The sequence below is a fragment of the Cupressus sempervirens genome, chromosome 11 (genome assembly GCF_028749045.1).
Source record: "Cupressus sempervirens isolate cs-2001-9-10 chromosome 11, ASM2874904v1, whole genome shotgun sequence".
Lineage (NCBI taxonomy): Eukaryota > Viridiplantae > Streptophyta > Pinopsida > Cupressales > Cupressaceae > Cupressus > Cupressus sempervirens.
Genome location: NC_143128.1, coordinates 759,212,822 through 759,284,910, shown reverse-complemented (window position 1 = coordinate 759,284,910; position 72,089 = coordinate 759,212,822). Strand labels below are relative to the sequence as shown.

The following is a 72,089-nucleotide window of genomic DNA, read 5'->3' as shown; positions in this document are numbered from 1 at the left end:
TATTTTTATTTATATATATATATATATATATATAAATTACAGGGCTTTATCTTTTTATTGATTAAAAAAAAGTTGCATTATTATTCAAGCATACGAGGACCAACCACTTTGAAATTCACAAATATATGAATACCAATACTCGTAGTAAAAACATGTTGCGACTTCAAAGAAGCCACATGGGATAGTAAAAAGTTTCAAAGTTTAGGAGAGTCCACATTCTTTCAATAGCATTAATAGCAAAAATAAAGATAATTTAGCTCAGAAATTTTTAGAGCAATACAAAGTTTCAACAAAAGAGGCAGTTCTTTACCGACATTGAGTACAATAGTTGAGGACATTAACATGAATATCGTAACCAATTTTTGTAAAAGGGTGTGGAATTCAACATATCTTTTACCAAAATCAATGCACTAAATAAAATATAGAATGCATAGTTAATGGGTACTATAGGAGCATATAAATGTAAAAATACATAGTCAATTCTTCAAGCACAGTCACATAGCCAAGAGTTCATAGATTATGGTTGTAACATAACAAGGGAGGTGATTGGTTTCAAATAATAAAATCACATTTCCTTATAATTATATGTATTCAAAGCTAAATTCATGAAAGATAGAGGATGAGGTAGGACCCCAATCAATTTGGCACACACTTACATGCAAAATGGAGAAATGGGTAACAATAAATCTTTGAAGAAGTATACCATACATTTGTGATGAATAGATTTAGAAAGACTTCATGTAAAAATCCATGATAACATAAATTTTATTCTTTCAGATGTATATCAACATGTGTTTATGGAAAACAAAGGTAAGAAATTGTAATTTAAATGCACATCGAGTTGTCAAAATTAGAGCATTAATATTCAAGGCATAGTGATGTTGTTACAATAAATATTAGGTTAAAAGCATTGCAGATGAGGTTTATTTAAAAGAGGATCCATTGTCAGTACAAAAAAAATAACCTTTCAAAAGGCCCAACATATAGAGAGTATTCTTACCACCATCATCAAGATCTTTATAACATAAGAACAAATTTCTTTTATACCATCAAAACCATCATAGTCATAAATGAAGACAGGAAATGAAATAAAGGTTTCCCAGTTTGCTATGAAAGATATTAGAGCTCCAATGTATAGTCAACAAATTGAAATCATTTGTATCGAAAGACAGATATAGAGCTTACACAAAAATCACAACTGTGTTTATATAGAGAGGAATTTATAAAAATATAGATAGAATAATGATATATGTAGTAAATAATTGAGGCACAACTCTAGTCACAGTAATGAGCAAACCACAAAGATGGCATCATAACATTGGGACTCCAATAGAGATCAGGTGGGCTGATTTTATTTAAAATAAAGAAGGAAGATCAACAAATGAAAGGGAGTTGGAATATATATATTATTGTGAAGAGCCTACATGGAAATCATAACAACAATAGGCTTCTATAGAAGCAAAAACAAAGAGTGAAGTTTTATTTATAAAATAAAATAACTCGTAACAATAATATAGATTGAAATGGGAAAATAATATGTTGTACAATCATAAGTAAAATGGTATGTCGTTACTTCTAAAACCCTCATCCAAGCTATGTCAGTTCATCAAATATCCAAAATGAACAAATATCCATATCATATAAATGAATGCACATAAATAACTATGAAATCAAGGGAGTACAAAAGAGATTCAAGCTATCATTTTTAGAGAAGGAGATCTATATAGATGTGCAAAGTGGGTTCAAGCAAGTTTACCTTATTCTAAATCATTGCAATAGGAAGCATGTGAATAAGATATCTAGAGAAATAGAATGTGTTTTTACTCACGATATTTATTTATCAATTAAACAAATAAAAGTTTCATTGAGTAAAAACCATAATATTTAAAACCAATATTAGATGTGTTGAGATAATAGAAGCTCACATCAAGATAAGACACGACAATGCCAGCCAAAGAAGGAAAATATGTTTTCTGTATACCAAAGATAAGACCTATCACATTTCAAGAAAACTATGGAAAAACAAATGTCACAACAACCCCCGTATGGAATTATAGAAACAAGATTTACCAGTATGTAAGGACTTCTAAGAGACTTAAAATGGCTTTGCATTGTCCAAAAGGGATACAAATTTTATATAGAATTTCCAGATCAAGCTACAAAACCTTCAAATCCTAGCTGCCTATGTTGAAGAGTAAAACAAATAAGGAATTGGAAAATGAAAGTAATTTGAGGCTTTCATTCTTTTTACTATCATAACCCTTTTTGTGTTTCAAATCCACTTTATCAAAATTTTAGGTTCGATTACATTGAGGATTTACTCTGCCAATTTATTAACTTGATATTAATAAATATATATTAGATGATTGTGTTATTTACCATCTACTATATATTTATTATTTTTTAAAGTTAATAATTATTTTACTTATTTTTATGCTTTTTTTAATGATATATTGCATATTTAATTAAATAATATTATTGATTATTTAATCGAATATTAAATATTTTAAATAATGGTAAGTAAAATAATAAATTTAAACTGAATATTTCTTTGCATAAAATTAAATGTGAAATTAACACATGAAAGTGCTAATGCTATAAAGAATTTAACATGTTAATTATTTTAAATGCAAATGAATTTTAGGAGTAAGCTGCAATTAGTTTTTCAGATTTGGAAGACCTTCAGTTAAGACTTAGACTTATCTTTTGGAGATTGATAGTGTATTTTAGTGTGACTTATAGCTCTATTTTCAGTAATGGAGGACTTTTTCACTCAATTGCATGCAACTGACCTTTCAATTTCAATCAAAGAGGGGTTTTATTTTTCCATGCACTTAGGGAGCTTTTTTCAAACTTTTTTAGCTAGTTATGTGGTAGTTGAGGCCACTTACAAATGCAGATTACTTTGGGATGGTATTTTTTTGCATTTTTTCACATATTTCTTAGTAGATCAACACATGATATTTTTAGCTTGATTTTTGGATCTAAACTATAGGGATTTTGCATGCTTTTGAGGAGTTTGAGGTAGTTTTTAGTGAGCTATTAGTTGGACTTGGATTTGAGAGCATATTTGATGGGTTTCTTCATAGATTGGAGCAGTTTTGGTTTGGATTAGTGTTTGAGGATTCTATTTATTACATTTTCACCTCATTTTGAGGTCTCTTCTTTTTGGTCCATATTTTTTGCACATTGCAAATATTTGAGTTTATTGTGAGCACTTTGTGGCAAAGATTTTTCATCATTGATTTTTCAGATATTGATTCTTTTTGCAATATTGTGGGTTCTTTTTTTTTATGTTGTGTTTATCCTTCATTTAAGCTATATTCATTATTGCATGTTTGAATCTTGATACTTGTAATTGCAGGTATTTATTTATATCCTTATTCTTTTAGCAGAAAATTGTTAAAGCCTAGGTTTTCCTTTCAAAGCAAAAGATTATGAGTCCTTGCATAGCGATACTTTTCTAATTAAATGCTTGTCTAGGTATTATGTGTAATTTGTGTTGATTTAATTGAAGCCACAAATAAATCATTGGTGAATTACCTCATTTAGGTTTAGTATTCATTATTATCATTCACTTCTCATCCCTTTTCTTGCATTCAAGTTTATTTTTAAGTGATAACATAAAAGGAACCGATCTTTTAAACTCAAAGATTAACTCTCACCATAGGATTACCCATAGCTTAAGAGTGTCTAGATTTCGCATCTCGCTACAAATGCAATCCTGGTCAATTCTAATTTTGCAATTCTAAGAAAAGTCGAAAAGGGTACTTAAATCTACAACATGTTTGTCGATTCGGTATCCACAACCTGTAGTAAAAAAAAAGTTTATCATTGCTATTGGGGGGGGGGGGGGGTGGGAGTTGCCTTGGTAAAACCCCTGTTTAGGAATTAACCTTAAATCAAAATAATTTAAATAATATGAATGTAAAGAAAATGTACAAATTCACCTTACAAAAGTTGAATCTCTTAAATCGAATGCAATGTGCTTACTTCACCAATTGATTTGGACCAAGAAGATGAACATGAATGGATGTAGAAGATGAAGCAAGGGACCTTGAATGGATTGAAGAATATATTAAAGATAAACACCTTCAATTGTTTGAATGCTTCAATCCTTCATCTTCAATGGAGGAATGCTTGAAAGCTTGAATGTTGGAACACTTGAGAGATTGAATGCTAGAGCACTTGGATAATTGAGAATGGGATACCTTGGAATGCTTGTGTATAAAATTTGATGGATTTGAAATGGAGAAAATGGAAGGGTTTATGTAGAGCTCAAAATTGACTTACTCCTTCAGATTTATGTAGAGCTCAAAATTGACTAACTCTTGCAAATTGACTTGCCAAGAAATTAACACCCCAAATGTTCCTAGACACGAGACCCAAAGAAGAAACCCAAAATAAGGTCTCATCAAGGACACAGTATGCCCCTGATTGGCTCATTAGGGATGAACTGTTCCCTTGACTATTGATGGGCAAATTGTGCCCTTGATGATTAGGTTAGAAACCCTCTCGACTATCTAGGAACTCCAAAATAGGTCCCAAAATCTAGAAACCAAGTCTAGATTATGAGGAAATCTTGTTTCAGTGCAAAGAGCATATTCTAAGTTGATAGATAAATGAAAGGAAGGACCTAGGATTAGATAGGTCCTACCTCAAGCTTAATACTATAAAAATAGGAGCTTTAAAGAGGATCTATTAGCTTTTTACTCCAACTCCACCTAGGAGAAAGGACAAAAAAGGGAAGAAGGGATGAAAGATACAAGGAGATTAATGATCTCACATCAAATAGGTGCTAAACCTTCATTAAATTGGAGTGTGTCCAATTTAAGATGATACACTTACCAAAGATTTTCCTTACATAAGCAAAAAAAATCGTAACATCAAGTTTAAAAATACTCCCCCAACCTATGATTAATAATTTCTCCTCTAAAACCCAATAGCTGGTTATGTGAATTGAGCAAAAAATTTGCTTCCATTCTGCCTCATTATCACAATCACCAATTACCAATCTCCAAGTCTCTGTCATTTTCCTAGATTTTTATAGGAAATAAATAATCAAATAAGGGCCCTGCCATATTGATTTGGCCTTTGCTTATGTCATCACCACACTAGCTATGACGTGAGCCAATGACAATCATAAAAAAAAACACCCATACTTATATAAGGATACACTACGCCTTAACATAATGAAGCTCAACATAGGGTAGCATACTAGGCCCTACCAACATCCAAGAACTTAAAAGTATAACTCACCAAAACCTTCCATTACCACTTAGATTTAAAATTAACATATAAAATTGAATACCTCTGGAGTCTTCAACTAACTCTTCTTTGATCTGATTATGAAAAGCCACACAAACATTTGAAAGTTTGTTTGCAACCTCATTAGCCTCTCTCAAGATGTGTTAATTTAAATTCTTCAAAGGATTATAAGAGAGCTCTGATTCTTCTAAGGAATTCATTCAAATGCCATGTCCTTATTTCACCTTTTTCAATCCCATTAACCATAATATGCTATTCTTCTTCCAAGTTCAACTTCCTAACACCAAACTTCTTTGTTAATTTCGTTGCAAATATTACTACCAAGCTCTTTATCGCATTATTTGTCCATACTAGTAATCTATACTTGAAGGACCTAGGTTACCCTTGAGGCATCATCAAAATTTACCTTCATCTAACCTCTTTCTAGAGTCTAACATTTAATTATATTTATAAAAAAGTAGACACTTTTGATTTTGAGATATGTACTAATGAGGCCATAATAAAAGGCCTCATCCCCAATATAATAACTCAACAATAACAACTCAATAGAATTTAAAACTGGATAAAAATTTCAAACCATCCAAATTTAACCACCACATTAAACTAATGCTTACAATTCATTACATTTAATTATTATTAATAAAAATCAACAACATAATTTTAGAAATTACAAACAACAATGCTATAATAACATAATATACCATTTTTAAATGTCTAAAACAATCAAAACCAAAAAAAGGAAAATACAAATTTAGAAACAAAACAATGTATGTTCGAACTGTTAAATGGCTTTGTTCGCACTTTTCTTCCTCTTTCAATGTACATCCATTATAGGAACACAAATTCGTGTTAAATCTAACTCCAAACTAGACTTGCTATCATGTAAAGTCTACATTCTAATGTATAAGCCAACATTATATCCTCAGGTATGCCTCTCATTGATTACTTGAATTTACATTGTTTTGATTTCATTTGAAATTTGGAAAATTGCAAACACTATACATGGTTTTTGACGAGGAGTTATTCTAGGTTTCGATCCGCAGATCACTTTTAAAGGAAAAATACTTGCATAGCGTTTGCGTTTACAATATATATTTCACGGTGGTTTAGGTTTGTGCTCCTACTATTTACGTACAGGGCTAGGGATTTGGACAAGGGTATTGCCAATGTTTTTATTTCATTTTTGGGTATTGACAATTATAGAGTTAGGGTTTTACATTATCCATTTTTGAATTAGGCTCACATTGCTAGTTATAGCTCTAATTGAATTGTGTTTTTTTTGTAAGGGCATTGAGTCATAACTGGTAAACCTCAACATAAAACCAAATTATCCCACAATCTATGTATTTACGTGGCGACTCTTTCATTTTTTAAGTGCATGTAATGTCTATGAATGAATGCTTCATAGTCTTTGAATTCAACTTAGGCATCCATATTTGCTGCATATTCATAGTTATAGTTCCCAGAGGCAGTTGCTAGTTCTCGAGTTAGGTCTTATGTGGCCAATTTTAGGCTGCTTTTGGCCTCGTGTTTCAAGGATATGACTTAAATTGGATTATGATTTTCTTGATAAGCCCACTTAAAGGTTCACCACAATGGTGACTAAACCCCTTGAATGCACCATGAATGTTGCATGGAATTATTTTCAACATTAAAACCATGTTGTAGAGGTTTTCATCTATCAATATTTGTCAGGATCTTGCACTTACCATTGTTGTTGTGTATCACAATAGATGAGGATGGTCATCTAGTAGGTAAACCCAGGTTACCATAGCAATTACTTTCCCTTTCATTTAGATGAGGCTTGCTGGAGATGTATTGTTTGAATGCAATTAAAACCCTTGTTGACTATTTTTAGGGAAGATTATTTTTCTCTTTTTTTTATATACATTGATTTTTGATGCTACTACATATGTCTGAAATGCTTTCAAACATAAATGACAGTGGTATTTAAATGTAATAGATGGAAACAACCCCCTGCTCAGTTCCCATTCTAAATATTGGCTACAAATGGAAGAAAATATTTCAAGAGCCAAAATGTAGTTTTATATATTGGCTCATAGATCTCTTCTTTCTTAGTTGTATTATTGTAACATGGAAGGAAAATAGAAATGGATTGGAAGCTCTTTTTTGGTTTGAAATCTCATAATTTCTACTTTATTGTACTTTAGAGCTTTGAGGAAGTCTTGTAGAGATACCTAGTAATGATCTTTTATACAAGGAAGGTAGTTTTCCCTCTTTTGCTTTTTTGACTTTGGCTATTCATGATAAGTTATTTGTCTTCCTTTCATGGCAATTATTTGTTTGAGCTCTGAATAAGGATTATTTCAATTCATTTCTTAGATTTAACATGATCATGTGCATTTCATTTCATGAGCTAAAATGGCTAGACCTTAAAGTCTAGTACTTAATGTTATTTTTGGGTTATGTGCAAAAGCCCTATTCTGCATTTCGTTGGCCATCCTTGATAAAAACAAGCATTTTGGGGATCTCCCATGGTATTTTTAATGATCTCTTGCACATATTTGTATAGTTTATTTAATTATTTTGAGAATTATAATAAGATATTTCCCATAACGTCTTTAAAGATTCCTCATGAGCGAGCTTCTCTAGGATTCCACTAAGATGCCTAATTTGCATTAAGTGTGACCAAAGTGCTTTATGTAGGGGGATTTTGTTTGAGTTTGACCACTGAATAATTAATCATATTATATGGGTTTTCACAAATGGGTAACCAATTGAATTGATAACGATGTTATATGCATCTGAGATGTATGCTTTAATGTTGTCATCCTTGTAAGGTAAGTTTGAAGGATTGCTAATTTTTTGGCATCAAGTTTGAAATTAGGCGATCCTCAAAAGAAGCCATGAAATTCATCAAAATTTAGTTGAAAATTCTTATGGAAAAGGGTGACTCTAGTTTCAGAGTTTTCTTTAATAACCTTTCCTGTTGAAGATGAAGTTTTTGTTGCTGGCTAGGGCACTAAAAATTTCCCTTTTGAGTGAAAATGGAAAGTGGTTCCAAGGGCACGATATATCCACTTTGCATTGACAGTAACTTTCAGTGCTTCCAATTTTTGCCACAGCAAGGCACTCATATTTAGCATGTCTCAGTTCGATGAATCTTCGCTCAACTTTTATTTTTATCTATCCATTGGGATCTCCAAGTGGCCACATTTGTCTTTTAATCTTCGCTCAACTTTTCTTTAAGTCTTTTAATCTTTCATTAAGCTGCAAATTTTTTTTAATTTATATGTTTTTTTATTAAAACATAATCTTTAATGTATTTAAATTTACTATTATTTAAAATTAATATTTTTATATAGAACAAAACTTAGAATTTTTTATTTGGTCTTAAAATTTAAAATAAAAAACTAACATATCTGTAATGTATGTTTTAAGAAATAAAATATAATGTTTTTATTTTGTTTTCTAAGTTCAAAACAAAAATATTAAAAAAAATAGAATATAGTATTTTAGAATAAGAAATTTAAAAATTTCTAAAGTTATTTTAATATTTTGCAAAGTAAAATTTATTGAATGTTTTATGTTTTTGAATAAAATTTTGATGGTAAGAAGATGATTTTTTAATTTTCATCATCATTAGCAAGCACAAAGCACTTTTTGGTCAACGATTCTTTCCAATTCTGCCATGCTAGAATGACCATTCCTTCCAATTCTTGTGTCCAACATACACCATCTAGCTTGAGTGCACTACATGTGGTTCGAACTTTGAACCTCCCTATTACAAGGGCTCACAACACTTGTTGCATTATGAGCACATGTTGGACAAGAAGATAAATTTATTATTTATATAAAATTGAGTATTCTAAATAAAATTTAGGGATTTTTTGTTTGTTTTTAGAGTTAAAACAAAATATAGATATATTTTTATTCGACGTTTAAAAAAATAAAGTTTAGTATTCTTATTTTGTTTTTAAAGTAGAAAACAAAAATATATAAAATTTTAAATTTATATTTGATCTTAATAAACTATTTTGGCAATTTTGTGAATATATAATTTTATTGCTTATTTAAAAATAAAAATAATTATATGAGTTGAATTAATGTCAATTTTATATTCTAAACTTTTTTATCCTTCCAAACTTCATTCAAACCTTATGACTTTGCTTGTAACAATATTGGATAGATCTTGTATTGCGACGTTGAAATGAATAATTTAAATTTATCCACATACAAATACTATATATTAAAGATAATGAACTCTGATCCTGTGATACTGGTTTCATTGAAGAAGTGGAATGAATGATTAGGATGATTAGAATTCGAAACCTTCATGATGGTAAGCAATCTAGTCCAGATCTCATAATGTTTAGAAAAATTCAACATTGCTTGCATAAATGGATAGACATAAAAAGGTGGATTTAATCATCTGATTTCTTAAGAACAAAACAAATATTTTGAAATCAACCATCCTTTGATTCATCAAAATTAGTTGTATAGATTCTTTCTGTGAGGCTAGTCTTAAGTTGCCTACATTTTAGGGGAAAGTGAGGAGATGCCTTTCCTTGAAGAGGATTAGGTAAAAGTTGAAATTGTTGTTTGCCACATCAGTAGTTTTCACTAGCAAAAAAGTCACTCTCTTTAATACGCCTTGTTTTACCACATCTCTTCATATATTGGAGTGATTCTTTTTTATGGGATATCTTGAAGTTTGGATCTAAATAACTATTAAAGTCCTAGGGCCAATTAACAAAATCCACCCAGGAATAAACTGTATATGGATTTTTCATTTATTAAACTCTTTCCTTGATGCTTTTCTTCTTCCTTGGCTAATGTTTAATTTAAAAGTAAAGACCAATCCATGCTATATGAAAGAGAGATTATAATGTTGAGCATCTTTGACACTTTGTAGCTTTCTATTAACCATTAAATGCTCAAATCCCTCCGAAATATTTTCCAATCCATCAACCACACAATTGTATTTACCAACATTATTTCTAATTCATGTTCGTAGCAAATGGAGAAGATAAAGGTTCCGGTGTGGAAGGTAAATATTCAAATCCAAAAGTTAGAATAAATTTAACGAGTCTGAAAAACTTCTTAAGATAAAAAACACTCTTCTGGCATGAGCTTTTAGAATGGCCCCTATGCCCATCTCACAACAATTCATGCACAATAGAGGGTATCATCCCTAATCTATCCAATCATATATCATTCTCCAGTTATATTGTTAATATCATTATGGCCCAAGGTGCAATGGTATCTGAAGCAGAGCCAACTTTCTCAAGAACAATTCCTTCCTTGTACATAATTATGAACAATATGCACTAGCAAGCCAAGACAAACATATGATTCATATAGGGAAGGTCTCAATCAAGAAATTAGTACAAATGCATCAAATGTACAATGTTGTCATTCGACTCATTTAGTTCAAAGGTTTCCTTATTTTTGAAGTCTTAATCTAATATTGCTATGGTTACTTATGGATCTATGGCAAAATGAAATTGTTTATAAACTTATTTTCTTTGGTTCTTCAAGTCATATGATAAAATGGAAAATATATATCAAGCCCCCAGAGGTAGAATTGTTGGAATGATGATGATGTGTGACAAGGTTTTTGGTGTGAGAATGAATGGATCATCATTTAAGCATTGGAAACATTGGGATCATAGTTGTTGGATCATCCATACAGACAAAATATTTGATTAGATAGTCAAAACTATAAAGTGTTTAGTATACATGTGACTGTATAACCAATTACTATTTTTGTGGTGTTTGATGAAGTAGTTTGATGTTTTTGAGTGTGTAATTGATAGGGAAGATTAATCAAAGTTATATCCACCTAATTTCAGAGTTTCGTCTATTAGAGTGAAGTACAAATGAAGATTTGTTGAGTTGAACCAATGGTAGTATGGAGAACAATATAATTGACAAAGTTAATTATGATGAATAAATAATTTGGTAGTATTAAAGTCAAAGGATGGATTAGTTACCTAGTTGTTTCGATTGGGTTGACATCATGACACATAATTGCACTCGCTCATGAAATTTGAATTGCATGTTAAGATGACTAATGGTAAACCATTTTAGGGGTTTTCAAGATCAAATGTGTGGTAAATATTGGTGCAGTTATTGATTTTGCAATGATAGTTCAGAGGTTTAGAAGTGCGTTAGAAGCAATTCAGTGCAGAGTATTGATTAGAGATACATTATATCTATCATGCATATAGTGAAAACACTAGATAACTCTTTACTTGTTCATTCTAACATATTAACAAGCAAAATCCCTTAGCTGGGTCACTCCTGATAGTGTGAGAAGTATCTTAATAGGCCTGAAATACAAATCCTCTAACAAGGTGACTATCAAAAGGAGCTTGAAATCCCTTAATTAGGTAGATCCTAACAAGTCTTTGTAACAACTCTTTCTTAATTGGGTATGCCCTTAACCAGGTAGATGTAATTTCTCCTAACAGGGAAAACTTATTATTGCAATAGTGAGATTTGTGCGTACTAATTTCCACTATGGTTTTACTCTTTGACCAAGGGTTTTCACATGGAAACTATTGGTGTTACTTTGTATAAGAGAAAAATATTAGTTAAATTATAATATTAAATAAATTTAATAATTATATGATAATAAATTTGGTTAAATTTATAATTTTAAATATAATTAGGTATATTAGATTTTTTTAATAAAAAAGAAAAGAAAAAAAGATTAAGTTAAAAATTAAAATATTAAATTTCATAATTGTAAAGACAAGAGTCTACAACACAACAATAAATTGTGAGCCTCTTATATAGGAGGTGTGGGGCTTGAGTCATTCAAACTTAATAATAATAATAATTTATCACAACACTATGGATAAAAATAATGAAATATAATATTAAATATAATTAGGTATTGTAGCAATATTAATAATAAAATAAATAATAAATAAATAATGAATAATTAAAAATTTCATATTTAACACAATACTATAAGAAAATAAAAAGTTAATATTTAATAAAGTAGAGAATATTATGAATATTTCTTTATTTAATTTTAATAAATTTATGTACAACTAATAATGTTTAGCAATAATGAACAATTGTTGGTGAAGGAATGTCTTATAAAATAAAATATTACAAATGCAAACAATAATTGAAATTGGCAAACATATCAACTAATCATCACTAGCAAAATTTTTTTTGACAATTTTTTAAAATAAAAAGTTAGTATACTATAAAAAAATATATAAAAAAAAATTAGAGAAGGAAAATGTTAATTATCTTGAGACTGATTAGTACCATTGCATGCACAAAAGTGTGCAACTACTAGTTATTAATTATTAGCATTTATTTATTTAACTGGAACATATTCAATTTACCGTTGTGTTATAGGCTCTCTATAAGCAATATCTATTACTATTACAATTATAATTATTTAAAAATATTATAATAATATTTAAATAAATTTATAATTAATTGAAATGTATTTATTTAAAATCAGGATTTAAATAATAATTCATATTTAGGATTATAATTAGATTATGATTATTAATATTTAATTCTATACAAATTAATGTATTTAATACTTATTATTATAATACATAATAAAGTTATTATAAATTTATATACAAAATCTAAACCAATTGAAGGCAAGTACTACACTTGACACTTGTTTTAAATTGTAAAACTAAACAATTCAAGATTAAAATTTATAGATTGAAATTGTATATTATAAGCAATTTTCAATAAATAATTTAGTGTACAACTAATTTAAAAAAAACTTACAATTATGACGACTCCCATTAGACTACAATCAAACTTGTGCTGAAATAATGATTGCATAATTAAGAATTTATAATTAGATTAGTCATAAATTTAATTTAAAAATGTTATAACTAAAATTAGAATTATTGTATATAAACGACACATTTCTATTTCAATTATAAAAATAAAATTGTATATTAATTCTAATTTATTGATCCCATTGAAAACTAGTTATAGTTTTTAATTATTTATATTTTTAAATTAAAAATTTAATTCCATAAGAAAAAATATAAAAACCTATTCATTATCTAAAAATATATTTAATAACTATTTTAAAAATATACTTATATAAACAATTAAAGCTACAATTAATTACATAAAATAAGTTCGTCATTATTTAGCACTTGAATGGAGATTGAAATAAAATGTTTCGAAGTCTTTTCATCTTTTCATTTTCAGTTCCAGAGACCAGAAAGCGGGAAAAATCTAAGAACAAAAATTGGCGACTCTAAACGACCTCGTCTCGACTACATCCGGACTCCTGTGGGACGTTTAGAGCTCGGAATTAGCTCAGTTTTGTAGATTCGGTAACTGGAAAATAACATCCCAACATTCTTCAGCAACTAAATCTTCGTAATTTTTGAATCATGACTGATTCGTAATCATTTAGAATCGAGAAATTAGCATCATTCTTTGAGGCGTAGTCTATTCCTATATTGTGATCAGGGATCATTTTGCTTTTAGGGTTTAGGGATCATTTTGCATTGAGGGTTTAATACGAAATCACCGTATCCGGCTCTCTCAGGAGTTTTTTGGAATCTTCTCCACAGTTTTGATTGAATATTATTGCTCGTTTGATTTAAATAACCTCTTTATTGTGTCTTCTTGCTGTATTTTTCTTCACTCGTATATGTACATCTTATTTTTCATTCAACCTTTTTATAATATTATGATGTTATGTTTTCTCATTCCCTTAGCATTAGCAACTTATCAGGTTATACTTTGAAATTCTGTAGATTAAGGCGTGTTTAGGTGATTTTCTCTACAAATATAAGCATCGGTTATTAATATAATTCACTTTTGGAAATTCTATTCACCATGATTGCAATTCAAAATACATGTGGAGTGCTATATCCCTAACTTCTTGTCTTCTATTTGTTTTCAGGGGATGAGGTGATGTTAAGTTTGCTTTTGAAAATCTGAGCATCTGCAAATGACAATGTCTACAGCAGATAGAATTGGTGTTACTGTCTCCAACTTGGAGACATCAAATCAGTCGCTGATAGCTGTAAGTGATGTGGATTTAAAGCTAAAACTTGACTGCAGAATGTATCAAACAGGTTTTTATTATGCTGTATTTACCCGGTATGCTTTCAAGTAATTTTCACTGTAATTGTTTGGCCAATATGCATGCGAATGTTTTTTAGTTCAAGCATTATCCCTTTACATAAGTTTTTATTTTCTTAGGATGTACGGAACTTGCTGGTGACAGTCAAAATGATTGCACAAGATTTAGAGAAGGAGAATAAGTCTGATTTGGTAACACACTATCTCTTTTGTTTGTATCTCAATGTGTTTGAAACTTTCGAGAATAACCAGATTGGATTTACCATACTATTTATAGTAATCATAAGTCCAGACATAGTATTCTAATTTGGCTTTATGAAATGTTAAAATAGGCTTTAGTTTGACTTCTCAGTTGATTCTGTCAAATTGCCATTTATTTATCTCAATCACAAATAGTGGTTTTGGGACCCAAATTTTATCTGACAAATGATTTTGGCACATCTTAGTGTCCAGGTTGGTTAATAAAAAACTGCTATATTAGTTATTCTATCTTAAGTTTATTCAATCACACCAAATGAGATGAGTGTGATATATCATCGAGGCTGTCATAAGGAGAACTGTTTTCAAATTCCCAATAGACATGTTACATTCTAAAATATGCAAATGTCAATTGTTAAGTTGGTCGATTCTGGCTTTGGTTTTCCCAAGTGGCCAGGTGTAAGTTTTGGCTGAACTTAATGGAAGACAATTTTTTAAATCGTGGCATCTAAGCAGAAGTGTAATGCCCTCCCATAAACAGTAAATACGATTTGCCTTAAGCTATTAGAATAATCTCTTTATTATTTCTGGTCAATAATGTAGCTTATCTTAAAATTAGATACTTTATTTATAGAAGCATTGTCATTGTAATTCCTATAAATGATTGATTGATCATTCATTCAATATTTTTATATCAAAATACGGTGTTAGAGGAATGTTAGATTTTTTCGAAAACTTCATAATTTCTTTTTGAAGTTAGTCTTAAATTTTTTCAAAAATCTTCTCTAGGTTTTTGAAAAATGATTTTATTTAGACGTTCTTGTACATTTGAAAATTTTGTTTGGTCACGTTTTTGCTATTTGTGGGCAAATTATGTTGGGTGCAAATCATTTTTGAAGATCTTTTTTATCCCATTGTTGGGTTTTCTAGTCGTTTCTCCCTCTTCTCAAAGGCCATATCTATAAGAAAACACTCTTTTCTTTTGGTTATGGATTGTTTCTTTGTCACAAAGGGATCACCTCATCAGCTCCCACCGCACATTTGTACCCAATTTATTTGCAAACGCAATTGTACATCGGATTTTTTGATGCCGAAGACTGTGACGAGTTGTTTGTTTGGCTCGAAATATGCAATTTTTTTTGGCTTCTGATTTCCACAATAACTCATGATTGGAGAGAATTTTTCCAAGTTTTTTTTGGACTCATCGAGGGTTCTTCAACCTTGTGATATTATAATTGTTTTTGCTATTTGACCACTTTTTGTAGGCTTCTTTTTCTAGTTGTCTAGGGTTTGCAAAAAAAGCCTTTGCATTTTTGTTTGATTATAATTTAATCTACATTTGTGGGTTTTTTTCAAATTTTTTGGTCTTTGCTAGTCTTTGAAAAATTTGTACATTGAGTTTTGTGCTAGCCTAAATATTTTTTGAACTTTGTACCCAAATTTGCCTCTATTTATGCAGTTGGATATGTGCCTTTGGCTTTCAAATCAAATCTTTGTCTCTTTAGAATTTCTTATTTTCAAGTGCCTTGGAAAATGCACCACTACAACATGATCAAATGCTTAGTATTTGAGGACGAAACACCAAATATCAAAGCCACTTTTAAATAAGGAAGCCCATATGCTAAACAATGTACATGAACTGGGTGATTAAATGAGGCAATCCCAAGGTTCCTTCTTCTTGTGGGTTTTTACTCAGTTGTAATGATGTGATATGTTGGTTATCACAAAGGGACTTACATTGTTAATCTCAATGGACATCAATTGCTTCAAATACGTCCAACCACACATATTGCAAGTAGAAAAGGTTTAGGAATTCTATCTAACTCTAAGAATGTAAGACTATGTTGATGATGTGTTGAGCCTCTAACCAGTCCTTACTTCATTGTGTCACCCAGGAATAGGAGGGTGCTATCTTCTAAGGATGTGAGAATGATTTTCACATTGTCAATACTCATTCAAATACCCTATGAAGGCTCCAAAAAATGGTGGAGTGCTGGAGATCTGGTGCTCAGAGAGGGTTTACAGAGAATAGCAGGAATAGTGAGAGGTATGGGAGATTTGGAAAGGGCTTGGAGCCTTTTAGAAGACACGAAGGAAGGTTGTACTAGGGAAATAGGAATGGAAGATGGAAAAATGGGAACCGAAACTTCCAAGAAAGTTCTCATTGGAGAAAAGTAGGACAAAACAATGGGGAAAAATGGCAAAATGGAGGAGAGAGGCAGAATGAAAATGGCTGGAGAAGACATCCGATGCAAAGATTCACATCAGTGAATCTGGGCTGGAAAGTGGTTTTTGAAAATATATCAAAAAAATGAGAAAACCACAGGGAGTGGAAAACTAGGAGAAGCAAATGATTGAGGATCAGCAGTGGACTCGATGCATAGTGGAGAAAGTAGTGCTAGATAGTAGTTTGATAAAGGAGAGGAGTGACTTTTTGGGAAAAAATGCATTATTTCTAAAGTGGGGAGGTCTAAAGCCAACAATAGGGAAGATTAAAACATGGTATGATGAGAAATGGGGTGTAGTGAAAGACTTTAAAACACTGGAAAATGGTTTTTTTATGGTGACAGTGGATATAGCACAAGATAGGGACTGGATCTTGAACAGTGGCCCTTATTTTATGGATGAATATGGGTTTTATATGAAGAAATGGACCATGAATTTTGATCCAACAAAGGAGGTAATACAGGAACTCCCTCTATAGATAGGATTGAGAAATTTGCCCCAGGAATACTAGCAGGAACAATGTTATAAAGTGATTGGAAACAAGCTAGGAACATTTATTAAGACAGTGGAAATGGTGGATAGAGAAACTTTGCAAATGTTCCTAGGAATATGTATAATGTGGAATGATTGCCATCTAATCCTAGAACGGATTGAGATCTTTATTGATGGAGTAGTTTGGAGACAACCAGTGTCTCTAGAGGAAGGGTTGAAGGTATGTGAGTTTTGCCTTTGTGAGGAACATGACTCAGAAAGTTGTAAACAAGAAGGACGTCATAAGGAAAAAGAAGAGGAAAGGCTACTCCAGAGGGTTATAGAGATAGACAGGATAAAAGAAATCGAGAAGGATGAGAGTGAAAATCTAATGAAAAGGGATAATGCAGAAGTGAAGAATGTTATGATGCTGAAAACAAGAGCAAATAACTATTAGGAACGAGGGTTTGGGGTATGTGAGATTTTGGAAGTGGGTTTGGAAAAAGTTTTAGATGTGGAAAGTTGCGAAGGCTCCAAAAAAACACCACAAAGTGAAAAAACTAGTAGTGAAGATTTGCAGAGGAAGTTGGTGAGTGAGACTGTTGAAATAAGGATGGAACTAAGGCCAAGGCAAGGTAGTGAGGAAAGGGTGGAATATATAACTTTAGAAGGAAATGAAATAAGGGATAGTAGGGAAGTAGAGGGAACTCAAATACCCTAGGAGGAAGGTTGCCAGATAGTAATGTTGTCAAAAAGGCCAGAAGAATCACTAAAGGAGTGGGAGGAAAATGAGGGGTATATGACTGGGCAGGATGGAGAAATGGAGGGGGGGACTGGAGAGTGTTTTCATGATATTGAAATCTCTCCAATAAGAAACTTGAAAGGAAGATTAGGGGAATCAAGTTCAGAGGGAAGTCTAAATGAGGAGGAAGAGGAAAGGGATGTAGATGGTGAAGAAGACTTCTTTGGGATGGAGGAAAATATGATCCTTAAAGAAAAACGAACTATAGAGAAATCTAAAAGACATAAAGTAAATATTGGGGAGAGCCAAAAAAGGGGAAGAACCATCAATGCATTGATCCAAATAGCAGAAAGCACCAGAGGTCAAAGTAAACTGAAAACGGGAAGGGGAAAGAACCCCTTCCGGAAGGGATGAAGATCCTATCATGGAATGTCAGGGCTGCAATGCCCTTGACAAAATGCGCTTGATTAGGAGAGGTCTGGATCAAGCAAAATCGGATGTAGTGTTAATGCAAGAAACAAAGATAAAGCTGGATGATTTGGAGGGGATGAGGAGAAAGTTGTTTAGATGGGAAAGTGAGTAGGTGGTTGCAGAGGGAGCCTCAGGAGGAATGTGTGTTTTATGGAATCAAGAAACAGTGAATGGAACAATAATGCAGATGGGCAGGAATTGGTAGTGGTTAAAAGTTTCTTCAAAACAATTAGGATATGAATTCAATGTTCTTAATGTTTATGGCCCAATTCAGAGTAGAGAGAAAAGAAAACTCTGGAGAACACTAACAGAGATGTTGGAAATCTTACAAGATGAAATGACTATTTTAGGGGGTGATTTCAATGCTATAATATACCCAGAAGAAAAAAAAAAAGAGGTAAAGGATGGAGATCTACTACATAGGAGGACTTCTTGACCTTTGTTATGGAAAATGGCCTTATCAATATTCCCTTTAAACAAGGGGATTTTACATGGAACAATAGGAGGCAAGGGTTTGTAAATATTGCTGAAAAATTGGATAGGTTCCTTTTAGGGTGAGATTGGGCAAGAGTTGATTGGTCTGTGGACGCTGAAATTTTGCCTATTCATAAATCAGATCACTTCCCTATTAGTCTAAGAATACAGGAAGAACTTACTCCTAACCGATGCCCTTTCAAATTTGAAGCTATGTGGTTGAGGGTGGATGGATTTAAGGAGATGGTAGAAAAATGGTGGAAGGTGGCACTTGAGTGGGAAGGAAACAAGACCTTTAAATTTTTTTAAGAAGCTTCAGTATATAAAGGGAAAACTGAAGGTGTGGAATAGAGAATCTTTTCAAAACATATTTAAAAGAAAAGGGGAACTGGAAGCAGCACTGAAAACTTTAAATGAAAGAATAATTCAGGAGGGGATGAATGAGGATGATTTCAAAGAAGAAAAGAGGCTAAAAAAAGAGTATGATGAAACCCTGTTAAGAGAAGTGTTCTGGAGGTAGAAATCAAGAGAAATGTGGTTGAAAGAAGGGGATAAGAACGCAAAGTTCTTTCATAATTCAGTTAAAATAAGAAGAGCCCACAATAAAATTTATTCAATCAAGAATGGAGAGGGTGAGTTGATTAGTGATCCAAAATTGATAAAGAAAGTGGCAGTAGATTTTTTCAAAGATAGAGGAAGAGCTGAGGAAGAGGTGGAGGGTTTGGATGAGCAAGTTTTGGAGTGCATTCAAAGATGTATTATAGATGAGCAAAATGCAAGGTTAAATGCTAAAGTCTCCAAAGAAGAAATGAAAAATGCTTTATGGGGTTTGGGAAAAGACAAGAGTCTAGGGCTTGATGGCTTTATAGGTAGTTTTTTAAGACTCATTTGGGAGCGTATAGAAGAGGAAATTTGGGGGATGGTGGAGCAATCTAGAAGGGGGGGATTTATTCTAAAAGATTTGAATAATACTTTTATTGCATTAGTTCCAAAAAGGGCTGAATGTAAATCTTTTGATGATTTTAGACCAATCTGTCTATGTAATACTATGTATAAAATCATCTCAAAGGTAGTTGCCAATAGGCTTAAAGGGGTATTGAATGATGTAATATCGGAGGAACAAAGTGGATTTGCTCTAGGAAGATCTATTTTTGAAGGGGTGATTATTGCCCATGAAATGATCTACTCGATTAGAACAAACAAACTCAACAAAATGATGGTAAAGTTGGATATTAAACGAGCTTATGGCGAGGTAAATAGAGTTTTTTTGTTCAAAGTTCTGAATTTTTTTTGTTTAACCTCTGTAAGGTTCTTAGTGCTGGTTAATGGCAGTCCCCAAGGTTTTTTTGAGTTAGAAAAAGGGATTAGGCAAGGTGACCCATTATCTCCTTTCCTATTTATAATTTGGCTGAAATGTTAGGGAGGCTGATTAAAGAAAAAAGGGTTAAAGGTCTATGGAAAGGGGTAAAGGTGGCAAGGCAAGTGGACCCGACTTCACATTTGCAGTTTGTGGATGACACTTTTCTTACGGGTGAAGCTTCGGAGCAGGAAGCTAGAGTGATGAAAAAAACTTTGGAAATCTATGGGAAAGTTTTAAGACAAAAGATAAACTAGGCAAAGTCTGAAATTTTCTTTTTTAACACCCCTCTTTATAGGAGAAGAGCTATTGGAAGGATTCTGAATATAAAGCAGGGAAATCTTCCGAGCAAGTATTTGGGCATTTCTTTATTTCAAGGGTAAAATAAAAGTGAAGTTTGGAAGGGATTGGCAGAAAAATGTCTGAGGACGATGGAAGGATGGAAAGGTAAGTGGTTGACTTTTGCAGGAAGGATCTTGATGCTAAAATGTGTGGTTTCAATGGTGCCTATTTTCTCAATTATGTGTTTTAAAATCCCAAAGAAGGTGCTTAACTTAGTGGAAAGGCAGCTGAGGAAATTCTTTTGTAGTGGGGCAGGAGAGGAGAAAAAATGGCCATTACTAAAATGAGAAAAAATTTGCAGAGCCAAGAAGTTTGGAGGTGTAGGAATTAGAGACTGGAACACAATGAATACAACTTTGGGGGCTAAGTTGGTGTGGTAGATGGAAAATGATGCAGAGCAAATGTGGATTAGGATTCTTAAAGCCAAATATTTGGATTCTAATGAGAATATAAGGATTTTAACTATTCAAAATCCGATTAGAGGTTTTGCAATATGGAACTTTATTCTTTCATGCAGGCATATCATTACAAACCATATTTCATGGGTCATAGGTAATGGTAATAGGGCAAAATTTTGGGAGGACTCATGGAATGGAAACAAATCTTTAGATGAGGAAATAGGGGATAGAGATATGAAACAGATATTATGTAATTTGCGGGGCAGGAATGTGAGAAATTATATGAAGGAAATTGAAGGGGTATTTGGGAAAAAATGAATGTGGAAAAATTGGAGAGTGGAGGGCCTATCTGAAGGACAGCAACAATCCCTAACGGAAATCTTCAAGAGAAGAAAGGTTTGCATAATTAATAAGGAAGATAGGATCAGCTGGTGTGCAGCAGCCTTGGGGAAGTTTTCAATCAAGCTTGGATATGAAATCTTAGACACTAAGGAGGAAGAATGCTTTGAAGCCGGGGATTTGTGTTGGATAAAGAAATTCTCCCAACGGCTTGAACCTTCACATGGCTAGCAATACAAGGCAAAATCCTAATAGGGGATAGAAGAAGAAGATTTGGTTTCTAGGGCCCTACAAAATGTGTTGTGTGTGGAAAAGAAGAGGAGAGTGCTGATCATTTATTATTAAATTGTGACATTGCAGCAAAGTGTTGGGTTGCCTTCAAGGAAAATTGGGTTGGTCTGACCATGGAGCCCCTCTCTTAAGGCTTTCTTTATTTCATGGCCGAGAGTAGGAAGAAGAAACTTATTTGAATGCATTTGGAAAGTAAGTCCCTCAATTGTTATATGGGAGGTCTGGAAGGAAAGGAATAGGAGTATTTTTCAAGAAAGATCAGAGACAATTGATCAACTTCTAAAATGGATTGATCATTCTATTGAAGAAGTGATGAATGCTGCAGTCTTTAGGAAAAATATATCAAAATGTGTGTTTACGAACTATGACAGGGCAATTTAGAAAATGTGGCCAGGGATTAAAATAGGAAAGGTAGGAGCTAAAGGAAAATCAAATTCTAAAACCAATAAAAGGGAAGAAGGGAGTTGGGTAGCTCCTGAAGAAGGCTGGTTAAAAGTAAATTTTGATGGGGCTTCTAAAGGAAACCCGAGGAAATCAGGAGCAGGATGCATTATTAAGGACTATTTAGGGGAGATTGTGGCATATGGAGCGTTAAGGTTACAAGATGGGATAGATAATGATGCAGAGTTCCAAGTAGCATTGTTAACATTAAAATGTGTAAAAAGATGTGGAGGGAAATTTTTTTTTTAGAAGGTGATTTGATGGTGGTTGTGTAGGCCGTGAGTAATAATTCAATTTATGCATGGCACTTAGGAAATTTGTTAGTGTCTATCATGGAAGAGTTAAATGGATTCGAGGAATTTCAAATCTGTCATGTTTTTAGAGAAGCAAATAGAGGCGCGAATGCTCTTTCAAAATGGGCAGTAGGTTCAATAGAAGATGGAAGGCCAATTTTTGAAACTTGTATTGCAGATGCTTTCATGCCATTGGTGTTAGAATCATGAAACACCCATCTTTGAACATTATCTGAATTGCCCATCTTTTCACAACCTATTGTTTGTCATCCATTTGTACTTGCATTGTTGAAATCTTAATGCTTGTACTTTTACATTTTCTTGTCCTTGAACATTGTCCTCTTCGTTCCCTTACAAAACATGAAAACTCCCATGCTAAGTTTATAAAAATGGCAAATGCAAAACAAATCCAAGATATTCTGATAATTGAAGATCTCATTATTTGAACTTCATTTTGAGGTTGCATTGGCAAAACAATTTCCAACTCTTGATTTTGAAATTCAGATTTTTAACCTCATGAATTTCAACATGTTGGTAGAATTCTGATTTTTCCACAGTTAGGTGTTCTGATCTTTTCCCCTCTGATTTTCGCACTGTAATGATCTGCCCTGCTGTAATTATTATTTGAATTACACTTGTGTTTTGAAATGAGGACACTTACGGTTCATATATAGGTGTTTAAACTCAAAAAGACATGTCTATTGGAGAAGGGGCCGGCCTGATGCATTTTGCCCAAACATTTGATTTCAAAAATAATTTACTTCCTTTGTGGCTGTTGATAAATTAATTGAAGGGACAACTCACTTCATTTTTCACCTCATGGCCAACTTGGATTTTGCATCACACTGGGCCTTTACATTAAACATTGGACGTGTTTTTCTTTTGTTTGTGCATTGAATTTGGGCATTTGTGCATCATTTTTGAGTGATTGTGGACCTTTTTTGAGCAATTGTGCAAGCATTTATCATGGAGCCCAAGCTTGTTTTTTATTAGAAAAACAAGTGTTAACTCATTTTTCATGCTTGGAGGGTGAAGGATTTACATAAAATATAACATTTAAGTTACATTACTTTAAGTTATATTTTATATAAAAGCTGTTGGGGTGTTGAGATTGATTTCAGATTTATAGGAGTTATAATGGAGATTTAAAAAAAATTCAGCCTCAACCAACTTCCAAGAATCAACAAGCCTCCATCAATGTTATCTCCCACAAGTTTTCTTGACTTTCTAAGATAAATTTGATATTGGAACAAGGATTTTCAAAGGATTCTAATTCATTTCATCACAAATCTCTCGACTTCAATTCCACCTCCTTGACTACTTTGGCTCATCTCTCACTCATATCCTTGACAAAGTTGACTGCCTAGTGATCTAAAGTTGCTTAAACTCATCCCTAAGACTTGGAGACTTGAAGATTGCCACTGAACTCAAACCACCTAGGATAACCACCTTATTGCCAAGCAAAAAGAGGGGGTCCCCATTTGCAATGGTGTGAAAACCTTACAATTACGTCTTTGACCAACATAATGTTATAAGGCAATCGACAATTCAGCGATAAAAATTACAACACATGGAAGCAGTGGATGATGATTATATTTGAGTACCTTCACCTTGATGAGCTCATTTTGGGTAAATACTAATAGTCTTGTCTCATCGAAGCTGGACAAGATCAAGATAAGCTTGATCAACACAACCAAGAAGTGGTAATACTTATCAAGTTTTCAGTTATTGATGTTCAATTGCCACAAGTGCCATCTGGCAAGGCAACTGTAGAGAAATGAACTATTTTGAAGGATATCCATGACACATCAAATAAGAGCTATGTTTTCTTCCTGAAGAACCAACTATTTTCTATCATGATGGATGAGCATATTGTTAGAAATAGGAAATACTGAGAGGGGGGGGTGTGAATTAGTATTTCACAAAATTTTGCCCAATTATGGATATCATCAACAATCTTACAACTTGCATGAATAAATAGATTGATTAAGTTGAATAGTAAACACAACCATAAAGTAATGCAACACAACCATATTTTTTTAACTAGGGAAACCTTGGCCAAGGGAAAACCTCGGTGGGAATGGTACCCACAAAATGATCCACTAATCAAAAGTATCTTGTGAAAGATATTGAGCATGTTAGGAGTCTATTACATCCGTATAGTGTCTCGGTCCTTGTTAGAAGCCTCAACCCTGTTAGGAGTTATTAATACAATTTACAAAATGTATATGCAAGATGAGCCCATTGCCTAAACATGCAATGTACACTGATATTAAGTATACAAAAGAGTAGCTACAAAAACCTCTTTACAATTGTTGATATCTTCAATATCTAATATAACTTTTGTAGCTCATTGTATCAACTTCGCATACTTTGCCTTTATTGCTTTATCATCAAAATTCAAGTCATAAAATAATCACATCACATTCATACTTTTCACACTTGCACATCACTTCGCATTTCAAAAACTTTCCTTTATACCTTGATATTTCATAATAACCTACATTGTCGGCCTTCATACCTTTACACGTTTGCCAAAATGTAAAACTATATCTTGTCCACTTAGGGTTAACATCTAGGATCTCGTCCCTAATTAGTCAAGTTATTGTTTTGGTAAACAAAACAATTCCTTAACATAAAATACTCGATTCCTTGTCTTTATCTTGTTCAGTCGACTCATTACTGCAACTGGAAAAACTACAATAACACTGTTCGTACTGCCTTGCGGTCTTAGTTGCAGTATCCTCATACTCTGTTCTTACTACACCTAAGTGCGCATTTGCCAATATTACCTCTGTGAATTGCGCCAAGCAAATCTCTAATTGTACTGCCAGATAATCTCTGTGATACTTAGACAATTTTCTAACTGCCAAAATTGTATCTCCATACTTTGCTCACTTTATACTGAGTATATGTTGCCATAAATGACAACCTTATACTGTCTTACCTAGCCAAATTGCCAACACATGTCCTTACAAGAGCATCTAACAAAGATTAAGGATATTCAAGATAAGCTTGAGGCCATTGGTCAAAAAATGGAGGAAGAGGATATGATGGTCATAATCCTTAAGATTCTACCTAAATCCATTGAGCACTTTATCATAATACTTAACAATTTTGCTTTAAATGTTAACTTAAAGTTTCCAGACTTATGCACCAAACCTCTCTAGTAGGACCATTTGAGACAATAGTTTGGTAGAAGTGCCATTTTATCTTTCTTAGAACAAGTTTTTACATGCAAATCCTTTCACAAGGATAAATGCAAATCTTAATCAGCTTAGCCGAAAGGCTCTAGTTAGTCATATGGTTGTTTAATGAAGAAGAAAATTCAATGTAACTATTGTCACAAATTTGCTCATATGATAAAGGATTGTTGGAAGTCGATTGCTTTTGAACAATTGAAGAAGGGAGGAGGGTCTCAGTCTTAGTCCAATGTTGCATAGCACTCATTTTATGTTTTGTGGCGAAAAGTCCTACAAGTCATGTACAATCTTCTTCTTGGTACATAAACTCTGATGCTTCTCAACATTTGAGTCATTCGTGTGATTGGTTCTCATACTTCTCACCTTTCACCGATTCAATCATTTTTGGAGGAGGAGGAGAGTGTATTGTTATTGACAAACGCAATGTGTAGATACAATTTGGTGGGAGGAATTTTAGATTCCTTAATGTATATGAAATTCTTGGTATGGAATTGAATCTTCTCTTTGTGAGCTAGATTATGTGACAATCTCCTCAACTTGATGTGGTCTTCATTTTGCACAAGTGTTTGATTGTTGGTCATGCGTCTCACACTACTGTGGTTGTTGACATCAAGGATCATAGTCTATATACACTTGTAGATTCAGGTGATTCTCCTGAGCATGCCTTCGCAACTAAATCATCTTCCACTAGCAGTTTGGCATCAACAGTATGGTCACCTGAATTATTATTGTCTTGTTCGAGAGGATCTAGCTCTTGGCTTACTTGGGATTTAGACCCATCATCATCGAGTTTGTGGAGCTTGTCAGGATGGGAAGCAACACAGGGCACCATTTAACACTGGGGACTCATTGCGAGCCTCAAAGGTATTGTAGTTGAATGATGTTGATGTATGTGGTCTAGTAAATACTTCTTCTATTATTGGTTCTAGGTATTTCTTGCTTTTTGTTGATGATTTGAGTTGCAAAATGTGGGAGACATAAATTAGACATGTTTACTGTATTGTAGACATTGAAGACCTTAGTAGAAAAAGAGTTTGTCTATCCTATTGTCACTCTTAGGTCAGATAATGGGGGGAGCTTTATTGTACTACGCTCTCTAATCTCCATGATACACATGGCATAAAAAACCAGTTAACCACACCTTACATGACATTGTTGAATGTCAAAACTGCACTATTATACAATTGACTAGGTCAATGATGGAACACAAGAGTGTTCCTAAGAAATATTGGGCAGAAGTAGTATCCATTGCAGTTTATCTCCTTTATGAATCTCCCACACAGACTATTAAGGGAAAGACTGCTAAAGAAGCCTGGAGTAGTCGCAAGCCTAGGATGTCATCTGAAAGTCTTTGGCTCTTTAGCATATGTTTGGAATCTTGGATTCTAGATGTCCAATGCTCCAAGTCAAATTCCAAGAGTAAAAAAATTATTTTCATAGTGTACAATGACAACCATAAGGCTTACCAACTAATTGATGTAGACATTGATCATCTTATCTTTAGTCGTGATTTTGTCTTTGATGAAGAACGAGGACCCTTTTGGCTTTCATTGACTTTACAAAACTTTGAAGATTAGTCTTTGAAGGCTATTGATTTGGGTGTCCATCTTTATTTTGGTTTACTTGATGGGAGAGATAATGCAAAATTTGACATTGATGATAGAATGCTTGAATTTCCTTAAGATGATGCTCTTCCTATTGAATTTGTTCTAGATATTGTTCTAGCTAATCCTCGTGCATTTGATGTTGGCTCTTCTACTCTTTGGCCTAATGGTGGGTTTATTCATCAGTGATATGTCTTGGTGAATTCATCGAGGGTAGATATTTTAGAAGCAAAGACAAGTAGCAAAATGCATTCAACTTTGTCTATTCATACCTCAAACATATATTGAGGCTAAAGGAAAGGGATTCATGAATAGGAGAAGGCTATAGAAAGTGAACATTATAGTCTTTTGAAGAATAACACGTGAGTTCTTTTTGATCTTCTTCTAGGGAAGAAGCCCATTAACTGCAAATGGGTCTGTAAAGTCAAATACAAAGCTGACAAAACCCTTGACAAGTACAAAACTCGGCTTGTTGCTAGGGGATTCTCACAAAAAGAAGGCGTTGACTATTAGGGGACCTTTGCTTCTACAACCAAAATGAGTACTATATGGCTCAACCTTGCCTTAGCAACTTAGTTTGGTTGGACAATCCATCAAATTGATGTTAAGAGTGCCTTCCTTAATGGTGGGTTAGGAAGAAGTCTACATCATGCAACCTCCTAGTTTCACTTTCGTTGGAAAAGAACATCAAGTGTGTAGACTAGTGAAAATATTCTATGGTTTGAAACAGGTTCCTTGAGCTTGATACATCAAAATTGACAGGTATCTTCCAGATAACGGCTTTCAGAGGAGTCCATCTGTTTCTAATTTGTAGGTCAAAGGCACTACTGATGATATTCCTCTTCTTGTTGTCTATGGTGATGACCTGATCAGGACTCTGGTAGTTCAACACTTTTGATCAATCTGATTAACTAGAGTTTGTGTCAATCCTATAACAAGATAGACTTGAGACTTCTGCACTATTATTTAGGTGTTGAAGTTTGGCAGATTGAAGGTAGCATCTTCTTATCTCCGTCTAAGTATGCCCAAAGTTTACTGGACAATTTTCAGATGTAAGACTACAAACATGCATCCACACCTATGGAGAAAGGGATGAGGTTGACAACCAAATTAGATTCACATGTGGTGAATGACTAAGCATTCAAACAATTGGTGGGCAGTCTCATCTATCTTACTACTACTAGGGCTGATCTTAGTTTTGTAGTGGGCATTCACGCATCATGTCAATCCTTGGGGTTGCCATAAAGTGTGTGCTGCGTTATGTAAAGGCACTTCTGATTTTGGTCTTCTATATACTAGGAGTCATGATTCTAGACTTATTGGTTTTATAGACTAAGGTTGGGTAGGTTCCATTGATGGCAAGAAATCAACATCTAGTTATGTTTTCAGCTAGGCTTTCTTGCAGTCACCTGGACTAACAGTCACATGGACTAGCAAGAAGTAGGAGGTGGTGACTTTTTCCTCGATAGAAGCTGAGTTTTGAGGAACATTTAAGGTAGCTTGCGAGGTAGTTTTGCTTCTGAGGATGCTTTCATACATGTAAATGTCTCAAGCAGATCTTACTCCCCTTTACCGTGACAATCAAGGAGTACTCAAACTGACTAGTAATCCGGTCCTCCACGAGAGAACCAAACATGTTGACCTTTATTGTCATTATATTTTAAAACTGGTTGAAGATGGAACAGTTCAGTTGCTGATTATTCCGAGTGCAGATCAGACAATATTTATTCTCACCAAGATTCTAAGCTGAGGCAAGTTCGTAAAATTGAGGGGACAACTTGGTGTAGTTGATAGATTGACCATTAAGGGAGGGTATTAGAATACTATGATTATAATATCTTTATTATTTCTTATTTATGGTCGATATTGTAACTTATGTAAATATTAGATACTTCCTAATTTATGATTGTTTTCTTTATAGGAACATTGTCTTTCTACCTCCTATAAATGATCGTTTGATCATGTATTTAAGTTATTAATTATTTTAGTATTTTACCAAAACATAAACAACAATCTGGTCTTTTAAGAGTAAGACAGTGGCAATTATTAGTGATATTAGCAGCGATTAGTACTGGATGTAGATCATTCTCAAGGGATGCTACACACCGTGGATGAGATCAAAGGCCAACAATCTATGTTAGCATGGATGCAACAATCTGTATTTTAAGAGCATCAATTAAACACTTGATTATTAATCATTAATTGAAGAATTTCTATAAATTAAATTAGTAGCGATTTCTTAAGGGTTGATGGTCATTTGCAAGAGACGCTATTCTGGAGGGTGTTGTGACCATGGAAAAGACACAACATTGCATTACTAATTGAAGGATATATATAGAAAGGCTGGACTCAAAGTTGGCATTGAAGGAAGGAAAAGGAAGATTTGACTTAATAAATAAATTACATGCTACGCTCCATGGAGTTTTGGGGATGGGGACGTTTTAGGGGACGAAAAATAGGGGATTTTAGTATATATAGAGAGAGATTTCAAACATGCATATCATAACATTGATAAATGGTTTAGAAGCTCAATATATAGAAAACTAATTAAAATGCTTTTATAGTCAAAATATGACATACATATAGCAAAAATGCCCAAATGCTCCCAATTTCATGCATGAAAAGACAAAAAATATTTAAATTTAAACTATATATATATATATATAAAACTAAAATACTAAACAAATCCATAATCAGCTGTCCATAATAAATATAATCAATAATGTGTCTGTAAATATATAGCTGTCCATAAACAACACATGGTAGGTCTAGGAATCTAAATCCGCATCAGTGCTAGACTTTGAATCACTGGGAGGATGATGGTCTTCCTCATCCAATTGTACCCCAAGCGATCCTAAAGGTCTCTCATCCTCCTCAACTTGCATAGCATCTTCGGGATTGACATCCCGACGTAAGGCTGAAGTTTGCTGATACTCAATACTCTGCTGATCCTATAGCCACGATGCATTGTGAACAACCACTAACTTCTCTGATCGTCTAGAGGTTAGGTTATTCCTCTTGACTGATTGGATGAAGCTATATGTGGACCAATTCCTTCCTGCAGTAGAGGAACTAGCAACTTGTGAAAGAAGACAAACGACACGTTTTCTCAGCTCAAGTGCATCCATGTTCACCATCCAATAGTGACGACCTTGGCGACGACAAATTCCTGTCTGCACATCTCCGGGACGGGTGCGGGTGTAAAGAGGCAGGGGACGCGTCCCTGTTGAACACATATTATATAAGGCAGTGATTTTTTAAGAATAAGAAATAATCAAATTAAAATTTAAGTTTGAACCAGCGCATAAGAGGAAGAGTTGCGACTTTTCCAAAAGGAGAGAATGATTGAAGTGACATGATCTCTCCCTGACATTGGAACATATAAAAGAGAATTCAGATGTAGTGGGCAGAGAAGAGAGGATCATGAGAAGGATCTGAAAGATATAACAATCTGATATGCACGAAGGCATTGAATCTCAACGGATTGGGCATTAGCCATTAATAATACATAGCAGATTTGAACATATACTGTGGTCTTTGGTATGAGTTCCTTATGCATGGCATGATAAGTACCATTTATATCTCCAATAGAATTGATGATGCATTGTTGTTATGTCTGCTTAGCATAGTATAATAGATATTATCTGTATCTACTCATTACTGATTAGGATATGCTGTTGATCACTGATTATTGCGCATGCAGAATAGATTCATAATATTGAATTCTTTATATGTACTGATTGTTTATAAGGTCAGCAATGGTAGAGGAAATGAGGAGTTAAAAATGGTGGAATGGTGATGTGGTCATCTTCGAGGTACACCAACTCATTGTATAAGACCATGGAGCCCCGTGATGCCAAAGGGGTACAAAGATTGCATCCTTTGGGCTTTAGAAAGGGTGGATTTCTAGGGCTCTATCATGGTAAGCATTAAGAACGTTTAATCATGGGAAGTAGGATACAAGTGGCGAGATTGAGGGGAACGATTATAGGACATCTCACTAGGTACTACACCTCATATGGATGGCACAGGCCCCATTAGGCCAAGAGGAATGACATGTCTGCCTTTGGGCCTAGGGTAGAGGATCCCTAGGGCACCCTACTGACTTAAGCAATCTTGTGATCAGATCTATAATTAGTTTATATTCTGAATTATGATTATAAATGATTCCTAACTTGCTCGCAAGGTCTCAATCAAAGTGGAAGGTATCTCTAACCCTATTTGTGTCAATTAAAATTTGTGATGTAGGGCAAAATCTGGGTATTTATAATTTGGGGACATTATATTAAGGGCTCTTGGTGGGCTCCCAGACATGTAATCCCACAAATCCCAAAGATGTCAACACAAATCTAAGGGAGGAGAGCATCAACATAGTGTTGGGCAGGACTTATATTTAGATTGTGGAATTAATGGACCAATGACTGTGAATGGATGAACTCACTTTCAACTTGGGGTCTATCTAAACTTGGGAGGGTATTCCTAGAGATATCCTTAATAGGAAATCTATTAAATGATGATTAACATGACTAAAATTGTTACCATGAATACTGATGGTATTCCTGTGGGGGAGTATCCTAAGCATTGGAGAGCATGTCGCAGTATTGACATGTTGCATTCATGACTATGTTTGTCATTGATGTCAACATAGCAAGTAATTCTGTGAAGATTGGCAGAGTAGCAGACAGAGATCGTGGTCGTACAGACAAAGTTTTGCACATATTTGGCTAATCATAGACAAAAGTGAGGGTAGCATCACTAATAATCAAACTCCTAGCGTTAAAAATAAATCAGTTTTGTGGAGTCTTTGAAGGCGCAGTGAGTCAAAATCAGTCCATTTTGAAGTCTGATATAAGTAACAGTAGTACTGATTTTAGTAGCTTGACTTGTGCTAACCTCTGATTTTGTGATCAGATTTGATTAGAGTGAAATAAAGTCCTGTTTGTATCGTTTGTTGTAGGGCCAAGTATGGAGAAGGGAGCCGAAAACATCTCCAGGCCAAGACCTCAAGTCAAGGAGACAAAGGACATGTGAGCCCAAGGTGGAATAGGAGAGGTCAAACACCTAAAGGAAAGGAAGCTTGGTCCACCAGTGAAAGCAAGAATCGTGAACCAAAAGTACACGAACAATAGAAGATGAAGATGCTGATGAAGAAAGTAATAGAGGGATTTATCAACAAGGATGTCGAGAGGATCGACACATCTAAGAAGGCAACATAGAAGATCAAAGCATTGCCCGTATGCAAACCATCCATCTAACACTAACAGAGATATGCCATTGGAAGGAAGGCTGAGCTGAAAATCCATTAGTTGGAGCAACTTAAAACATCCAAAAGTCACATTAATGAAGCAATTGAGGATATGAGCACTCACAATTGAAGGCGTAACAATAATTTCTCATCTAGTAAGGGTATATATTAAGTTTCTAGATGAGTTTGTAGAGGAGGCAACCCATTGCTCAGCCAATAAAAACTTTCCAAGTATCCAAGTTCATTGAATGAGAAAAGGCAATTGAGGATGAGTAGCACATTTCCCAAGGTGATGAGGTGGCATAGACCCACATGGTTTGGTTTTGATTGGCCCATTTGGCATCAAGTGGCATATGCTCACATGGCCTTCTTTTCTGATTGGTTCATAGTGACATTTGAATTTTCTCATGGGTCTACTTGGTGATCGCTTCTCCTATGAATGCTCTCTTCTCATCAGTCCACAATAATTGCATCTTATCTAGTTGTGGATTTGAGTTGTTCTTGTAGAGGAGGCAACCCATTGCTCAGCCAATAAAAACTTTCCAAGTATCCAAGTTCATTGAATGAGAAAAGGCAATTGAGGATGAGTAGCACATTTCCCAAGGTGATGAGGTTGCATAGACCCACATGGTTTGGTTTTGATTGGCCCATTTGGCGTCAAGTGGCATATGCTCACATGGCCTTCTTTTCTGATTGGTTCATAGTGACATTTGAATTTTCTCATGGGTCTACTTGGTGATCGCTTCTCCTATGAATGCTCTCTTCTCATCAGTCCACAATAATTGCATCTTATCTAGTTGTGGATTTGAGTTCTTGTAGAGGAGGCAACCCATTGCTCAGCCAATAAAAACTTTCCAAGTATCCAAGTTCATTGAATGAGAAAAGGCAATTGAGGATGAGTAACATATTTCCCAAGGTGATGAGGTGGCATAGACCCACATGGTTTGGTTTTGATTGGCCCATTTGGCGTCAAGTGGCATATGCTCACATGGCCTTCTTTTTTGATTGGTTCATAGTGACATTTGAATTTTCTCATGGGTCTACTTGGTGATTGCTTCTCCTATGAATGCTCTCTTCTCATCAGTCCACAATAATTGCATCTTATCTAGTTGTGGATTTGAGTTCTTCTTATTGGCCCATAGAGGCAATGTAATTTTTTAAGGCCCACATGGTGGTGCTTAATTGTAATTGGGTAGGCATTTAATATTTGTAGTTATGGTTATGGAAATCCTAATTAGGGCTTATGTGGTTTTATCTTGGCCCTTGATCTCAAATCAATCTTGGCCATTCGTTGTACTTGGGCTCCCTATATAATGCTTGCTTATATCATTTGTAAAGAGAGTTATGTTGGAGAATTGTTGCCAAAGTACTGCCAATTGTTCTCTACTCATTGTTGTGCTTGCATGGTGGATATACATGATCATTTTGGAGTATTGCATGGTTGTTTGCATGTCTTACTTAGCTTAGGTTTTCATTTCATGTTGGAGTAACTAGTCGGATGAGAGAGATTGTTGATGTTTACTAGCTCGACTTGTAAAAATCCAAGCCACGAGCCTCTTGCTGATTGTAAGTGTGCCGTGTGTGGTTAGTTGATGATTGAAAGCACCCAACTTCAATTGATATTTAATCTTTAGTTTGGATCCATTTGATGGGATTAAAAAGGAGATATTAATATGAAAACCATTAGAGTACTCCTTAGAAGCTTGCACTAGGTGGGTGGAGTCGTTGATTAAGCTACATCTAGTAGAGCCGAAGTTCATCCATGATTCCTTGAATTCATACTTTGGAGTCGAAGTAGGTGAAGTTAAGTTGGAGTTTAAGTTAAAATAGAAAGTTTTTGAAGATTAAAAACTATACTTTCATTGCACATTGTGAAGCTATATCTTTAGAAGTGCAAGTGGTTGATAGTCATTGAATGAATTGTGTAAGCTCCCTAAGTGATTACCTTCAAATCACATCATTCACTGAGCAAGTATTTACAATTGAAGGAACCTTGAAGTCGTTTTAGGATCTTACTTTGCAAGCTTATCACGAGAGGTGACCTAATATCAAGAGAGGATTGGGTGTTTGATGTTTTATTTTGAAACATTGAATAATTGATTTTGCATGTTGTAGTGGAATAAAACTCACATCAACATGTCTCCTCATAAGCAATCCCTCAACATCGAGAGAAGCCTTTGGCAACAAGAAAGGCCTTGTACTTATCTAAAGTACCATCAACCTTGTATTTTGACACTGTATACCCATTTGTATCCGATTAGTCTCTTTCCTAAAAATCTTACCGAACCCAAATGTTATTTTTCAATAGACTATGATGCTTACTCTTCATAGCTTCTTCCCACTTAGGTATACCATTCGCCTCTGTGTTTGTTTTAGGTTCATACACATTGTGAGTGTTGGCCATGAGAAAAAAATTTACAAAGTCAGAATGATTCCTCTTCCTCCGAGCAGCTCTACCCTCGATGAGGTCATCATCATGAAGATTGCCAATTGTCTTAGCTTACCATTTAATTTGGAGAGTAGAAGTACGAACATCATAAATAGGAGCTGCTATGGGATTATCATCATTAACTAGAAAATCGGATGAATCCTGAGGAAACTCAGGTGGTGTAGTTGCATATCTAAGTGTCCCTGCAAGAGAGGTCATTGGTGGGGAAACATGAACAGGAATAGTTCCAGCCTTCTCTGTTGAAGACCTCCCATTAGATGGACCTAATGGAAGACGGATATCCAATTGTTGAGCTTGGAGAGACTGATCCTCTTTAAACATAACTGGAGGAGAGAGCTGCAATGGCCCAATTTCTTGCAATCTACTTTTTGTTTTCTTGGTTTGTTATTTTTCCAGTTCTCTCAAAGCTTCACATCTTATCTTTCATGCTTGCAGTAAGTTGATTTCGTATTTCCCCACTTGGTTTCGTTCATCATTTCTCAAACTTTATTCAGATTTCGAAATGATTAAGCACTCTCAAGGCGATTTTTTTAATATAAGATATAAGTATCCTTTATTATACGTTAAGTTATATTATATATAATATTGTCAAGATGTTTGAGAGTGGTTTCAGTTTCATAGGAGTTAATAATAAAGATTCTAGATTTTGGGAGTTCTTAAAAAAATTCTAGACTTAAGCCAGATTTCAGGGTTTAGCATGCCTCTACCAGTGTTATCTTTCACAACTTTTTCTTGACTTTCAAGACAAATATGCTACCAGACAAGGATTTTTAAAGATTCTAACTCATTTCATCACAAATTCCTTGATTTTAACTTAACATCCTTGACTAGTTTGGCCCAACTACTCATATCCTTGATTGACTGGACTACCCAATGAGCCAAAGTTGCTCAAATCCATCTCTTGGATTTGGATACTTGAAAATTGCTACCAAGACCATATAAGACCACCACTCCTACTAGCAAGCAAAAAGAGGGCTCCCCATTTGCAATGGGGTGACGGTGTGAAAACCTCACATCAGGAGGGAAACCTGAATCCCCACAAGCTTGCAATTAGAGCATGACTGTACAAACAGTTGCATCTTCTGCAACCAAATCACATGACTGGTCTATTTTGACTCCTTTCAAAGCACACATTGGCTCTTTGAATTTTAGGGCCTCTGATCTTTGACAAGCCCTCTCCATTAAAAACATTATTCAAAAATTCGCAGCATTATCATTCATGGATGGGTTTTTTTCAAATCTTATCAGCACCTCTCAAAAGGATTAATTTCTGTTGACCAGTGAACCCTCTGCCAAAGCCGTAGCACAGAAAAGACAGCTGCCAACACTCAGAAAAGAAACCCCAATCTACAGTTCTACCAAGCAACTGCCCCATGACACTCCCATTTTAATGTCCCCTTGCATAACTTTCTCTTTTTTTTTTTTTACTTCAATAAGACAAGTATGCCTAGGGTATTATGTTTTTGATTGGAAATGTATAATGAATTATTGCTATATATAACTTATATAGAAAATGAGTCAAGTGAGGGTCTAATTGGCCAATCTTATCCGAACACGAAAGACTAATATAACCTGCCTTATTTGATGAGAGTTTATGTGCTGTCCATCAAATATCAGTTCAGAAATTTGATAATTAGATATATGAATGTTCTGTGATTATTGTGCTTCACTTATTAGTGAGCTTGCCTAGATATTTCAGATATTCCCCTATTGGATGATTAATTGACCTCTCCTTAATATTTTCTTCCTATCTCTCCCAATATGTATTTGTTGCAACTGCTATACTGAAGTCTCCAAGACTGAGTTCAATACACTAGTATTATTGTACTTTGTTATTCACAGAATGTGTGCAATACTTGATAGCATGCAATGAAATGTATTGCTGTGATGTCGAACTGTTCATGTATTGCTATGAGAGAAATCTATGAACTTGCTGCTGCCATGAATGGATATTGTGGAGTATCAGCCTACTAAGACTTTCTTTTTATGTCGAAAAACTTCCGACTGTAATGATGGGATCAGTTTGTTGTTTGAACCCTTCCGTAATTGCTAATTGCCCTGAGGTTGTTGATTCCAAACGAGGAGAAATCCTTCCTGGCCACCGTTGTATATTTTCTGAGTTAGTACTTTAGAATGCTGAGTCAATGCCAAGTCAGATTTCCTATTTTGTTTTATTCGCTCCTTGTCCCCCATTGCTTGGTTGACATTGATATTAAACTATACCTTTATTGAGAGATACGACTGCACTCCTGCAAGAGGTCACACCCGTTCATAGGTGACAACTGCCATCGTGTCCAGTTGCCAAACTTAATAGATTTTTGTGTTTCATTTGTTTTTATACTATCGTCCGAGCCTTCCAAAAGTACCGATTGCTTTGGTGGTCTTAGTCTATCATTTCTTGACTAATATTTGTATTAATAATCCTTTGCTTATATTATTAATAATCTTCATATATTCATTTATAACATTTATTATTTATTTATTATATACATTATTTATATTAATTATATTGTATGAGTAATATATATTTTATATCAATAATATGTATCAAGTATTATATAATTTTGCTATTACATATTATACTATTATGTTATTATTATATTCATCTATTAATATACTATATCTATTAATATATAATGTTATTTAATTCCTTTTCCAAGATATTTTTATTATTTATATTTAAATTCTATTCTTGAAGTGAGGGCATTATACACAGCCAGCGTTAAACACCCTGCAAAACCCCCACACGCCTTAGCAAGTCTACCACCTCTTCCTGCCAAGCATGTACAAGACACAATGAAACTTGAAAGGGATGGCACAGCTAGGGCCTGAGGTCCATAGCCAGTGCAGTCTACACCAGCCTCCAACCATAGCGAGGACATAAATAATGCAGTGTTCGTATATTTTGATGGATTTAACTTCTGATTCATGTTGCTCTATGGATTAGATCCCATATTTTGTTTTAAAAACATCATTGTATGTGCCTCTTTCAAGAAATATTAATTTAGGTTATGGTTGAACTTCTTTTGTTATGTCTCTAATGTGTTGACTGTATTTCGAGGGTCCTAAAAAAGGTGAAGCAATTGGATAAAGCAACTCTGGAATTGATACCTCTTTCTGATGATATCTTACATCTAAGCGCAGCTCTACAGGCAGTCGGAAAGGATTACAGTTGTTCAAATGAGGTAATATAAAGGTTTCTTATAAAAAGCTTCAGTAGTTTTCAAGTAGAATATGTATGGACTGACTTTGCTTTGTTTTTGCTCTATATTTTTTAACCTGAAGTCAACAGATTTCAAGAAGCTTTTGGATGATCATATTTCTCAACTAGAAGCAGACTCTCCTTGTGTTCCTGAAAATCACGTGTTCTATAAGCAGTTTAAGGAAGCTGTTTGGGTAAGGTTGTTATTCATAAAATTAAAGAGAGTATTTGACCTGATTAATTGTCTAGATGTTAAATGATTTTTGATATATTCAGCAATGTATTTTAAATCTCTTACCATTTAAGAATATTGATCTAGATGAACGTCTCTTTGAATTTTGTGTTGCCTGAGAGCCATGTTCTCTAAGCAGTCTGTATAAGGTTGATTTTTCCAGGGTCGAATTTTATCACCACCATGGCAATAATAATATTGACGAGGACATGTATATTGTTGGGTAATTCCTATCTGGAGTCCTTTCTTCTATAATATGTGTAACACAGGCACGAAGGCTCGTCAGTTTGAATGCAAACTTTGTGGTAGGTTTATCTAGGTTCTTAATCATCTGGAAAGTCTAACCCACAACGTTTTGCTTTCGTCTTGTTTGTTATTGTGAGAAATCCCCCTGCAAGCTGGGACCAACCTGGCTACTGATATTCATATTTTTTTGTCAGTTTATTTTGTTGAAATCTTACAATTTGGACACTTTTAATCCATCACAAGGTTCTGCCTTTTTACTAGCCCGTGGCTAAACAGCCACGAAAATGCAATTTCTTTACATTGTTTTTTCTAACTTTTCAAAAAAAATTTCAAGTCCTCTGCTTCGTAAGGAAGTGCATTTTCGTGGCTGTATAGACGTTGCCTTTTTACTAGACTATAGATGTATTTGTTATGTATTATATAATAGTTTTGATAATTATATGTCTTCTTCATATTAAACTCTTTTTCTTTCATTCCCGACTCACTATAATTAGGGCTTCCCTCTCACTTTGTATTATATTATAGTTATTTATTTATATATTTTTAATATTATTATTTATTTATTGATATTGTAATACCTTTTTGTAATTACAAATATCCTATTATTATTTACTTATTTGTTTGGAAAGGAGTCATGATAGTTAAAAATTGTCAAATTCAAAATGTTTCTTTCTTTTAGGATTCCCTTTTATCTGTAGATATTTTTGGAGGGAAGGATGATGCCATTTCATTTTCATACCAAATAATGCTTTGCTTTCCGTAGAAACTAAGGGCATATTAGTTGTTTGAAAGATAACATGTAAATTTTGCAATCTCTTAATTTGGTTTCTTTCAGAGGGTTTGTCATGCAGACGAACCAATGCCTGGAGAGGAGCATGAAGAAATTATAATGACTGGCAGTCAGTGCAACCTTGTGAACACAAGTTGTCCTCTAACTGGAAAACCTGTGACTGAACTTAAAGATCCTGTACGCAGGTATGGATGGTGCCTTGGCTATTTCCGAAATACACTTTTTTTCATGTATTGCTGATAAAGGTTATAAGTAGTAATTTGGTGAAAGAGTATGAAAATGAGTTGGCATAGATAAAAATCTGTAAAGATGTGCTGGAAACACAAGGAGATTGCTATGTGCCTGCATTTGATTAGATCCCTCTTTGGTGATATTTAAAATATATCTTATAGGTAACTTTAAGTTATAAATGTCTAAAAACAACTTAAAGTCTAAAAGTGAAGAATTTCCTCAATAGTTTTTTTTCGGTGTTGCTTTAATTGTTTGTCTGTAATTAATATAGAATATTTTTGTAAACAGATAGCATGATATCTACATTATCGCATTAGAATTATACTGCTGTTTTAGGTAAAAATCAATGGGTTTCTGGCTCTGCGAAACAGGTTGGTGGTAAATCTCATTAGTGCTAACAGACTTGATGTTTACATGTTTATAGTTAGTCTTTGCAGTAACTGTGATTATGGTCCATTTACCATGATTACTCCATTAAAATCTACATAGTCTGAAATTTGAATGAGAAAAAGTATTGCTTGTTAAAATCGCTTATCAGCACCGATTTCCTTAAGCATTGCTTGCAACTAGTGGCATTGCCCCATTGCTCCCCTTGGGGGTTGCTTTGCTGCCCCTAGACACACAAAATTAATTAAAACTGCTCCAACAGCTTTGTATTGGCCTGCACTTTCCATGGTTTTATTTGTAAAATATTAATATAGAAATGTAATTTATAATATCTTATTAATTGAACTTGCTTTATGATCTACAAAATGGTACAGATCATAAAAACCACATTATCATTGATTAATCTTTCGCTTCATGGGATTTAAATGAAGTAACTTAAAAACATGCAAATTTTGAAGCTTTTAGCAAGGGAAGAGTTGAAGTTGTGTGAGAAGGTTTTTAATTGCTGCATAATAAGGTTCTTGATGTTCAGTAATAAGTTTTTAGTTGGTGCACATTAGTTTGCAGTTGTTGCTCAACAAGTTTCAATTAATTCACAATAGTCTTTAGTTGTGTAACAAGTTCAAGTTGCTGTGGAACAAGTTAATCACAAATTGAATTGAAGTTTCTACTGTGTAGTAGTTATTAGGGATTTGAAATGTGTTGGTTTTTCTGAAGCTGAATACTGTGGTTTCCAATTTTTTTTTAAGGGTTGCTACGTAGATTACTGTTGATTTTTTTTAATTTTTAAAAAATATGGAGTGGACCCCAAATCCACAATTAACACATCAAAATTTAGATCCATCTATGAATGAAATCAATGACTTTTTCCCTAAGTTCAATAGTATACATCTTTGAAATTTTTTTTTCAATTTTTTTGTGTAAATGTTCAGAAAATTTGTGGAGTTATTGCAACTTTTGCATAGAGGTTTTGTCAAGTTTTAAGTGATTGAAATTCTTGTTAGTAAGTGTCTAGCATATTCACTTGGAATTTGTGACATGTTTTAACGGCCTCTTGTGAGTTCCTTAATTGGGATGATAATGGTATCTTGAACAGATGCATCTTTTGGGAGAAATGGCCAGCTCAACTCCCTTTAAGTGGTATTAGAGCGAGGTTGCAGGTTCAAATCCCATTGGGGAATGCTGAGGAGGAAACTGTTGGTAAGCGTTGAGCATATCCCCTCAGGGTTTGTGACATGGTTTAACAACCTCGAGTGAGATCCTTAACTGGGTTGGTAGTGGTTTCCTGAATGGATGCATCTATTGGGAGAAACAACCAGCTCAACTCCCTTTGATTATTTTGGTTAGCCAAGTTCTTCTAGAGCCTCGATTGATAATTTTTTTGGGGTCATTTGAGTTATTGTAGAATCCTAGTTTGTCAACTGTTCTAAGGAATTTGTGAGGCCACTAGCATAAATTTGAATTGGTTCATATTTCAATTTGGTATGTTAGGGTATTATGCTAGATGTGTAGAGGACTCCAGATTTGTCATCAAACTTGGGCCATAATGCCTCATGCCTATCCCCAAGACATTAAAGGTTAAAATACAATGAACCATAGTTGAAAAAATTGCAAAAAAATTGGCTAACTTGGGAGTGCATCAAAATCCTAGCCGATTCAATCACCAATAAACTCGGGTCCAAGTTTATGGAAAAAACAATGGGGGTTTTCTCTAAAAAACTCGAGGAGAACGTGTTTTTGAAGGCAAAAATTGTTATAAAACTTGTCAAAATTTACGTGTAAATCTGAATGGTGTAAAAAAATGTGATTTAATCTGTTAGTTTTTAGTATTTCAAATGTGATTTAAATGCAAATGCAATTTAAATGCTCCACAATGCATGGTACTGCAGGTACCCAGCTCCCCCATACGAGATTCAGGGCTGAGAAATTACTTAGGCACAACTTGGGTTTCTCTATCACGAGTTTTTCTATTTTGATTTGATTTCACATTGTATTTTATATTAGATTTTGAAAATATATACATTTGTGTGTGTTAGCTTATTACAATATAATATTATATTTACATTTATACATAGTAAGACGGGAACGCGTGCCCCCCCTTTTTACCACACGTTTTGGAGACTTAAACGCATCGGGGACTTGGGGACTCCGTCCCCCCGTCCCTGGCCACGCCACCAGATTCTGCCACCTCCACCGAGGATGGGTGACATCCCGATGTTGACTATTTGCAGATTTGACTATTTATTTTAATGTTCGATGTTCCAATTCAATGCAATGTTCAAGTATTTACTCTTTTACATCTTTATATCTTATATTGCAATACATATTTTCATAACTAGCATTTTAAGTACCATATATATATATATATATATATATATATATATATATATATATGGCCCCCCAACTTGTCCCCTAGCTGTCCCCAAATTAAGGCCCCTCTGTCCCCTCCATCCCTGTAACTTGTCTACCCGTCCCCCCGTCCCCCCGTCCCCCAGGGTGGTGTAACTATGCATTTATATAGTGTTACAATGTTATTTCATACTTTTATATAAATATATATGCATTTATTAGAAATATATTCTATAATTAATTATTGTTATAATATATATAATTAGTTGTAAATTTTTATAATAATATGATGTTATATAATTTATTTACATTTATAATGTGCTACAATATTTTAAAATTATATTATTAATATTGATATACTATTATACAAATATTTTCTATAATTAGTTATTGTTATCATAGATACATAAATCATTTTGCAAAAAATTGGCAAAACGAAAAGTAGGATTTTTTGAGAAAATTGGATTTGCAAAACATAAAAGATTGAAGAACAGTCAGAAATTACTTTAAAAAATAAAATGAAAGGACACTTCAACATCATAATATATTGAGAGTAAATAAAATATAGAGTTCAACAAGTACATTGTAGAAAGCAGATTTTCATCATTTATAATTTGCCGATTTCCTTGCACAAAACATACTACAATAGCATAAAAGATAACTAGATAGAGACAACTGTCATAATGTCAATTACAATACAGTTTGTGAAATTGTACAGAGCCAACCTATAAACTAAGTACAAAGTTCCAAAAACTCAAAAATGGCCAATGGCGTGCTAGGGGGCAAGAAGCCTTGTTGATGCTTTTCCTTGGAAAGTCCCTGAACTAAGTCCTTCACGGGCAATTTGAGAAAATTTAGCCTCTTCCATGATTCCAAGATCTTTAGGCTAAACAACATTATCATCATCAGCATAATCAACGTATTCATCAACATGATCATCATCACTTTGAGGAGCAATAGTTGACTTAAGACTCTAGATCTATTTGATGGAAATGTTGTCATTTATGTCAAGGGTTTTAAAGAGGACAAGATATTATCATCAATGTCATTGAATTGTGAAACCTACATATTGAAGATAATGAATGATACTAATTGAGCTAATATAAATAGATATAAAAGACATATATACTGATTTGGAAAATATACATTCAAACATTTAGATTTGATGATTGAGATAGTTTCATAGAAGATATTGTTAGCATGAATGCTGATGGCATTCCTTTGGGGGAGTATCCTAAGCATTGGAGAGCATGTGGCATTATTGATATGTTGCATTCATGACTATGTTTGTCATTGATGTCAACATAGCAAGTAATTCTATGAAGATTGGCAGAGCAGCAGATAGAGATCGTGGTCGTATGGACAACGTTTTGATGATCAGGTGATGCGAGGTTAAGGACATGTTCCACATTGTGCCCTAATAACGAGGTTAAGTGTGCATACAAAAGATGTATGTGATTTACAGAGAGCAGTGCAGAAACAAAGTTCCTGAGAAGCAGTTTCTGATGATTATATTTGATCTCTTAAAAGAGATATAATCAGGATATGCGAAGTTATACAGTGAGATAGTTTGATGATGACGTCAGCAAGTGCGCAAGTCTTGAAGTCGCTCATGTGAGAAGTTGTGTAGATTGTAAGCCGACAGTGTTATATGATTGCAAAACAATTAATTATCTTATTTGTCATGAGCCACCATTGACATAGATACTCAAATATATGTGTAGAAATATAATATGTAAATCATTTCTATACAAAATTGTTGATTATACATAATAATAAATCAAGAAATGTAATCATTAAATAAATTATAAATATAATGTGTAAAGCATTGTTAGATAGTATAATAAATTAAAAAAGTATAATTGTTAATAAAATATACTTGTTAGTTGACATATTTGTCGAAGTATAATTGTTAATATACTTGTTATTATTAATTAAACATAATTGTTATAACATTTTGCAAATAAAGCAATTATAAAAAAGAAATACAAATAAACATAAAATAAAAATTTTAAATAAGACACAATTACCAACCGCTTGATTAAAAGGGAAGTACATATAATTGGAGGAGGGGAGAGAAGAAAAGACATGAACACCAAAAAAGGGGAGAAAGTAACGTATCAATGCCACTAGCCATATCTTCTAATTTGCCAAAGACAGGAAGCGATGGAAGCTTATCACGAACAACATTGTCAAGTCAGACAGTGAGGCGGGTTCAAGGTTGGTCACACCTCTAACAGAGTTGACAGCGAATGAGGCAAGTGGAGACCGAGGACGATCGTGCTGTAAGCAGTGGTACCCGTATGTGGTATAGTGATATCGTGAGGGAAGAACGCATTCTATAATCACGTCATGTGGTACAGTGACATAGTGAGGGGAGAACACATTCCATAATCACATCAACTACCAAAGGTAAATGTAATATGTATATGGTAAATATTTGTTATTTTAAATGTTATTTAATAATAATTCTAATAAAAATGAGGTAACATAATTATATAGAAATACCAAGATAATAAGAATGGACATTTCTTTCATTTGATATAATTAAATAAAGAAATAAACATCTAATCGATGTAATTAATTAAGAAGAGATAATGATTCAAGTAAGATCTCAAGATTATGATAATCAGTAAGAACTAGGTGGACAAGAGGGTAGGGCTGAGTCCTAAGGCAAGAGGGGAATATACCGACTCTTGGGCTTAGGTTTATCGAGCTATGGGACCCCACCACAATGTTCAAGGATTGAGGTATGGTATAGCATCTAGGCATGGTGAGGAATGGAAAACACTCGTTTGAAAGGCGAGGACCAAGGTCCTGTCAAGCCTTTAATGCGGTCTCCTTGTCCAATCCTCGGATGACCTAGCCTATACATACAATGTAGTAGATAGGGTAAGAATATATACATATACAAAGAATAATTTTTGATTAAATAATGTAGTGATAATCTTTAAATTGATTCCTTGGAAAAAAACAGGACAATATTATAAGCCCTTACAAATAGGGACATTACATTATTGTGGTCCTATTTATAATTAATTGGGAAAGCCTCAAGGCCGACTCAAGGAATTGTTTTGAGGACTTGGTATAAAGGAAAGTATTTTCCTTGATTGTAAAGTGTGATTGAATGTGAAGTGTTTAAGGAAGTGCGAACAAGAGTAAGGTGTTTGGTAAATGCGAGTAAGCGATCCAAGGGATTATTGGATGCGAAGTTTGTGATTTGGTATCAAGATCAGAAGGGGCAGAAGTCCGGTTGACATGAAAGAGAAAGAGGAAGGAGAAGTACAGTTCAATTCTATTATTCTGCAAGGAATAATGTTAAGATTATTTGGATAGTGGGTTCATTGGTCTTGGCCCTAAAGCTGTTTGAACTGTGGGTCCATTTGCCTTCCACAACTCCTAACAGGGTTGGAATCTCTTAATAGGGATTCAAAGTCTCCTAATAGGGATTGATATGTTCTGAATGTTTTCATAGATTCCTAACAGGGTCCATCCTCTAACAAGGAATATTTATATTAGTACGTCATCTTGTGGCTACCATCCCTACTGGGGTTTTCCCTCTGATCAATGGTTTCCCTAGTTAACATATCTGGTGTTATTGTGCATGAGTATCTTGTTGTGGTTTCTGATTATATTGCTCATATGGTTAAGATCTAATAAGTTTAGTAATTGTGATAATAGTTGGATAACTGATTCACTCCTCCCCCTCAGTTATATTGGTGGGCTATACATTCTAACATATACAATATAATAATGAGCTCTACCAAGAATTAGTTGAAGCAGCTGAATAGGTTCCTCTTGATATAAACATCAACAGAGAAGCAAATGATTAAGACAAAAGAAAGATACAACAGTGACAAATCCCGATGAAGACTTTATTGCCAATGATCATCAAGTATGTAGAAATGGTCAGCGATAAATACAAGAAGTCCTGTCATTACATTAACAATGATGGATAGATATCCTATGCATATCAACTATATGTCCTATGCAGAGATAAACTACACAGGCAGGCTCAAATGTGATGACAGAGGTAAACAACAGTAATATACAGCCAGTTTAGAAAAAGTTGAGCTGGTATTGGAAGAACAAAGGTAGCTATTTATACTGACTTATTTATCTGTTATATATTAAATTGAAAATATGAGATTGAAGAATATAACATACACAACACAATTATCCCAGTCAGCACATCATAATATTTGCCCTACACTGAATATGAACAGCAATGGAGGATATGATGGAGGAAAGAAGAAACTATAACATTTGTATATGCAGCGACATATATTCAAACAAATGTATTGAATGAGAGGATTTATTAGCGATGAAGGAGAACAACACTTAGGAGATTTGAAGAAACATACTCAGTAGCCATGGAGGATTACACAGTCGGCATTAAGTTATAATTGAATGTCGATGCTATAGCATCAATCAATCAATCTCAGGTCAATCTGATACCACAACTTGGACATGGGAAGAAACATACACAACAACAGCAATGAAATAATACGATATGTATTAACATCAAGAAGTGACTGTCAGAGTTTAGAAGGTGTAAGCAAGACTAATATGGTGCAAGCAATGGTATGAGTTAAGGAGAAACGTTATTAGCAGATTAATATGAGTTGCAGTTGGAGTCAACTTGGTTGTTTGTATACTTCCAGTGTTGAAGTTCCCAGTCAGCTATTGCAGAAGCAAGGAGCGATTAATTATGGTCTGATGAAAGACAGTGAATAAATGATGGCTATGTTTGACGGAACATATGTTAACATGTTAAGTTACAGAGCAGCGTTCAAACTTGTTTGATCAACAAAACGACAGTCAACAGTAAAGGGTAATAGCAATCAACGACAATATAAATATATCATTATTTCAACAGTATGCATACGTGCAACAAACCTATTAATGGTTGGAAGTCGATATTTCTTTTGATGTTTGACAGCTTCAGTTGGATAAACTTATATATAATTATATGAGATATAATATGTGTGTTCTTTATATTGAGATATAAGGTTATTGTTATATGAGAAAAATATTTTATATATATATATATATGTGAGATCAAATTTGTTATTATTATTAATTATTTGATTAATGAATAGACATGTCCCATGAAGGGACATGCCTATTCATGGCCTATTCTCTATATATATAAGTCTAAGAGGATGTTGCATTTGGAATACACATACCAAACATTACGGTAGTGTTAATACATTTGCAGCAGATCTAAAACTTAACATGGTATCAGAGCCGACTACAAATGTAACAAAGAATAAATGTACACAACCTCTAGAAGAAAGATTTGTTGGAAGGGCCTTAGATCCTTTCAAGCAAGTGTAATTGACAAACATAAAGCCAAATTCAATGGCCACTACCATGGCTGTTTTTGTGCACGCCCAAATAGAGTTTTTGAAACTTGATTGAATACACGTCGAGCCATAAAACGAAGATTACTGCCTTGAAGAGCATGGATAAGTACAGAAGGATAAATGTGGAAAAATTATTAATGGAAGTTCGTGTAGAGAATGTCATCGCATGGAAGGCAATGATTGTAAGTTATGTTTGAATTGACCTGTGAAAGCCTTCAAAAACTATCAAGCAATTACATTTAGTGAATGGCAAGCGAAACCTGAAACCTTTTCTCACAATATTTTGCAGCAACATGGAACCCTTGGAAAGGACTGGGCATGAATGCTAAGAAAAAGCGCAAATAATATTGCCACCGTTGAGCGTAAGGAAGGCCTGCAAAAGGCACTATGGAAGTGAGTATAGTCGATTACATAGGTGCAACCATTTCAAGTAAATTTCAAATGCTCCTACGCCAACAATAATGCGAAGATAAGTATTTATATATTTCACTATATATTTAAGCGAATATCATTCATATAGCATAAGTAGACGTAGAAAACAAAACTTTAACTTTGGATGCTTGTGAAAAGTCATTGACCCAAGACATCGATAGAAGTGTGAGTATCAGTGATTTATTATTAAGTTTATTTTCATATTATTATTATTTTTTTTAAAGAGGGGTAAACGCTTTGACTTGGAGCTATGAACCAGTGAGGTCACAAACAAGGGACCTCATCCCCATTAGATTTGAACCTTGATGGCAAGGATAACAACTCAATAACTTAACCATCACAGCATGCCACTATGGGCTAGTTCATTTTCATATTATTATGAAGTGTATTATTTTGGGATTTTATAGTTGAAAGCATATATAATTTAGATGAGATGGTAAAAGATGGAATATATGCATATTATAAATATGTGTAAAATATATATTTAAGTTAAATATTTATTTATCTTATATAGGAATGATTTTATATTATTATACAAAATTATTCTTGAGTATTATATTAACCTCTCTTTTTTTTTGTACTATAAGAGCTATTTGCCTTGATCTTTTCCTCTGAGAATGTTCTTGCAGGAAAAAGAGAGAGTTTAACATTTCATCAGAGGCAACATTGGATGGGGAGCTCAAAAGATTGATGTTTAGAGGGAGTCTGACACATCCATTTGAAGGAGCAGACAAAGGATATGTTTCAGTTGATCTTTGGTGATTTCAGTTATATTGACTCAGAGGCAGTAAACCATGTTGAGATGGATTATCCAGTGATCAATAAATAATAGCAGTCAAGAGGACTGTGACTTATGAATATACCTCGTGGCTATGTGATTTTAATGGGCCTACTCCTTGTGTACATCATGAGGAAGTGACAACTTCCAAATGATGTCACTTGTATTTGCAATAGTTACTATAAGTTGATGATCTTACAATAACTTGTATTATGAGATCAAACAAATTGAGTATATGGTGAATGTCTTGCATCTCAACATTCTGGAAGGCCATTACTTAAAAGAGTAGTTGGTGAATATCATTGATATTGTGAGAGGCCAATGCTCTTGATATCAGATGTGATATCAAAACCTTTTGAGTACTTGGTGAATATCATTGATAATCTGGGAGGCCAATACTCTTGATATCAGATGTGATATCAAAACTTTTTGAGTACTTGGTGAATATCATTGATATTTTGGGAGGCCAATACTCTTGATATCAGATGTGATATCAAACCTTATTTGGGTATTTGGTGAATATCATATGTTGATATTACAAAAGACCAATACTCATGATATCGAATGCGATATCAAATGGTGGAAATCTTATATCCTTAAAATTGTTATTTGTAATATTACGTTGAAGTAATATTTATTCTTATGTGTTTATCCTTCTAAGCTAAGAGGGAGTGTTGATGTTTGATAGCTTCAATTGGATAAACCTATATATAATTATATGAGATATAATATAAGGTCATTGTTATATGAGAATATATATATATATATATATATATATATATATATATATATATATATATATATATATATATATATATATATATATATATATATATATATATATATATGAGATTAAATTTGTTATTATTTTTAATTATTTGATTAATGAATAGACATGTCCCATGAAGGGACATGTCTATTCATGGCCTATTCTGTATATATATAAATCGAAGAGGATGTTGCATTTCGAATACACATACCATACATTATGGCGGTGTTAATACATTTGTAGCAGATCTAGAACTGAACAATTTCTTGGAGAATATCTCAAACTTAAGCGAATACCATGCATACGTTATTCTGGAAGACATTTGAACCATATACGCAGTGACTTATGGAAGTAAATTCATATTCTACAAATTGTGACAGAAATCTCAGTTTGTTATTGGTAGGCGACAATAGTCAAAGAAGTGTATTTTGATAGTTGCCAAAGAGGATATGATAAGATACATCCCGATATGTGCAATTAATTTCACAGTGGAGTTTGCAGTTAATTCAGAAGTGGTGATGAGTATGTCAGGAGACTCTGAGTCATATATAAGACAAGCCATTGGGGGTCTTCAACGTTACAAGAGAGATTAAATGCTTAGTTGGACAAAGAAATCTAAGCCATGTCAGCAATAAAAGTTTCAATTCAAAAACATAGGAGTCGAACATGAGTCGGAAGAAGATAATATTTGTGCATAATAAAAATAATTATCAAGCGGTGAATCAATATGGGTAGAGACTTTTAATTTGGAGGAGACTGTAACTTCAGAGATGCTGTCAGTATTTGGAACCATTCGAATATCTGCAGTGTTAAATCTGTAACTTGTTAAGCATACTGATCTGATAACAGATTGATCAGATCTGATAGAGCATGATAAGTAAAGGACTAAGTCTTTGCATTATTCCCTTTGCAAGATTGGCGTCTATCCTTAGAATTTTGGTTTAATACTAATCTAACAACATTATTTATGTTTGTGATTAATATTTAATTATTCCTAGAAAGTTGCCAACTTCTAGAGGTTAGGCAAATGATTTTTGGAAGAGACATGTAAAGGACATGTCCCTTGATTCCTATACTTATAAAGGGTAAGGATGAAGTCTAAGAGCACACAAGATAAAATACAAGTCTGCTCCTTAGTCATTACTGCCTTCATATGAATTGCAGAAGTAAAAGACAAGATTCTGAATTACATTTCTAATCCAATTAAAGGCAATAATCTGAAGTTATTCACAGCAAGCTATAAGGAGATAAAGAAGAGAGAATCCAGTCTATATTCAGTCCAAAGAATTTGCAGAATCTTTACATGCACAGCAAGCTATAAGGAGATAAAGAAGAGAGAATCCAGTCTATATTCAGTCCAAAGAATTTGCAGAATCTTTACATGCAGAATAGGAGCGGAATACACAAAAGCAATCTGATGAAACATATCATACATATGTTGTCTGCCAAGTCATCTTGAACTCCTTGCGAATGAATTTGGATTAGTCAAATAGAGATAATGGTCAAAATTGCAGGGATGAAATATTTATTTGGTGAAAGACTAAGGATTGTGTGTGATGGATATAATAAGGGTCTGATAAAATTAAGGGGCAAATATTAATCATTGAAGTAAGTGGATTAATCAAATGAACAATTATGAATTAAATGAAGAGGCACATCTAGTAATAACTAAAAAGTCATGTCTGTTATATTTGGGGGATATAAAAAGATAAATTATATCATTTGTTGTAAAAAATGACATGTGTAGACGACAGCTGACCAAAGAAGTTTGTGGAAGAAAACAAAACAAGTAAAGAGTAAGAAGGTATGCAGATTGCAGTGAGATATATACAAGATAGTGAGAGACAATCAGAAATGAGTGTTTGAAAATGAATAAGAAATCAGAAGTAAAAGAAGATTAAGAATGGTAAAAAGAAAATATATGATTATCAGATTGAAAATCTGACTTATATATACATATATATCAGAATGTGTTGTGCATAGATATAAATATGTACTTTTAAGTAAACATTGACTTCAGGAAAGAAAAAGGGTGTAGATATTGCAATTAAAAAATTCATTCAGAGATAAGAGGAGTAAATTGTGCAAGCAATATATCCACCATTAGTTGAGTAAGCAACAACATTAAGGTGGAGGGCCAATTTGTGTGCACTGGGTTGGTGCTGAAGAAGACAAGCAGGGGGAGTTGGAGCTTCCAGTGAGTCAGTGCTCATAAACATAGGGGTTGGAGCCTCTAGTAAGTTGGAGCCTACAAAACATTGTAAAATAACAAGCTTATATAAAAATGTTTATTTGCTGTGGTTTTCTCTTGCATTGGGTTTCCATGCAAATCTTGTGTCATTGTGTTCATGTGCGTAATTATTGATTTCAGCATTAAAAGTTATTAGAAGTTATTGTGTGTGTTAGCTCTCATTTTCACTAAGGTTTTTTATCAAAATTGTGTTGTTAAATTGTTCTAAATTATTGAGTAGTTTGAATAAGTTACAGTATGTTTTCATCCTTTGCCAAGAACTTAATTTTCACAATTATTATTTATGCTAGGCACCTAGGGTTTCTCTAAAATTTTCATCAAAATACATTACCCTAAGCAAACCCTTGTTTTTTAGGGCCTGCGCTCTTCAAATTTTAAATTTTCAAATACCTAAAAATTGGTGCTTTATGTTAACTTTCTTGTTTCTAATGAAGGCTCGTGTGTTTTAAGTATGCGACCAAGCGACTATGTCTAGTCGTAGGGTCGAGGCTCTCTATCAAACTGCTACAACAAATGGCGCGACCCAACAAAGCAAGTTTTTCGCTTTGATCGCTAAATCATAATAGATTGACGGTCAAGTTTTCCCCTGACCGCGATCGAGCGAAGCAGTTGAGATGGCTTTTGATCTCGTGGTCGCCTCAGTAATATGTAATGTCAAATTTTGTCCGTGATAGTGTGATGATGCTTAAGAGCTTGTGAACAATCTTTGATTGCGGGTTCGCATGAAATTTAGTCTAACCTTGGGTTTGAATTGTGAAATGGTGAATTGCTATGGATCAGAGGATCGTTGGAGTTAGATCGAAACAATGGGTTAAGGTTGTGGAGGTGCGACATGCCGCCATGTGGATTGAACTTGGTGATGTGGCAGTTCAGTGTCAAAGTGATGCGGCATAAAGGTAGTTTCCGATTGGTCAAGGGCATTGGCATGGATAGCAAGTTGAAATTTTCTAGGACCGTTAGCTTGAAGGTAATCAAGGGTTGTCGCTTTGTTGTTATAAGAATCTGGAGGTGTTTTAATCTTAGCGAGATAGCGATGGGGTGACACCTGTCACGTTCACCTGACTGAGGTAAAGTTTCAAAGAAAAAGTCGCCATCGTAGATCAAGATTGAAATCGACGGATGTCTTTATGTCGCTATCCAAAGTTGCATGGTTGTCACTCATAGCGATATAACAACAGTGTGACACGTGGTGATGGCCCACTGTCAAAAGTATTGTTTTGTTCGCATGGTCGTGAGGTAAGGTAAAGAATTAAGTTTTTAATCGTGACTAGGTGAAAAGGTTAAAGAGATGCTAAATTGTGTAGTCGCGATGTTAACTAACTGGTAAGATAAGTAAATTGCGACTCGACGATCATTGTTATAAAAATACATAAAATGCTTGTTTGCCCAGTCACACCTTCAGAAAGGATAAGAGCTGTTAAGTCACCGATCTGGCAAGGACGGTTAGAAAGGCTTGATCGCTTGGTCGCGCAGTTAATGAATATAAAAGGAAATTTGACCACGACCATGCGATGTAGTTGAATTTAAAGTTGAATGTGATGATTGCTCAGTCGTAAGAGCAAAGGCTTAAAACGCGTAACCGTGTGCGAGGCTGCGACTTCATGAAGCAAAGGTGATCGCAGGGTTGCTAATGTTAAGTATAACTGTTAACATGAGGCGGCGACCGCGTGATTGAAGTTAAGTAAAGGGTTAGAACTTGTGATCGCTTGGTTGCACGGTTAGTCGCCAACAACAGAGGATAGATCGCGAAGCAACGGAAAGAAGTAAAATGCTGTGGTTGTTGGGTTGTGAGGAAGAAATGTTAAGTGAGAAATGATTGTTAGAAGGCCTCATTATGACTTTAAAGGTTATGTCCTGTCAATAAGTGCATAAAAGAATTAAAAGGTTGGCTATACATGTCGTTTCTTTGCACTTTTGCAGATTTTGAGATTTCTTACACACAATGACATTAATAGACATAAATGCCTCTCTGTTGCGTTCCCTCCATTAATAAGCTGGTATAACAGATTCTTGAGTTACAATATTTTGCATAAGTTCAGAAATAAGAGTTTGAACGCCAAGAATTTTCAGAGTTTCTCGGTATACTCTAAGCCAGTATTGGCAAAGATTGTCCTAAAATTCAGTTGTAGAGATCATGGCACAGGGGGAAGGAAAGATGATAACTCAGGTTGATGTGGAAGAATTTACACAGACCACAGAACAGGCAAAGCCAAAGTTGGCAACTTTATATGCAGAAGAGTGGGTGTATTTTCTCCTAGGGTCTTCTCATGCTCAAACTTTGAATGCCCATGTCTTCAGAGATGTATACTCCTTCTGTAGGGACACCATTGTACCTAAAGCCAACGAAAATGAGTTATTCTGGTATTTTTATCATAATAGGTATGCGAAATCACCGATCTGTAACCCATGGATCAGAAACATGGCAAAGTTGATAGTGCCAAAGGCGATAGTTGATGTTGCTTTGGTGAAGGCACTAATCAAGTCTTACAATCCGATAACCAAGGCCTTCCAAAGAAAGGATACGAGTGTCCTGTGTAGATTGGATAGGGAGACCTTTGTTGAAATCTTTGACCTAGGAGGACCTCTCACTAAGAAAATTGAGAAAGAAAAAATGAACGGGACCTTCAAGAATTCCAAGAGTTTCTACACTATAACTGTCATGAAGAGGCACATTCCCAAATCAAAGAAGGAAAAGGGGGAGTTGACTAAGAAAGTAGGGGAACTAATGCCATTAGAATTCTTCTACAAATATTTCAGATATACCATCTACGGGATTGAAAAGGTACTGGGAGTTGATGGCACCATGAATGCCCTAGGCTATGAATATATCATGGCATTGGATATCCAGGAACCAAATCATAATGTCTGCTATGACTTTGTGGAATACATCATTGATAGGATGCATGAAGAAATTGAGGCTGCTCAGAAGGGAGAAATGGGAAGCTTTAGGTTTTTCCATTATTCACTATTGATGCACATTATCCTTTTCAAGAACATAGGGCACATTAGGCTAGACTTTATCGAAGCCACTGAGGAGAATGGAGAAACCCTACTTGTGCAATTGTGGACTCGCTTTTGGCAAAGGTTTTATCCCTATGATAGTGCCATTGCTTTCTATAATGATTTTGTCTTTCTAATCATGAACATGCTAATGGATATAAATGAAAGAATACCTAGGGGAGTAAGAATGTTAATTAGACCATCTCCTTGCCCAAATGAGGATAGGATACTTAGCCATGATTGGGCTAGTTTATTTTTATTTGAAAACTTTTCCATGATAAGAGTATTTGGATGTCCTCAGCCTCCCCATGTATTACCTAGACATGTCCCTGAGAGATTAGGCCAGTTAGAATTCTTCTGGCAATTACTAATGATGAATAGAGAGTTTTTAGGCACTGCTGTCAGGAAAGGCTCTTTTGTAGCCAGAAACACAAAGATAGGTGATTTTTTGATAGGGAAGGATGCCATAGAAGAGATAGATCAGTGTTTAGCTGAATTTAAACTTCCCTCTGCTCTAGCTAGAACCTATGATCCAAATGATTTGGTGAGGAATACTCTTAAACAAATGAGGAAGTACACTCTTCCTAGCAGCAAGCCAATTTGTGAAGAAGATTGCATTATGAACTTCTTGCAAATAGAGGCATGTAGGGAGAGCACTCAGAATTGGAGCAAGATAATGAAGATAGAAGAAGCCATGAGGGCAGCAGAGCCATCATTTAAGGGTTTTAACCATGATGTACCATACCTTGATAGGTACAATAGGTGCTTGGACAATTTTGATGAATTAATGACACAAGTGCCTGTAGAGTTTAGAGATAGAGCAGAAACCCCATCTCCTCAGTAGGAGGATGTTATAATTGTAGAGGTTGAGGATGATCAATCAGAGAGCTCGTCATGGGCTAAAGGAAAAAAGAAGCAAAAGATGATTCAGATCCCTGACAAAGTTAGAGGAAAGGCAGTGCACATTATGCCTTAGGGATCAAAAGTTCTTTGATACAATTAGACACAATTTTCTAATCAAACAAACAGGTGAGCATGAAAAGATCCCCAATAGGACTGAATTGCAGATTTAGATGTTGGATGAAAGAATAATTCAGGCTGAGAATTTCATAAAGGATGACCAATTTGTAAATTTTGATGAATTTAAGTCATTTCTTTATAAGGTAAAACATAATGAACTCACCTTACAATTGCAACCTGGGGACTCACTTGAGAGAATTGCAGAATTAGTTCAGAGTTTGCAGGATTATGATCCAAATAGTGAGAATCTCACAGTTGAGGAAGCAAGAGCATTAGTAATGAGAATTGGAATGCTGCTTTTTCTTGGTTGGGAACTTAGTTCCTATTTTATGTTAGACCAGATCAGAAAACAAGAAAAATTAGTCTCTTTTGAAGGGACTAACGTCTCTGGTGAGTTGCAGGGGGCTGGCTTTAACATAGATAGTAAGACAATGTCAATATGGAGCATGGCTTTAGATGATAATAAACCAACTCTCATGGAGATAAAGGAGTCCCCCCAAGGAAATGTAATATTTTGGAATGTCTCCACTGTATCCAGTGACCAAATCCACAATCTGGTGAATACAACATCATTAATGGGGAAGAGCAAGATGGATATGTTGCAAGAACAACTGTACACAACTTATAGCATATCCATTGATGCTAGACAAAAATATAAAGAAGAGTTGAAGAGGACTTATGTCTTGGAGAAGAAGATAGCTGACATGGAAGATGAGATAAGGAACCTAAGGGTTGTGGCTAGACCTGTTACTAAGGTAAAGGACCATGAAGCTCAAACTGAAGCTGACATTGTAGTTGTGGGAGAAGCCCAACATATGGATATTGATGAGTGGGATGGTGCTAAGGAGGTGGAAATTAAGACAATACAAAATTCCCTTATGCACAAAATTGGTGCCTTACAGGTTGTTTCACAGATTATGCACAGTAACTACATTAGCTTGCAAGGAGCTGATACAAGTGCTCAGAGGCTTTAGACCTTCTATCTCCTCTTTTCACAACATGGGTGCCTTATGCCCAATTTTTTGATAATCTGGTCCCTCTGCTACCCTAGAAAAAGGAATTACCCAAGGTGGTAATCATTAATACTAGAAAAATGTTAAACAAGGTAAGGGAGCTACATGGATTATTCACAGGAAAGATGCAATTGATCCAAGGGAAAATGAAGACAATTGGTGTGGGGATTCCAAATTTCATTCCTGGTATTTTAGATAATAATGGGGCTTTCAAGGAATGGCAGGAATGGTCTTCTTCTTTTGAAGATGTTTTGAGACATTCGAGGTTTGTAGCCTACTGCAACAATGATACAAATGTAAATGCTGTCAATGATTTGATTGATTTTCTTTTTAGAATAGAATCAGATATGGGAAAAGTCCCTGGAGAACTAAAGGCTATTATTGATTCTAAGTGGAATAAATGCATAGAAGAATTGAATGCAGTTAAGGATGCTGTTTGACCCGAGATAGACACAGATGTGGCCATATGGGAAGTAATAGCAGACATTAAGGCTTTACCATCCCAAGAAGATGATTAGACAAAGACAACAAAAGGGATGCTACGAGAAGATAGAAGGAGATGGAAGAGGACAAAAGAATTAAAGTAAAGACTTTTGCCATAATGTCATCTACTTTTTGCACCCACTTTCCTATCTACTTTCCAACTGCAAAGGAATGAATTAATGTAATCTTTTAGAGGTTTTGCCTCCTATTTTTGACCGATTATGTTTTGACACCTACTCCCCCTTCTGAAGCTTTTTGTAATCCTCTATTTAAGGATTCCCAAGATGTGGAGTAGGAGGTCAGTAGTCTGTAGAATTTTCATATTTTATGCCTTTTCACATTCCATCCAAGTTTTTTTAATTATATGAATGCAATCAGTTTTGTAAACTTGAGAATACAGCGAAGACCAAGTAGTAGTTGTCAAGTTTTGAGTTATACTTCGAGTTTTTATCAGTATTGTATTCGTTTTTCAAAGGGAAATCAATACAAAAAAGGAAATCTTGCATATCTATGTCTTTGAGTTTTGTCTCCTTATATATCTATGATCTTGAGATTGAAACGAACAAGTTTCGTTTAGTTTAATTCAATTTGAATGAATTGTGTATCTCTTACTGATTAATGTTAATTCAAAGAATTAAGTAATTTCATTCTGTAAGTGGTAGGGTCTAGGGTTTATGGGAAGGATATGGTAAGAATGAAATTTGGAGCTCATTGTTGACATATTTAATTACAAGTTGATTAAATAAGTCTGAGTTGCTGATTTTGATTCTATATAAGAATGGATAAGACATTGGTCACTACATTTTTTATATATCTGTGATCTTGAGATTGAAACAAACAAGTTTCTTTCAGTTTAATTCAATTTGAATGAATTGTGTATCTCTTACTGATTGATGTTAATTCATAGAATTAAGTAGTTGCATTCTGTAAGTGGTAGGGTTTAGGGCTTATGGGAAGGATATGGTAAGAATGAAATTTGGAGTTCACTGTTGACAGATTTAATTACAAGTTGATTAAATAGGTCCGAGTTGCTGATTTTGACTCTATATAACAATGGATAAGACACTGATCACTAAATTTTAGTTGCAAGTTGATGATTCATATAGTTGCTGACCACACAAAATTTAAACAATCAATTTACCATTTTATGTAATAAAGAACTAAATTTGCTGGTTGTTACTTGTTTGCAATATCTTCTTAAGTTATAGTTAGCTACTGTGATAAGGAAGTTATTGACGAATCATAGAAGAACACTGACCACTTTTTGCTGTAAGGGATAGTTTTGAAGAAGAATATCATAGAAGTAGTCATAACAATCCCTGAGGTTTGCCCACCTTGGCCCTGCAGAGCCTAAAGTGAAGGGAGTCCTAGTGATTCTATTGAAGTTGGTCCAGAGCTAAGATAAACCCAGCTGAATATAGGTTTTAGCTATTCCTTAGGCTTGGTCTTTGTCTTGTGCACCTTGGCATTAGGTTCAAAACAACCTAGTATGTTCCTTACCAAAAAGAACTCCAACAATGTGGACTAAAGTTTTTATTTGGAATAGTTGTTATTTATATAGATTCGCCTTCCTCTTAGTATAACTGTGTGCACTTCACTATCTTATCAAGATCAATTGGGGAGTCATCTTCAATACCACCTTTTTTCTTCATGCAAGTCTTTGGCTACAAATGAAAACCACAATGAAATCATCTTCAATTGAATGCAAAATAATAAAACTCCTACCTTGAGCTTTCTTCAGCTTCAATTTTAGATTGTGGTGGACAAACACCAAGTCATTCATCCGTTCTTGTGTTAGATGGTCACGTTTCATGGAATGTATGTGATAAAAAACACTCAATTACACACAGGTGGATGCGTTGCATGATTGGGTCAAAATGCATATCACCATCCATCTAAGATTTTGCATTCATGACCAAAACATTCCTACCATTGAGCTGAAAAACAGATTATGGCGAGACGATATCATGTAAGAATATCTTCAAATTTTAATAAATTTGTTGATCATTTCAACAAAATAAATGAACTATCGAAATCTTAAATCATAGAGTCTACTTGGTTCGAAGGTCGTTCTGACTTCCTCAAAAGTCCTAGATGAGAGAAAACCTTTTCCCTTATACATTTGCAGCTCTAATAAAGCACCTTCAATTTTTCTGTTTTTTGAAACATTTTTTCCATGAGCATGAACATACTTTGTGTCATCTCAACATCAATCTCAATGAACTTTGTGTTGTAGAACAATGATGGATTCAAAAAGTATCTTGCACCATGAACAGGAGAGTGCATCTGTCTATCTCATCTCCTATTAATAATGCCCCACAATTGTTGATACCTCATCCTGTCATTTTCTAAGCTACCTTTAATCACCTCCTTGGCCCTATCCATGGCCTCATACAAATATCCTATTGGAGGTTTATCTCCATCCATTAGTGTCAAGACTTTTAGGAGAAGCTCTAAGAATCGTACTACCTGCTCAATTGCATGCCAGAATAGAGAAAATACATGTACTCTGCCACTCTAATGCCATCTGTTCGACTTGCCAAGTCTAATTCTATCCACTCAGTTGAAACAAACATGTGTCTCAAGTTCATTTTTTTATTGAGCTAGAGTTTGTAGTGCAAGGAAGTGTGTTGCGAACCTTGTCACCCTAGGTTGGACCAGCTCCTTGCCACCTGTGAATTGGCACATCAAACTCAAAACCCTCATGAAATTATAAATAAATTTGGTAATTGTGTGAGCCTTTTGAGATGCCTCCTTAACCATGAAATTTTTCCAATGCCCTCTAGGGTTAGATCAAGGCAATGTGCAACATGTGGGGTAAACAAAATTGACGGGTATTTGTCCGTCAGAATTTTCCTAGTAGTTTCACAAGCAACAACATTGTTTGTGATAAATTGAACCACATGCTGTGATCCCACATCTATGACTACTAAGTCATACATCTCAAACAACACAAATGCGGTTTTCATTACATGTGACACATCCACAAATTTTAGAAATATAGTTCCTCTGTCATAAGAGATCAATTGATGAGGGATTGGTTCCTCCTATCTAGCCATCAATTTGACATAATGGTGCACCCAGTACTAGCTCACTCTAACTGATGCTCATTAACATGTTGAACATCTTTTATTGCATCATCAAGCATACCAACCCTCATCATCTTGTAAGATGGGACATTAAAATCTGGCCCTATTGCTGCAATATCATCCATCGTAGCTTGCAAATATGGAAATTTGCAAGCATGGAATGCCAGGTAGAGGAGAACTAAAAGTTTGAAATTCCCTTCATTGCTTGTTCATGGACAACTTTCCCCCACCCCTTACTCTCCAAAGTTGTGAACTTGGCGTAGTATGAGGTGCGAAGAAATCATTGATGTTCCCTTCACCTATGTTTGGGCCATGTGCCATAGTAGGTGTTCTCCCATCGATCTCAGATTCCCTGAAACCCTCCCTTTGTCATCTTCCTCATCTAATTGATTCCTCCTAATGCCTATAGAATATGAACCTATTTAATTCCTAGTTCTTGCCTTTTTGGCCCTGTGCTCATCAATTCCATCAAGGGCTCTTTTGGCCTGGTATGTAACATCTACAGGGCAACTACCACATATTGTAGTGTTATTTCCCTTTTCTTTTTACAAATGCCATTTGAAGCAGTAAGTTCCACCACTCACATCATTCTTACACCAATTGCATTTAACTTGTGTTTTTCTACCAACAATTGGTGTACAATGTGTCTATGTGAAGTCTTTCTCACACGTCATTGTGATTGAGAATTAAATTTGTTGGAGCATTTTAATGTTTAGGTAGGGTTAATCACATTAACCATAATATGAATATTGCATAAATTAAACAAAAAAATCACAAAATACATCTAATCTAACCTAGTGTAATGGACAATGAATAAATCTAATCTACATAAATGCCATTCGCAAAATTTATATATTAAATTACATTCTCCTTCAAATTTTGCTCAATATCCTACCCTAGATCAACAAATATATGATTCCTAGATATCTGTACATAAACTAACTCATCAATAGAAGTTATTGAGTTTGGCAGGGTATAGTTCTTTGTGTTAAAAATTGATGCAATAACCTGCAATACTTCACATGTACTTCCAGTGCTAAGCAAAGGGGATAGTTAGGTGTAAATATGTAGTAAGTTGTACCATCTCTAACTCAAGTTGGAATAAGCAATTGTTGCATATTTTACATTTGTTTAAAAAAAATAACCTATCAAATGTAGATTAGAAGAATTGTAAGTGCAATGAATACTTGTCACATGCCAGTAAAATCATCATCACAACTCAATAGCATCCCTATGAATACATGGTTCATGACAACATAAATAGTTTCCACTGATCCAAAGCTTCAAAATAGCATGTTTCTTTGACTTAATAAGTGCCATGCTCTATGATATTAGACACGTAAAGGGACATCTGATCTCATGTAGTGTTTATTTCAAAATTTAGTGATTGTATTATGCAGTGTAACACCAACACTGGGGTATGTCAAGATGAGTTTCCGAGATTGGGGGACACCGGGCCTCAATTTCGAGATGACGAGGCAGGGAGGGGTGTCGTATACTATACATATAGAACTTGAAATTCTAGTTATGATGAAATGATGTTTCAGGTGAATATACCAAATTGAAATTCTTGAACATAGCAAAATTGCAGCATGAACTAGAACCATTGAACATTCAACATAGTAACATAGTACATATGGAAACAATGTTATATCATGTTAGATTTGTAACAATTTGGACATACATCAATATTTTGTAGAATGAACAACGTGAGAACACCTAATTTGAGATCCCAAAATATGAAATTCAAGTACCCATCCCAGTGGTGGCGTGGTTGTAGAATGACGAAGGTGGGGGCACTTTGGTTTTCCAAGCACCCACTGCAGGGATGTCTAGGGATGAGTACTTCGAGGTTTAGGGGGGTTCGAGTTCCCATGTTTCATTGGTATTATATCCTTCCAAGTTTCAACATTTTAAATAAAGTATAACTGCATCTTCTTATTTTGCTAACAAGGATACATCAAATTGACCAGATTTAATTCTTTAATACTCGATCATTATTTATCACTCAGAGCTTGGCATGAAATTGGACTTGATTCCATGATAAGATATGATAAATTTTTTTAATGTCCAATAACATACCACAAAAAGGGTCTAAGGGACCGTAAGAGTACAATTAAAGACTAGCAAGTAGTGGGAACACCAAACAATGCTCGAGGAAAGAGCAAAACAAAGCAAATCCCAAACCAAAGACCAGTAGCAAAAACCAACAATAGGCTAGTCTCAACCTATCGTCAAGAAGAAGTCCATAATCGAAGGATATGGTTTAGGGAGAGGAGAGGCCTTGGGCTGTTTTTGGGAGCTTGTGGAAGTGGAGATCTGCTGTTATGTATAGCCCTTGTGAAACTACACGAACTTGGCGTGTCGAACTCCCCCATGGTATATAGTTGATAGATCTGACCCTCACTATCAATGTGGGGGTTTGTTTGTATATAGATTTGATGCAACCCCACCCAGAAGGAGCTCAAGATGATGCAGAGTGCGTGCATCCAATGTTGGACAAGGTAGGAAGGACACATAGTGACCTCATCCTGTATATCAATAAAGTATGTTGTATAAAAGGCCATTTGCAGATAGAGCCCCCCAGGGGTTAACCCGTGTCGTAAGAATATATTGCTTGTAGATGTCCATCCTGACGTGCCCATTCAACTCCTGCTAGGAAGGGAGGACTTGGGCAGGGGCAAAGAGTACGTCAATCTCATCCCCATCAAATGCAAAAGCATAGAGACATGTGCATACTAACAACGGGCTCGACTAGTGGAGTCAACACCCCCAATCGCCTCAAAGGAGCAATAAGCTAGGTAAGAGTATATGTGACGCCCCTCAGTAGAATCAAGAAGCCTCGAAAATGATGAACTACACTAGGTTGAAGATGGCTTGGAGTTTGAAGTGATGGGCCCCAAACTCGGCCAAAATGATACTAAGAGTAGTGGAGTAGTGACACTTATGATGCACGTGAGAAGAAGGGTTTGGACCCTCTCAATTGATGTCCAGTCTGACTCCAAAAGAGAGGGCCCCCAAACCACAAAATCGTAACCGTAGAGGGCTGTTGACCTGATCAAGTTGTCCAAGAGATCTTGGACGTGGTCTCCTGAAAGTGATGCCGAAAGCACTATCTCTCAAGTAGAGCAAGGGAACATATCCCTTGTTGATGTGGGACTGCCTAATAGGTCTCATGCTGAAATGGGATCCAAAGAACTTGACTCCCATGTATGTGTAAGAAGAAGAGATTTCAACCTCGACATCCTGGATGGAGAAATGGAGAAGGGAGATCTTCAAGCAATTGAAGATTGTCACACAAGTCTTGCTCAGGTTATCCACTAGCTGTCTCGAATCACAAAAAGAGGCCAAGCCATCCAAAAGCCTTTGAAGATCATCTAGGGAGGAGGGTAAGGGAACTGCATCATTTGCAAAGAGTAGAATGGAGATCAAGGCCTAATGCATGGAATAACCATCCTTCAGAAGTGAGTGCTTCCTAGGGAAATCCTCAAAATCATCACTGTAGATGCCAAATAAGGTAGGGGAGAGAGGGCAACCCTACTTCACATTAATGGTGCTTTGGATAGGGTCCGAAAGACCCTGTGGAGTCTTGCTTTTGTCCATCACACTCTATATAATCTCACGATGGCTGTTAAGAGAGTCTTAGGAATCCCCATGTTTCTAACGCTTTGGAAGAGGGCCTCTTGAGGGACAGAGTCAAATGCATTGTGAAAGTCCACAAAGTAAAAATAGACCTTTGCAAAGCAATGTTGAGCCTCCTTAATAATAGCCTGTAGAGTTAGAATATGGTGTATGGTTTGATAGTTTGCTCAGAAACCAGCTTGCCTCCATAGCCCGAGAATGATGTCGATTCATCTCCCTAGAAAGAATAGTGTGTAACATGGTGGCTTAGAGTTTGGAGAACGTGTGCCGAAATAGGATGCTCTTGTGGTTGTTGGGATCTGAAGCCGATCTAGCCTTGTGAATGAGATGAATAGTATGCCACAACCAAGAAGAGGGAAACCAAAACAAACCATCTTGTTGAAGAGTACTGCAAGGAAAGAGTCCAAAACTATGATGCCAAGCTTGAAGAATTCTGCTTGGAACCTTGCAACATCCTCTGCCCTACTCCAGTTCACAGATCTAAGTGCCTCGTTGATGTTGGAAAAGGTGAAGAGATGGCACTGGCTTTTTTTTTGGGGGGGTGGGATTGGTAAGGTGGATGGGGGGCTGGCCGGGGATATCGTACAGGGTGGAGGTGTGCGAGACCAAAGAGTTTTGATCAAGGGTGGAGGGGGAGGGGAGGGATAGTGGGGGAAGAGGGTGCATCAAAAAGACTTGGTAAAGAGGAGAAGTACAAAGTGTCATGTCGCCAAATTTTATTGTAATAATTAAATTAATTAATTAATTGGTCCTAGAATTTAAATAATATAATAAAAGGACCTTTAATTAGTTACTTTAATTAATTAATATGGGGCCCAAGTTAATAATATATGTATTTGTGGTTTCGATTGATTTAGTATATCCCAGACCCTTTTTTATTTTAGTTGTTTCCATAGGTGTTGCTGTCGGCTATCTTGTAAACCCTCAGGAGTTCCTCCAAAGGACATTTAAGCACAACATGTAGATAGTTGTTATCATGCGATTTGGATTATTTCTTTATATTATGAATTCCTGTTGAAGTTCAGTATTGCTCACCATTTCGAAAGTGAAAGATCTTCCCTATTTGGCTATTTCGGTTTCGGTGGGAGTCAACCCTCACCTTATTCCATCGGTGTATAACTTGGCTCAAGTCTGGCAAATCGGAGCACCATCACTATTTGCAAATACAATCTCTGCTTGGTTCCAAATTGATGTTTTGTGCGTATTCAGTCTTCTTTGCTTATTTCATTTGGTAGGCCAAAGGTAATTATAAATCTTTGCATTTATTTGTAACACTTAAACCATACACATTCATTCTATACGCCATAAGCCCCTCTCCATTACTCCCTCCAATACTCCGTTCCACATGCCCATAACATCCTCCCGTCGTACGGTCTTCTTACACTTTCTTGGCTGCCGTATGAACATCCCTCTTAGGCCGTACGACAAACATCCCTCCTCACCGTACGAACAATACAAACAACTCCATCCTTCACCATACGGCCAAGCTTTCTCCCTGATTTCCACCATACGGTCAACCCCAACATCGCTGTACAACCAACATACCTACGTATGGTCATCATTTTATTTGCATTTCATGGTTTCTGAGACTTACTTCTGAGTCTTTGATACTTTGGAAAGAGTGGTCAATATTTTATAAGTATACTTTTATCCTAAAATTAGAGAAAAACTTGGAATGTACTAAAGACACTTCTAGAAGCCTACAACAGATATCATTACTCTTATGAACAATTTCACCATTTTCCCCAACAATTCAACAAAATATAAATACAAAGGTAATTTATAGGTAATTGTCAAGCTAGAAGGCAAATTTGGCACAAGAATTATGCCCCACCAAACTAAATATCACAAAGAGTTATGCCCTGCCAAACTAAATACCACAACCTTGTAGAATATGAAAAAAATGGTATGATTTGATTGCGAGGAATAGGCATTGACATGAAGGAGTTTCAATTGATTTTAACAAGGAACATATAGAATCTCTATCAATTGAAACAAGCTTTAAGAGTAATTATTTGTTTAAAAATGTATTAGTTTTGGCAGATGGATTTGGCCATTGGAAGAGCCTTCCTCACGGAAGGATTCCAAAATTATATATGCCAAATGGCAGAAGGATTTCATCAAGAGAGAAGCAAACCACAGAAGGATTCCATAGAGTAACAATGGGAAACATTTCATAATATTTCCTGGAAATATGGAAGTGGTGAAAAATGACAGAAACAACACTGCAACACCTCTCTGAAAAACCCACAAACAAAGAGTGAAGAATGCACCTACAGGCTTGGGGCATCCTAAATAGGAAAAAGATGGTTTATGGTTTTCTTTTGGAACCATTTTTCTTTGTCCAAGAAATTGCTATTAATCACAAATTTTCATTGCAGAGTCATTTCGTAGTGAGTTTTTTTAACTATGCAATGAGCAATTTCTTTTGTCATTTACCACATTCTAGACATGCTCAAGGTGTCATGACAATACACCAAGCATGGTGACATTTTCTTGCCCCCGCCTAAACTGCAGCCTTCAAAAACGAATCACAACCTCAAATAGCAAGCAAACCTGGACGGTAGCAAATGAATGAAAAGAGTGCAGATTTTCTTTAGGAAAAAACAGTAAATTTATTTGAAAGAGGGCTGACCGGTGTTAGGAAAACTTAATTATTTGAAAGAGGGCCACCTGAGTTTGCTTAATGTGCAGCAGATTATAATTAAAATGTACTTTATATGGCAGCACTCATTTTTGAAGAGGTGCAACTCTTACAAGGGCATTGATCTATATGAAAAGATGTCTTTCTCCCTCCACAATTGAAGATATAGAAGGGGACATCAATTCATTTGAGAAGGCACCAATTAGGGAGCAATTTAAAGAATTCAGAAATCAATTGAAGAATGATTTTGGAATATAAATAAAGAGAGCAACACATTTCAGAAATTAAGTAGGAGCAAATGAAAGAATTCGGAAATTGATTGAAGAATTAATTTGTAATATAAATTAAGAGGAGTAACATGTATATTTTTCAGAAATTAAGTTATTGCAGCCATTTGAGAACAATTCTTAATTCATCAAGATTTATTTAATAAAAAATAATCTAGCAAATTCCTTCACAATAGTTGTCTTGAAATAGGAAGGACTGACCAGCCTTCCAAGTACACGAGAGGTGAAAAGGATGACCTGCCCTCATGCTCTTATTGGGTTGGACAAAAGGTGGGCTGGATGACCAGCCTCCAAGGTGAACTAAGTAATGGAAGGGCGACCAACCTTCCATTCTCTTAGCAAGTCAAGGATGACAAGCCTTGGGAATTACCAGTTTGCAAGCATTTCCAAGAAATTCATAATGTGATTTGCTGTGAAGAATATGCTTATGATGTTTATCAAAATATTATGATGTTTTGATGTACAAATTTGAATATTATCTTTAGTTCTTGTTACCTAATATTACTAATATCAATTTTTAGTGGATAATATCTTTTATAGGCCTAAAATTGGGAGTAACTCAAGAAAGGGACATTACAATTGGTATTAGAGCCTTGATCCTCCTAGCGTGAGGATCAAGAAGAGAAAGAACTACATTTAAGCCAAATAGCTCAAAGAGCCTTGGAAAGAGAGAAGAAAGCTAGAGGCAATTAGTAGGTTGAATAGAGACAATGCAATGGTTGGACCACCAATTGTCATCAAGGATTCTTTGTTTCATATTTTTTCAGTTTGGTAGTGTTTGATTCATGCCATCTAGTCCACTCTGCATTGACCACCATGGATTGTAAGGTTTATTGGATCTCAAACATCCTCTCCAACAAAATAAAGGAGCTAGCTTATCTAGTCTCCATGGGCTTGAGGAATTCTTTCTTGGAAAATATCCTAAATAATGCAAGAGGTGTTTGATTGCAAATAAGATTTGCACATCTTTAGCCTCAAACACCTTAGCCTTTATCCAATCAACATTTTTGTTGTTCAATGTATGTCCACAACATGGTCTCCAAAAAATGTGCTCATAAGCACCTTCTACCATCAATCTAGCTAACTTACACATTCGGGCTGAATCATTGACTTCTTGGAGAACATTTGAAGGTTAACCTTTTCTACATTTTTCAAAACCTGAAATTGGGGCTGCATCCTTCCTTTTCCCAGAATAATCTATAGCTTTAAGGAAATAAGAGCCCGCTATACTAGTGACAATAAGATTGATGAGCACCCGATGCTTGATATCGGTCCCCTCATCTATGATGATGGAACATCCTTTACTCAACCATGTTTGTCTCATATCCACCATCAAAATGCTCACTTTTGAATACTCTATCAAGAACGGTGGTGAGTAGTTTTGTCTCTCCATGTGGTACAAATGAGGGAACAACAACATAGACATCTTTGCACATTTGTTTATAATATGAGGAACGTGACACATGGAGTGGTATAGCATGAGTGAAAAGAACCTATCAATAGGTTCTTTAGCCTTCTCTTTTGTTTGTAAATTAAATGAATCGACAACGTTGGTTTCACTTTTACTCTTCCTCCCTACTAAAGGTTCTTTATGTTTTTGACAAAAGAGGGAATAGCTGGAACACTTTCTTCCCTAGTGGAAGGTTGACTCAAAACTTGCATTCTAGCATGCACATTCTCTACCCAAGTCCCTAAGCTTGGTGCCTCTCCCTCTATGTACAATCTAGTTGCCTCAAGTTTTCTACTTGTGTTATAGCCTTGCAACCTTTGGCCTCTTGACCACCTGTCCATGAAAGATGACAATAAACTCTAGTATAGCTGTTATAATAATAGTTTCTGCACAAATGACACTCCCATTCCCTACTATCCCTGGATTTTTTTCCTTATTTTTGTCTACTTTTGTGGTAAATTGAAGGAGAGGTTTCTTGGGGTTGAATGGGCCTTTTGCATGCTTTTTGAGGGCTTCGGAGGGGCAGTCAAATGGGTAGAGGATGCTTGCTTTTCTACATTCACACTAGTTGAAGTTGAAAACTCCCCTATTGCTGCCCTAGTACTACATTTTTTTGAGTTTTTCTTGTATTTCCACACCAATGCTATCAGTACTAGCACTTCCCTCACTCACTTTCACTGGTGTCTTCATCATTATGAACTATAAAACACTGCTGTATGTTGAAAATAATTATAATTTTTCACTCAAAATGCCCTCTATATGTAACACAATGTAAAACAAATGTAAAATGAAAAAAAAGTGGCCATAAGAAAATGGACGACGAGACACATACTTGGAATGAAGATTTTATGCCAAACTCTCCTCTTGCAATTCAAAAACGAAAACTTTCTTGCTGCTGCTGCTCTTTGTTTTTCTTCTTGCCAAGAATGGCTGTAATGAAGAGATGAAGAAGACTTTACCTTTTTAGTCTCCAAATAGGGTTTCATAATTTTAATTGCCCTGGGTACCCAGATGGGGACCACCCAACAATTCAAAAGGGAAAAAATACTCACTTTTTAAAAACCAGCGGAAGATTTTTTTGGTTAAGAATTAGGGAATGCTGTTCCTTCCTAGGGATGGTCGGGGAACGGCTAGGCCTTCTCTAGGATGGAATTCTATCCCCAAGTCTTCTATCTTGCATCGAAACCCATTTCCAGAATGTTTTCTTTTTTCTGCAAAATTTGAACGGCATTGGGGACAGGAAATTACCATCCCCATGTCTTCGTACCATCCCTAGTATGGGAGTGGGGGAAATTTGCTAGGGGATCCATCCCCATGAAGCACATGAAGATAGGGAATCACATTTCCAACATGACCTCTTATCCCATAAAATAAAAAGCTTTCACATACCTTAAGGTCCTAGATTTATATTTTTACAATTTCAAGAAACATATAAAAAATTCAATTGCTATAGAGCGATTCAAGTTTCTCACTAAATTTTCTCCATAATCTCGAAGTTCATAGTTCTAAAATCAAAATGTGCCATCATGCTAAAAATAGGTTAGGCATCACATTTCTTCAATAACGTAATTTTCTTGTGAGAGGTTTTGCATAGTTTTTCGGCCATTTTCCTCTTTAAAAAACTTACAAAATCACCAAATCCATTTTCTAACAATATGCTTCTGTTGTAAATCCACCAACATATAAAAATGCGGTCACATAAAATTTGGACAAATTTTGCAAACATAATGATACTACTTTAAATTTTCAAAAATAAAATAGATAAACTTAAAATTAATCATAACTATTATGCTAGATCCTCACACAAATCACTACCCAGAGAAATGAAAGACCGTATTCAACCACCTATTGTGGGCATGGTCAAAAGCATGAACCAACGAGCATTGGCACAAACATGCATTAGCAATGAAAGTCAGTTTTGCCACAAAAGCATTTTAACCATGTTTATTCTTTTCATAATAATTTTTAATATCATAATTTTATTTTTTACTGCTTTTTTTCTTTATTATGTGATTCTATGTTTTATTCTAAACTTAATTCCTGGTTTTAGACTCTGTATATAATTATGATTTTTGTATATTTTTTGTACTGGAGAACTCAAATTGAACTCTACCTCTTTTTTTTGTGCTGAATCCACATAATAAATCCTTGTACCGATCAAGTCTGTACTGCTTCTGGTATTTTTCTGTGACCAGAAATATTTTCATCGAGTATTCTGCTAAATATCTAGGTTGTATCAAATGGTTCGTTATATGTTGCTTCTAGATTTGAAATTTGTAAATTGGTTTTATTCTTCTCATGTACTACCTACCCTGTTGAATGGTATAATAATAATTGCACTACAGAAAAAGAATATTTAAAAAAATTGTCGGTTCTTTGCAGCATGGAGTGCAAGCATATATATGACAAGGAGGCAGTTATGAATTATATCAAGACATATGGAAAAAGGCGTGGCTGCAAATGTGCTGCTGCAGGTTACTTAATTTCTCTGGTTTTATATTAACTGGCATGTCTAGCAGTCTTTTATTACGAGTCCAAAATATGGTTTCATTTGTGGTCCCTTTTGTCCTTAGGTTGCCCCAAAATGCTTACTGCTGAGATGTTCACCTGTGATCCATTACTAAAGATAGAAATTGAAGAGTTACGTCTGCGAGGAGATCAATCCACTCAAGCCCAAATTGTAGCAGATTGTACTGAGATTGATGAGGATTGATGGTATGTACAGAATGGAAGATGAGAAATCTCCTGATACATGGGCTTTGTTGTCGGGCCATGCTAAGAATTTTCGCAAGACACTTTTTATATGTTCATAATACTATAGACTAGTTTGATATGGGATAATTCCTCTACTTCTTAACTGAATTGAAACATGCAAATAGTACTAATTGAGTCAAAACAGCTTGACTTGCAAAGAAGCTTCAATATGCCGCTATAAATAATGTTCAGAAATGCCAGATTTTGACCTTAATAAGTTCCAGTTTATTGCGTTCCTTGTGTTGTTTTTCAAGCTAGGATATGTGGAGAATAAATCAATGCTGTGCAATTGGATGAGCAATGGAATAAACTGAAGATTCAAGCCAAGATGAAAGATTATTAATGTCTAACTTGGCTTTTGATGGAATAATCTTTCTATATCTTCTTTAGAGGAAAACTGAAATCATGAATTCTGCTGCCTTAGTTTTTCATAAATTGAGCAAATATCCTTCATTCACGTTTGGTTTTCACAAAGCTACGATTGCTAATAGTTATATCTTCTAGGCAAGCTTCCTATTCCATTAGTCTAGACTTGCTAAGCTTGTAAATTTATCTCCAATTTCTCTACGCTGACAGAACCTATTCTAAATATGCAGGTATTCCAAGCAAAATTTTGCTATTAGCCTTCCAATAAGACATTATCATATGTAAAGAAACAAAACGTGATCAACCTAATATTGAGCCTGGTCAAGCAGGGCCACTGTATTCCCAAGGGTACAAACCAGTGCTAGGTTCGGAACTTAGTCCTGTGTCTCAAGGGCCTAGAATTTTTATTTGTCTTTAAAAAAGGTCTACC

The 72,089-nt window shown here is 34.9% G+C and overlaps 1 protein-coding gene across 2 annotated transcripts; it reads left to right on the top strand.

Annotated features, from left to right (window-relative positions):
- The first annotated feature begins 13,411 nt into the window (after nt 1-13,411).
- Nucleotides 13,412-71,510, top strand: HPY2 (RING/U-box superfamily protein). Of its 2 annotated transcripts, none has more exons than XM_089808731.1 (8): nt 13,412-13,571; nt 14,150-14,272; nt 14,452-14,523; nt 37,950-38,060; nt 38,161-38,271; nt 39,391-39,530; nt 70,922-71,013; nt 71,113-71,510. In XM_089808731.1, exons 2-8 carry the CDS (start codon nt 14,198-14,200, stop codon nt 71,250-71,252), a joined length of 741 nt encoding a protein of 246 aa, XP_089664857.1. In that variant the 5' UTR covers nt 13,412-13,571; nt 14,150-14,197; the 3' UTR covers nt 71,253-71,510. The 2 variants fall into 2 exon arrangements, with proteins under 2 accessions (XP_089664857.1, XP_089664858.1); XM_089808732.1 differs by having other exon boundaries at nt 13,412-13,617.
- The last annotated feature ends 579 nt before the right edge of the window (nt 71,511-72,089 follow it).

Excerpts from the sequence above, each read along its gene's own strand:
- HPY2 (XM_089808731.1), top strand. The coding sequence starts at position 14,198 with ATGACAATGTCTACAGCAGATAGAATTGGTGTTACTGTCTCCAACTTG. Across the intron at positions 39,531-70,921 it reads CTTAAAGATCCTGTACGCAG|CATGGAGTGCAAGCATATAT; the intron begins GTATGGATGGTG and ends GGTTCTTTGCAG. Across the intron at positions 71,014-71,112 it reads CTGCAAATGTGCTGCTGCAG|GTTGCCCCAAAATGCTTACT; the intron begins GTTACTTAATTT and ends TTTTGTCCTTAG.